This window comes from Chanodichthys erythropterus, chromosome 16 (assembly GCF_024489055.1).
Source record: "Chanodichthys erythropterus isolate Z2021 chromosome 16, ASM2448905v1, whole genome shotgun sequence".
Lineage (NCBI taxonomy): Eukaryota > Metazoa > Chordata > Actinopteri > Cypriniformes > Xenocyprididae > Chanodichthys > Chanodichthys erythropterus.
In genome coordinates, this window is record NC_090236.1 from 29,855,095 (window position 1) to 29,927,183 (window position 72,089).

The window sequence follows — 72,089 nt, forward strand, 5'->3', positions numbered from 1 at the left end:
TGCTAACTCATGTATTTAAAGGATTAAGCACGCAAGCTCATTGGCTACTAATACAGCAACCAATCATCTGTGACCTATAGATAATGATGTGATAATTAGCAGGTTGTGTTAAAGGACCTATTAGTCTGCACCATCTAGAGTTTCATGCCAGAACTTTGTATTTGTCAAAAAATGTCTTTACATAATATTACAAAATATTTTTATTTTAAATAAATTATGTTTGAACTCTCAAAGGTTCCTGAAAAAAAAAAATAGATCAAGGTTTCCACAAAAAAATAAAATAAATAAATAAATAAAATTAAACCGCACAACGGTAATAATAAAAATGTTTCTTGAGCATTAAATCAGAATCATAGAATGATTTCTGAAAGATCATGTGACTGAAGACTTTCAGCTTTGTTTAAAATATATTAAAATAGAAAACAGTTGCTTTAAATTGTAATAATATTTCACAATATTTTATACAAATATTTTATATAAAATTTCCAAGCATCTCTTCAGTTGACATTCTGTTTGATGTTCCCTGCTTCATTACTAGTGCGATTTCTAACAGCAGAGAATCAAGCCAGTCCAAATCTACAGCTTATAATTGGGACTCAACTCTAGCTAGCCAGATATGATATTACCCCACTGAATGAACTGTTCCTAATGCCTCGCTGCTTTTCTGAGACATTCCCTTTGATGACACCATTGGAACAACCATCATGCACAGATGCCTGCAACAAACGTGTTCCGAGTAATTTTATTTCCACGGCAATAAAGTTTATTTTGCTGTGGAATGATGCCGCAGTGATAGCACTGAACTAAAGTAGAGCTCAGCCTGAATTTGTTAGTCTTTTCGCTGTTTAATCACAGTCAGCAGCCAGCACTGTGTCCACAAAACCAAAGCCCATTGCAGTATTTCGAGGTACACAATGTAAGCCGGTACATAAGGTAAGGTGATCTAATGTGTGAAGCACAGTAGCAAAAGGGCGACAAGATGGCTGATTTAATTGTGTAGTCACTGCAATGTCCCCCGCGGTATTTGACGTGTCCTTATTCTGTAGCCAGCTAAAGGCAATTATCTAAGCTTAGCCTCATGCTTACAATTTGCCCTCTTGGCATGTGCTTGTTCAATGTTCTCTAACTGTTGCAGAAAATTTGTTGTGCAAATACATTGGCACTATATGCCAATGATGTTGTATGTGCCGTCTCATCTCTCTATGGCTGATTGGGATGCATGATGCATCAGCTATAAATGCATCAACTGAAAGAGGTGGTTTGTCTCCACTGTTTCTCTGGTCAGCCCTGATTGCTGTGCTCTGTGAGTAATGCTGTCTTCACGTGCTACCGGAAATTTGATAATTCCCACTTCTGAAGTCTCATTTCATTCAAGTTTTGGAATGGGAGGGCATTCACGCACAATTTGTATCTAGGAAACTTGTATTTACGATAATTCCGAGAGCATGTAAAGGCAGCATAAGCAGCATTGTACCATCACCAACATGCCACCCACCCAACTGATACTGAAAATTAATACATGTGTACCTGTACTTGTTGCCTCAACTGTAAATTATGCTTTATATGTAGGGTTGAGTAAATATATAGTTTTTCTGATTAATTGTGAGTGTTAATCTATGCCACTACAGCAAAATGAAGGAAAAACATGTATCTGAATCAAATCAAATTAAACAAACATTGAAACTTAATCAAATCCACAGCTTGTGAATCAGTATAGATCTATGATTCTATATACTGTAGATATCCAGACGTATTACAATGCATAATCATTTGTTTATAATGTTGGATATATATATATATATATATATATATATATATATATATATAGATAGAGAGAGAGCGAGAGAGAGAGAGAGAGAGAGAGAGAGAGAGAGAGAGAGAAATGGTTACTTAACATTTCAGCCCTTCTGCAGTTCTCCTGGAGGCATCATGTTTGCTGAAGTATGTTTGTATTCACTCTACATCCACCTGGGTGTCTGGGTGTCTAAGCTGAAAGAAAAAGAAAAAGAAAGATTATTTTGACACAATTTATAGGTGCCATCGAATTGAATTTATCTTGGCATAGTCAAATAACAAGAGTTCAGTACATGGTACATTGTTTCTTACTGTATTCACAGAGACAAGAGCCGTCGCTATTTTCATTATTAAACACTTGCAGTCTGTATAATTCCTAAACACAACAGCCACGGAGCACAGCCTCAAATTCATTCAGAATCAATGTAACAATATAACAGTATACAATACTCACATAATCTGACGCATACATGCCGCATGCATGACGAACACTTTGTAAAGATCCATTTGAGGGTTATATTAGCTGTGTAAACTTTGTTTATGCACTGTTCAAGGCAAGCACAAGCTCCGTGGGCGGGGAGCACGAGAATTAAAGGGCCAGTAGCCCTGAATCGGCTCATTTATAATGATGCCCCAAAATAGGCAGTTAAAAAAATGAATTAAAAAAAAAAAATCTATGAGGTATTTTGAGCTGAAACTTCACAGACACATTCAGGGGACACCTTAGACTTATATTACATCTTTTTTTTTTTTTTTAAAGTTCTAGGGCACCTTTATGTTAACTGATTAAAGAAGGGATTTTTTTATTATTAATTTCAGTATTAATTTTAAAACAAATTACAGGACATATAATTACTTAAATTTTAATTTATCTTCTGGTTTAAAAAAATGTTATTTTTATTTAGTTATTATGTCACAAAACAGCCATGCTTACTGCCCAAGCCACAAACACAGGTTAACTCTCAGTAATCCTCTACTTTATTGTTTTGCCCGACTGCTCCAGGCACTTCATATGTTTCAAAGAAAGATTATGTCATGAAGCTTTTGCCTTAGTTTGTTTTCCTTTCTATTCTTGGTGTAAATCAAGTCACATCCCAGCAGTCTGAATCACCAGGTCTCGTCTGTCTAACACCTATAGTACAATATCATGCAATCCATTAGAGAACTTTTTGAAGTTGCTTTTGCTGGTCCTTTTACATCTTTCGAAAGTGTTATATTAGTTTCGCCTCAAAGGGGAAAGTGAAGCCATATGCTGATTTCCATATACCTCGTCGCAGTGAATGACAGACTTCAACACATTAACATTTTCACATGCAGACCGAATCTATAAAAATAGCTCATTTTGACAACTGATGCCTGCGTTTCTCCTTCGCTTGCCCTAACTTTTCTTCAGCCCCATAAACACATCGGAGAACATTTAATACATGTGCTTTCAAGTGTCACAGAGTTTCCTCTCAGGTGAGAGTCATGTAAAATAATAGTGGATGAAGCTCAGGAGATTTCAGCCCCCCAATCTAATCCCATAAGCCAAGTGTATGACCAGAAATGAGGTCAGGTGAAATCTCTTCCTCTACAAAAACCAATTTACAGTTTATGAGTGGATAGAACACACCAAGACCCATGGAGTTCCAGCAAATCGAGTTTGTGAGAGCAGGTTTCTCACCTTACTCAAAAAGACGGTCAAGCGGCCACGGTCAAGTGGTGTGGTCGTGTATCTAATGAGACTGAAAAGAAGCAGACTGACTGTGTGTGAAGTGACGAGGCCAAAACAAATTAAAGAGCTCTCAATGTAAAGTGAGTGAAGTGAAATAGACTTGCAGAGAAAATAGACTTCTTTCATGCATTCCAATGATGGCACCTCAGCGGTCAAATTATCAGACTGGATGCAGGCGGCTCTGCACACATGGCAGGGTTGATGGGGTCTGAAGGTGGTCTCCTTTGCTCCCCCTGTGCCTCTCAGATACTGCGTTTGGACTCTGAGCCCTTTCTTCTCACAAAGGAACTGAATCGCAGCAAGCTCCATATGGATCTCCGCTCACCAGAGAAATGAACCATCGCTGTCAGACGCCATCTGATGGAAGGAGCACAGGGGAAATCTTAAAATTACTGTATTTTCCCCTCTCTTCTATGATAAATTATATGTGGTTTTTCATCAGCAATGCAACGGATTGTCTTTCAAATACCCTTATTGAGATGATATCCCTACCCATCTGTCACAACTTTATGCTGAATCCCCCACTGTGGGTATGGCAAAACAGTTTTGACATTGAAGTGTTTGCTGCACAATAAAGCATTTAATAATGTTCATTAATAAGTGAATGGATGAGGATAACTGCCAAACTACCTGCTATTGTGGTAGAGCTCAGAGTCCCACGCTTTTCCCTAAGCAAAAACAATCACACTTTTGTTTGCATATCATGGTGGACATTTTCAATGACTTTCTGTTTTTTTTTTTTTTTTTTTATGAGATAATTGTATTTTTTATCTCCTATCCAGAAGTGGAGGCTCCCTTTCAGTTAAATTGAATTGAATTGGACACATCCCACAGGAAGTTGAATTTGAATGTACTGAATTACATTTGAAAGAAAATTCAAAGGGTTAAAATAGCATGATATTCAACCTTGATCCATAAAAAAAGCCAGCAAGTGGGTTAATGTATAAAACCTAACAAGCTTTATCAAAATAACCCAACATGTGTCCAATATTTACCCAACGCTGTAAATATTACAAGCTTCTGGCGCAACAGCCATATGCATTTGATTTACGTCTAAAAAGTGTTAACTTCTGTGATGTAGTACACAATGCCATGATGTTCTACGCCATGCGCGCAGTACGTCATGTCATTGTGTATTACTTCACAGAAGTGAATGCTTTTTAGACATAAATCAAATGCGTATGGCTGTCACGCCATAAGCTCATTATTTTACTTTAGAAAGTTTTAAAGGTGCCATAGAATTTAAAACTGAATTTACCTTGGCACAGTTGAATAACAACAGTTCAGTACATGGAAATGACATACAGTGAGTCTCAAACACCATTGTTTCCTCCTTCTTATGTAAATCTCATTTGTTTAACCATAAGACTGTTACGTAACAGTCAGGATCATTAATATGTACTCCCCCAATATTTGCATAATGCCAGCCCATGTTCAAGGCATTACACAAGGGCAGGCAGTATTAACGTCTGGATCTGTGCACAGCTGAATCATCAGACTAGGTAAGCAAGCAAGGACAATAGCGAAAAATGGCAGATGGAGCAATAATAACTGACATGATCCATGATAATATGATATTTTTAGTGATATTTGTAAATTGTCTTTCTAAATGTTCCGTTAGCATGTTGCTAATGTACTGTTAAATGTGGTTAAAGTTACCATCGCTTATCACTATATTCACGGAGCCATCGCTATTTTCATTTTTAAACACTTGCAGTCTGTATAATTCATAAACACAACTTCATTCTTTATAAATCTCTCCAACAGTGTGTAATGTTAGCTTTAGCCACGGAGCACTATCAAACTCATTCAGAATCAAATATAAACATCCAAATAAATACTATACTCACATGATCCAAAGCATGCAAGCAGCATGCATGACGAACATTTTGTAAAGATCCATTTTGAGGGTTATATTAGCTGTGTGAACTTTGTTTATGCACTGTTTTATAGTCGAGATCTCGGGGGCGGGGAGTGCGAGGATTTAAAGGGGCCGCAGCCTAAATCGGCGCATATTTAATGATGCCCTAAAATAGGCAGTTAAAAAAAATTATTAAAATTAATTAATTAATTCAGGGGACACCTTAGACTTATATTTCATCTAGTGAAAAAAAGTTCTAGGGTACCTTTAAAAAAGGATATTTGTGTAACACAAATGCATCGATTCACTTCTGAAGGCCTTTATTAACCCCCGGAGCCACGTGGAGTACGTTTTATGATCGATGGATGCACTTTTTTGGGCTTCAAATTCCCATCCTCCAATCACTTCCATTATAAACATTGAAAGAGCCAGGATATTTTTAATATAATTCTGATTGTGTTTGGCTAAAAGATGATAGTCATATACTATAAGGGTGAGTAAATTATGGGGTAATTTTCATTTTTGGGTGAACTCTCCCTTCAACCCAGCCTTTTTTGGAGGAAGTGTGGGTTTGGAGAGCGCTCTGAAAGGAGGGTGTGATTTCAACGCAAGCCTACTATTGCTAGCCTCTGTGAAATTGCCTAGCCTAGCTTTAAATGACTAACTTGTAATATTAATAATAATAATAATAATAAAAAAAAAAAAACTTTTACAAATGTGGATGTCCCCAAAAGGATTGTTTGTCAGATTTATCTCACACAAGCCTCAAAAAAAAAAAAAAAAAAAAAAAAAAAAGAATAAGCAGTTTCATTTTCTTTAGTATAATTTATAAGCTGTTTTTCTAATGGTGATCAAAAATGTCCACAAATTGTCAAAGATTTCCGGTATTGCCATCCTTGTGGGGACATTTTTTCCAAACGACACAGGGTTTACCAGAATAACGCGCACACACACATACACAGAGAGAGAGAGAGAGAAAGAGAATACTCTGCTAATCTACATCACTCAAAATTACATGAAGCACAGATGTTATTTGAGGTGAGGTAAACCTGGTCTTGATTTTATTACTGCCAGTTGACAAAAAAACAAAAAAAAAAACACAATGTTGTTTTCAAAATACTTACATACTGTACTTTGAAATATCACTGCAAATGTTATGTTTTTAGCAAGAATGCTCATTTTTGTTTGTATTAATTCAACTTCTTTACATGTGGTTTCAGTTATCAGATCATTCAACGTTTTGGACCTCTTTTACTAACCCTCACTGTGATCGGATTCACTGGATGTTAATACCAGGTGTAAAAAGGGAATGTTCACATCTGTCTCTTTCGATACACTATGTGTGTGAGTAGTTTAGAGATCACAGACCGTATCCAGTAGAAGCTTGACTCGCACCTGGAGGCCTGAATGATCTCAACGCCTTTGGCTTCTACTAAAGATTGCAGGACTTTAGAGACTTTCCACCCCCACACTTGGACCCCCCTCACTCAAAAAAGAGTCTCTCTGTTATAGCCCACCATGTGTTGTGAGGATTATCTCTTAGTCTAACTCAGGATGGAAGCTGGCCATGCCATCTGCTCCGAGGATGATCAGACTCAGGGATTCACGCCAATGCCTGACCGGCAGTAAATTAAGGTAACGTGTTTGTGATGAGGAAACCCAGAAACACAAATAACAACACTCTGTATTGCCCAGTGCGTTTTAGCCACACCATTAACATGCTCAACGGCTTTGCATACCTGAGTTGTTAGTAAATGAAAAGCGGGACCAGGATTAGAGTCTCAGTTGATGGTCCAATTACAGAAGATAATGGTGGCTTGTTTAACTACTTACTAGGTTGCAGGCAGAGGTATTTAGCAGTTTTGCGCATATTGCGTACTGTTTGATTGTGTTGCATCTTGATCTAAACTACCCAGGGTCAGCACACTTTTACTCCATTAAGCATAGATGGCTTTAAAAGCCATTTTGCTGTTTACACATTGAATGTTAATCTGTTTTCACCTCAAGCGCTTCCTTTTATGTTCGCCTGCTCAAGCTGAATGATGTGCCTGTGGTTAAGTTCTGTGAGATTCTTGGACCACATTGGGTGTTTCTAATAATAATAATAATAATAATAATAATAAAAATTATGCACTGAAATTCCCTGATGTGAGAAGCTTCAGATGGACATTAACACGTTTCATGATATGTGACTTGAGAATGGCTGCATGGCTGTTCACCACTGAATGTGCCTGTTAAGATGATGTTGAAAATTAACAAAATACTGGAGGCAAATTAAATTTCTTATTTTTGTTCTTCAAATTAATAAGTGCTTGAATTTTAATATTTATTTATTTAACATTAATATACCATTTAAATATTAATTAAATAAGTAATTATTTTAATAATTAAAGCAGAATCTATATATATTTTTTTTATTTAGTTTTATATGTTTGCCATAAACTGCTGCTACTGTATTCAAGCGATTCTACATTTCATTGCTTGATTTCTATTTCGGCAGTGCAACTCTGGAAATCCTCGCCCCACTGAAAACTCATTGGAACGAAACAGCGCTCCTCAAAAAGCATAAAACTTTAATAAACAAGCACATACATGCAAGAGATCTGTAAAAGTTTGTGAACGACATATTGGTTAGTCCAACCAATTGCTTTGTGAATAAGCAGAACAACTGATCACACAAGTGTAATCTAATAAATCTTCCAAATCAAAAATTCATGTATGCACCCTAAAGCCTCTTTCCCCCGTAAAGACTTCAAAAGTCTTTTAAATTGGGTCAATCCACATCTCACACATCAAAAGTTATTAACATAGAGTGTTTCTGTTAAAAATAAACCAGTAGGAAAAGTGAATTAGCGAGAATACTTTAAGACTTCGAGAATATATCAACTTTCGATGTTCACGAGTGAGGTGAAAACAAGTCAACGTAACAAAAATCCGTCGGCTCGCTCATTGAAAAGCTTTATATCCCCTGAACACAGCAAAGCTGACTACGCCGACTATGTTTAGCACTGGTGGGACCCGCATTAATCTGGCAATTTAAAGGGGGAGGAGAGCCAATCTCTGGGAGGGATGTAACGGCAGACGAGCAGCCCGACACCCACAGGCACCCTGTACCGAGAGCATCAGTCCTGAGCGCACATGAGCATTACAGCAGCCAGCCTCTCTCTCTCGCTCTCTCTCTCTCTCTCTCTTCTCTGTCCCCTTGACACTGCAGGGGTGAATACTGAATTCAGCAAACGCTTTGCTCTCCCCCTCATTCTGTTTTCACAGAGCTCTGCACAATGCTCAGATGAGAAAGGGAGAAACGGTGTGTTAGAGAGAGAGAGGGCAAGTTAAAGAGAGCCAAAGAGAGAGCGAGAGGGCGAGCGCATTACAGAGAGTGATTGAGGAGAGGAGACCAGAAACGTGTGCAAGACCGAAGAGTTTATTGCAATAGTGACTGGAGGTCTGGATTGTGCAGCTTTAATCCTCAGGAGACTTTGTGGGACATTTGGAAGGTACGTGCCAATTTCTGTCTAAACAGACTGTTGTAAAGTGACCACAAAGAGAATTTCTTTCAGATTAAATGTGAAGTGAAAACAAACTATAGCTGTGAAAAAAACTGAACTGCCAATGGGGAGCTTCTGCAGTTGTTGTGCGATGGTCATTCAGAGAATTTGAGTCTGCCACTTTTATTGTTACTCTGGAATGAGACACATCCGTTAAAGACAAGCGCTCATATAGACATGCGTAATGTGTGAGTGTTATTGAGATCCAACTGAAGCATGTGATGGGCAGCTTGCGGACATTAAGCAGATGCTAGGGGTCAGTTCTTGGAGATGCACTGGTAATAGGTTAAATATTTATTCTAAGTGAGTGCTGTTATGAATAAGAAATGATTTGCGATGAATTTCTTCCAATATTTAAGTATAATTTACTGTATATATGTAGTGGGATAGTAATAAATTCTGTCATCATTTACTCACCCTCATGTTGTTCTAAATCTGTATGATTTTCTCTCTTCTGTCGAAAAAAAAGATGATACTTTGAAAAAATGTCTCTGAGCTTTTTTGTCCCTACAATCAAAGCCAATAGGTTCCCCATTGACTTTCAAAAAATCTTTGTATTCCACAGAAAAAAGGAAGTCATACAGGTTTGGAAAGATATGAGAGTGAGTAAATGACTTTTCATTTTGGCGTGAACTGTCCCTTTAAGATTTCACACAGAAAGATTGCGTATGGTTCAAAGATCTTCATGAATTTTAACATCAGGCGTTTTATCTTCAGAGCGACGGGGTTGGAAAGCAAATTCGGAATAAAAATGGCAGAAAAAAGCCAGTTGTACTGTCATACTGTCAGTGCAGAACCTTGTTTCAGGTATCAAACAAAGAAGTTAACTAAACAAATAATGACACTGCACAAGCCAGAGGGGACAAAAGACTGTACAGACAGATCCCATAAACTAAGTCTGTCTGAAATCTTCAGTCATTTCCTTTAAACTACATTTGGAATCACAATGTCCTGCCCAAGCATCAGTATACTATACTGAGTTGCCTCATGCCACTCTATATAACAATGATGGATGATTCTATGTTTGAAAGGGCCCCTAAGATGGACTAGACTGTTATTGTGTTTGATTTTTTTGTATTCCTGTGTGTTTGTGTAATTACCGCATTGTTTGCATATTAAAAACAGTGGAATGTACATATTTGCATTTGACAAAGAAATCTATTCAACATTGTTTTGGCGCTAAATTAACACACAATAACATTTGTTCTCCATTTCCCATTGGCACAGCTTTCAACATCTCACCTCGGCTGATAATAGTCCACATGGAAAGCCATTGTTCATGGTCTTAACATCAGTCATGTGTGTTCAGACCTTCAAACGGCAGTACATCAGTGCCTAGGTTGCTCTCTTGGGCTTCATCTGGAAGGGCCAATAACTCTGTGAATATGAGATTAGACACAGCGTTTCATTGGATCTCAGACTCAGAGGACAACAGCACAATTAAACACATCTCTTTATTTACCACAGTCTGCATTAATGTGGCTGCTAAATACAGAATGAGAGACTCGCAATGAGGGAGAGGTAGAGAAAAGCGAGATATTTAAAAATATACTTATGTTTTTCCCTTTTTTTATTTTAATTTTAATTATTTTACATTTGATTTGAATTGTTCATAGACAAGAATAGATTCATAGATGCAATAAATAAATAGTTAATTCTGGAAAAATTCAATATGTATATTTTCTTTCTTCTGCATAATTTGTAAGGGGGTAGTTCAACCAAAAATGATTCTGTCAAATTCTGTCACCTTCATGTCTTTCCAAACCTGTATGAATTTATTTCTTCTGTGGAACAAAAAAGAAGATTACATACTGTATATTGCTGTTCCTTTAAGTACCAACTAGGTCTTAGTACCAATCAGTCTTTTGCTGGATGTTGGTCAAAATTCGATATCGGCCATGAAACTCCAGGTATGATAAATCACTCTACTGTTCCAAACACAACAGAATAAGAAATCATCATGACACTGTGCAGGGTGTATATGGAACAACTAGCTTTCAAGGGCCATGAACGTCTGCTCTTCCAAAACCATGAGGGAATTAATGCTCAAATCAACCTGAATCATAACCAGGTTATCAGAACAAACACTTCAAAAATTCAAAAATACATGTATGTGCCAGAAATTGAATTTGCAGCAAAAAGCCATATTTACATAATATATTAGGTTACTAATCTAATAAGCAATTTTGTGATATTGATCTTGTGAACTACTTGTACAGACAGTAGAAAGTTGAAGCTCCTTGATGCTCTTTTGATCATTTTATTTGAAGAACATCAGGTTTGACAAACTTGTGGAGTTTATGGAGCTCAAATGATGTCATTAAAGCAAAAGAGGAGAAAACCAAACACTAACTTGTTAATCTTTCAAATCATTTAAAAAAATCAATCAATTTGGAAAAAAATATAATAAATATAGTTTGTAGCATGTATCTATACACATGTCTTTGTGTACAATGATAGATAAAAACCCTTTCATCTACAACAAAAAACAAACAAAAACAAAACATTCTTATCATATCAGAGAAAAAAAAAAAAAACATTGCAGCAGCTAGAAGCTCAGTTAAATAAAAATATTTGCGAGTGTGGGTGCTAAAAATCATTCAGCCTTGGGGAGGAAAGACCACACTGTTTTGGCCAGCACATGATATCAGAGAGAAAAAATAAGGAGCAGCAAGCATTTTTATTGACCATAGTAAGATTTCTCCAATGTATACCTATTTCTAAAAGTGCCCCATTTCCCTTTTTAAAGGTTCCCAATTTTGGTCTCCTACAATAGGTTAACATGCATCAAAGGTCAAAAAAACACTTTAATTTTCTCATAATATATATATATTGCATTGCAGCATCATCTAATTTCTCACAGTATGAAACAGTTCGATAAAGGATTTCATCTCTCTAAACCCTTCCTTTCCGAAAGCCTACCTTGCTCTGAATTGTCAGATGGCCTAGTCTTGGTCTATCACTTACAGCATGTATCAGAAATGAAACATCCATAACCATATGTAAATTTCAGCTCTGGATGCTTCCTCAGCACTTGTATAGGTTAAACAGTGATACAAGGTGATAAACAGTACACGGAATACAATTGATATGAGTGATGGCGTCAGTTTGACCATATCAATTCCAACCCAAGTTCAAGTTTAGAATGGGTCAAAGTAGACGCTGAAGACCATAAGTGGGCATTATGTCACAAAACTACAGTTGTTCATGCAGGAAGTAAAGCTGGAAATACTGATGACTCAGGTAGGGTAGGGCTGCATGCTTAATCACAATTAACCTGAAATCACGCTTAAACCGATTTGACTTATTACGATTATGAAATCGCAAAGACTGTGATTATTTTTTATGCGCAGCTTGTCAGTGAAGCAATGCTGCTTTATCTGAAAGCACTACGAGTTTGAGTCACTTATAAAGTGCTTTTGAAAAAGCAACATGCGTCAAACATCTTTCCAAACATTAGAAGCATTTATGAACCTGTTGTCCAACAAAAGACAACATTTAATAACATGTTTTTGCTCCAAACTCACTTCATAATGACACTTGAGCATCCTTCTGTGAGACGATGTGGCTTCTTACACAGAATAAGGCACACAACATATTATTTCATAGTATTCTATACAGTGATAAAGTCTATGTCGATTAGCACTGAAGAATAAATATACTTTATTATCATGAAAATACCCAGGAAAGCTAGAAGAACTCAGAAACACCATATATTGTCGTAGTTGTGTGTGTATTAGTCATGTTTAATCAAAGTGTTTCAATCTTCTGTTTATTCAGCTACTACAGCAACAGAATGACACCCATAGGGCTTTCCTGGAATGTCGTGAGTTATAGTACTTCTATGGGGCATTTTGGAGTTTATACGCGAGATCGCCCTCTGGCTTTCAGAAGGAGCAGCATTTACTGTTTATTACAGAAGCTTCACTGACAAGTGTGTGGTTTAATTTCGATGAATCATGCAGTCCTAGTTTCAGGCAGAATCTGGTTCTTTCTTTTGGGAGATTTTTTGTGCACTTTGATTTTTAAAACTGTGCAGTCCTTTTACATTTACAAACAGCTAAATTACACACTACAAGAAAGGTAATATCAGAAAAAAAAAAAAAAAAAAACATAATAAGGGCACTTTAATTTATAACTGATCAATTCCGATGTTCATAAAGTCTCATTGCGAAAAAGGATGGTCATTATGAATGGATTACAGGCATAATTAAGCAATTTGTAAGGGTTTAAATATCGGTGAAGGCTCACACCGAAGTGAGATGAACAGATGTTTGGTCAAGGCTGAATGATATAAAACTCCAGTTTGTAATAAATACCCCCACCCCCCACTCACTAATTAATCATGCTAATAGAATGGCATTTGTGACGTACATATGTCTATGCTCTTGTGTTTTATATACATATTATTATATTAGGAGTTCCTGTGTTATCTGGGGAGTATTAGTCATTAGTATAAATTCACTCTATTTAAAATTTCAACATTTTTTCTGTACAAATAACCTTATTGCGTATAAAATTTCACTTTTCTCACCCCTATGGGTAAATGTTAATGCAACCTCTAAATATGATGATCACTCATGCAAGAAAGAGAGCAGCAGAGCATGAGAGGGCAGACATACATATAATAATACTAGAAAAAGAACACCGAGTTCAGAAACCCATGTGCTCTAAAGTCACGAAATGCACAACTTGCATGCACACCCACGCATCTATTTTCAAAATGCCCTGAGAATCAAAAGACTTGGTCCTGTGAAGTGCACTTCTAAGTTCTGCTGGCTAACCATGTTGTGTCTGCCATGCCCTCTTGTTGTGCACAAATAAAAAAGGGATTTGAATGTTTTCTCTGAGGGGCTACAGTCAGCCAAGGGCAGTTAATACATGAGGCAATTTATCCAATTTCAGAGAAGGTGTCAGGGCAGAAGGAATGCATAAATCCACAATGTGGTAAACAAAACTAAAACAATAAATAAAGAGATAGATAGTATACCATGTTTTTAAAAAAAATCAACAAAGGCACATCTTTAAATGTAATTTGACATGTTACACTGTTGCCTTACCCCACTATACACAACTGTGAAGCACCAACAGACCTTATTCAGGATAGATGCCATTTTTTAATTTAATGCATTCAGTATATTGTTCTGTCTTAAGGTTCTAGCTCTTATCTAATATTTACAACCCATGTTTTCGGTTTCTTGTCAACTGGAAATTTGCAGAATACATATTTGACGTTTCTCTGGCTGAACACTCGTTAAACAACAGTACAATACATTGACTCTTATCTATCCCTCAAAACCATATTTCCGCTTGTGTCAAATAAAAATATGCTTTTTTTGCCCTGACGTCTATTATTCTTGAGTATCATAGTGCTTTGCAGGAAAAATTACCAATATTCTCTCTAGGACTCACACACTTTGCAAGTTAGTTTACCATTTACTGAAAGAGTATCCTCTGAATGACTTACTGTAGAAATACTGTATTGCAACAAGAAGCTGTGTTATTCTAACCAACAAGATTTACAAATGCTTTTAAATAAACAAGAAATAACATAAAATAACCTACAGTATGTCTATTTTTTGGTCAATGAAAATAGATCCAAAAGAAGTCAAATCACCGAGTGCGTATCCAAGCAACACGCCAATGTTAGGTGCACCACAATTCACAACTTAAGTGCTACAGAGTGCTGCAGTGATGATGTATTTTTGTAGGCCAATCTAGAAGTTAGTATCACCATGGTTCCCTTTTGGATTATTGCAGAAAATAAGGGTAACACTTTGGATTACAGCCCGGAAAGTACTGTGTAATTACAACAAATTTACAGCGTAACTTTCAATAATTATAGTGTAACTATGCAGTAAGTATGTGTAAGTATAGGGGAACAATATGTAAAGTATTGGGAATAAAGGGGTAATAACCAGGAAAAATAACAAATTATTCATACTTTTAATATTTTATAACTAAGGGGTACTTATGACATAACTAAGGGGTAAGTATGACATTATGGGCCGTAAATTAAAGTGGAGCTTGTTACCCTCTTATTTCATGTAGTTACAGGGTAAGTATGACATTACGGGCCGTAAATTAAAGTGGAGCTTGTTACCCTCTTATTTCATGTAGTTACAGGGTAAGTATGACATTACGGGCCGTAAATATAAGTGGAGCTTGTTACACTCTTGTTTCATGTAGTTACAGGGTAAATATGACATTACGTGCCGTAAATTAAAGTGGAGCTTGTTACCCTCTTATTTCATGTAGTTACAGGGTAAGTAATTAATAAAAATAAAAAAATAAAAAAATAAATAAAAACGCAAACAGTCATATCACTTGGAAAACTTTATTTGAAAAACAACTTATTTCAAAACAGATTTAAAGTTGCAACACTTCTTATTCGTTTCTCTTGCTTAGCTTCTTCCTCCTCTTGTTCCTCTTCTTCTTTCTTTCCACTGATGAATCTTAAGAGGGAATCCCATTTGCTATTCTGTATTTAAAAAATACAGAACACCCGGAAATGTGCTCACCGTTTACTCATCTTTTACCCTCATGCCATCTGAGATGTATACGACTTTCCTTCTTAAGATGAACACAAAAAGGATTTTAGGAAAAAAATAAATCATCTGGGAACGCTTTATAATGCAAACTCACGTGTTCCTAAAAGTCGAAGCATCAAACAGCACAAACAGCAATAACTATAGTAATCCATACGACCCTAATGAATGAATCGATGTCTTATGAAGTGAAACGATACGTATTTGTAAGAAAAATACCAAATATTTGAATATTTTTAAAACTTTCGATCAGCTGTCTTCTGCGCGTGCATGCGAGGGTTGAGAGTTTATGCTTAACGTAACTTGAAGCGTGACGTAGGCGTGCCGAGAGACTCACGCAGATGTTGGATGCCGTCAGTTTTTTTTTTTTTATTATTATTATTTTTTTTTTTTTAGTAATGCTCACAACAAAATACACAGAATAGCAGATAATGAGAATGAGAAACAAACAAGACAGAATAACAGAGACGGCAGTTCTCGTGCGAGTTTCACATGAATCTCCCGCGAGAACGTCATGAAAGATTCAAGTTGCTTCGTCGAACGCAAAGTCGACTCTCATGCAGGCGCTGGTGACAGCTGGTCGGAAGCGAAAAAATGAATAGCCTAAACCATGAGAAAATTTCGGGGTGTACTGTATTTTCTTATAATACAGAATAGCAACGGGATTCCTTCTTATGATTCATCAGCTGAGAAACAACAGCAGGTGGAAGCCAAGCGAGAAACAACAACAACCAAAAAAAAGGACAAAACTTGTTACTTTCTGTCAGGACTTTAGAGTTTGAAATGAAAAGTTGATTTAAAAAAATGAATAATAAGTGTTGTAGACCTGTTTTTAATAAAGTTGTTTTTCAAATAAAGGTTTCGGAGTCAGTGATATCAGATTGTTTGCATTTTATTAATTACTTACCCTGTAACTACATGAAATAAGAGGGTAACAAGCACCACTTTAATTTACGACCCGTAATGTCATACTTACCCTGTAACTACATGAAATAAGAGGGTAACAAGCACCACTTTAATTTACGGCCCGTAATGTCATACTTACCCTGTAACTACATGAAATAAGGGGGTAACAAGCTCCACTTTAATTTACGGCCCGTAATGTCATACTTACCCTGTAACTACATGAAATAAGAGGGTAACAAGCACCACTTTAATTTACGGCCCATAATGTCATACTTACCCTGTAACTACATGAAATATGAGGGTAACAAGCACCACTTTAATTTACGGCCCATAATGTCATACTTACCCCTTAGTTATATGTCATAAGTACCCCTTAGATATAAAATATTTAAAGTATAAATAATTTGTTATTTTCCTGGTTGTTACCCCTTTATTCCCAATACTTCACATATTGTTCCCCTATACTTACACATACTTACTGTATAGTTACACTATAATTATTGAAAGTTATGCTGTAAATTCGTTGTAATTACGCAGTACTTTCCGGGCTGTAATCTAAAGCGTTACCAAAATAAGTTCTGTGACCAAAAAAAGTTTATGATTATTACACGTTTTGTCCATCATGATAATCTTTTGCTTCACAAGTGAAAAAAACAACATTGGAGTCTAAATTCAATCAGCAGAAGTAAAAAGTTAAACATAGGCTATCATTTAACTACACCATGGTCACAAGGCATCAATGTCACCACCATTAAGCTTCCGTCAACTCTTTCAGTCTTTATTTTAAAAACATTTTCCCTGAAAGTTTGAGTTAGAAGAGTTTGGAAGGGCACGATTATAAACACAATAAGGCTGTACTGTAACACCGACTAGTAATTCACTTGTTCACACTTACATATAATCTGCTGTCTGAGGAGAGGGCTCCAAGCTCGGAATTTGGCCCGAACCCAGAGTACTCCCTTATCCCTGGTTGGGATAGGATTAATAATGGTTGGGAGAGGAAGGAGTTAGAGTGTAGGAGGGATGCTGGAAAACTGTTTTGGAACTGAGGTAATTCAGCTATATATGCCTCCTCCTGATAGATTTTCTGAACGTGCTCCTCCCGAACTTTGTTAATAAAACATCATGTAGTAAGATCAGTTTACTTGTTCAGCGTGATGAAGATCATCTTAAAAAAAACAAAACAAAAAAAACATTGAAACCGGAAGTGCTAAAGTGCTAACTCGTTTCTGGGTTTTGGCCTACAAAAATATGTCACCCTTGCAGCACACTATTCTACTATTCTAAAGGGACATGGTGATGGAAAAAAATTGTCAATGCTTTTGCATTCCTTTACAAATGTTTTGTGTTCACCTGAGAAACTTTGTGCTTGCTCGCAAAATGTTTGCCTCCCCCGAGAAACTGTGTTTGCTCATAAAACCATTAGATTTATTTGCCGTTAGCTTTTTTTTTTTTTTTTTTTTTTTTTTTAAGCAGGGTGTTTTGTGAACCTACTGTAGTCAATGAACAGCAATGTGACACAAACAATTCTGATTTGTGCTTTATTGTGCATACTGTTGCTTTCCCTTTTTGCTTGGAAACTCTTTTTTATTAGTTGTCAGTTGTGGCTTCGAGCTAGGCTACTTCCATGGTTGATAGTAGTAGCCAGACCTTTATAATTCTATTTATTTACTGATATGACGAAAATGCGCATGGACAATTGAATGAAGTTAGACGTTTCCATCCCAACGAAGTAATTAAAGGTGGGGTAGGATTTAGGCAATTGCTGAGAGGCTAGCTATGTCGAACGTCACATGACCAAACTGTTGCATCCACGCTTGTCAGAGAAAGTGTTAAGAGCAGTATGAACTGACGGCATTTCTATGGATTTTTAAGGTAATCAGAGAAACTACCTAGTTCACATTGTTGTGTTTTATTCTATTAAATATCTAAACATTAAGTCTGAAGAAGAAAAATGAAAAAGAAAAAAAAAAAGCTTTTAAATATCAGTCTGCATAATATTAAGTTATCTTGAATAAAACAGCTAATTTTTCCATGAAGCATATACAAAACACCTAAACCGGAAGCGATCTGATCTGTACAGAAAATGGAAGTTACAAGATTGCGCAAAACCCCTATCAGCTTGTTAAATCGTGATACAAGGAACACAGTTTCTGGTCCAAGCCTTAACTCATTTCACTTGAGAAAGGCATCTCCACAGCCGTTTATGAGTGCTATTAATTCATATTAAACATTTAACATTTTAAAGTTAAACATTTAAAATACTTACAGTCTACACAACACAGCCATGCTCAAGGCGTCAGAAATTAATGGGTTAAGTTAGTTCACCCAAAAATGAAAATTCTGTCATTTATTACTCACCATCATGCCGTTCCACACCCGTAAGACCTTCATTAATCTTCGGAACACAAATTAAGATATTTTAGTTCAAATCCGATGGCTCCGTGAGGCCTTCATAGGGAGTAATGTCACTTCCTCTGTCAAGATCCATAAAGGTACTAAAAACACATCTAAATCAGTTCATGTGAGTACAGTTGTTCAATATTAATAAACCGACGAGAATATTTTTGGTGCGGCAAAAAAACAAAATAACGACTTATTTAGTGATGACCGATTTCAAAACACTACTTCAGGAAGCATCGGAGCATTATGAATCAGTGTATCGAATCATGAATCGGATCGCAGTTCAAACCCGCCAAACGGCTGAAATCACGTGACTTTGGCGCTCCGAACTGCAGATTTGCTCCGATGCTTCCTGAAGCATTGTTTTGAAATCAGCCATCACTAAATAAGTCGTTATTTTTATTTTTTTATTTTTTTTTGGCGCACCAAAAATATTCTCGTCGCTTTATAATATTAATATTAAATCACTGTACGCACATGAACTGATTTATGGATCTTGACAGAGGAAGTGATATTACTCCCTATGAAGGCCTCACGGAGCCATCGGATTTGAACTAAAATATCTTAATTTGTGTTCCGAAGATTAATGAAGGTCTTAGGGTGAGTAATAAATGACAGAATTTTTGGGTGAACTAACCCTTTAACTATTTATAAAAGATGAATCACTGTCTGACCATCTGGGATTTTGGTATGGAGATAAAGGTTATGATTATATTTTTTTTGGAAGTATTACATCACATCGTGTGTGTGTGTGTGTGTGTGTGTGTGTGTGTGTGTGTGTGTGTGTGTGTGTGTGTGTGTGTGTGTGTGTATATATATATATATATATATATTAGCACCATTTGTTGTTTTCTTGCGGTATGAGATAACAAGAGCCCCACAAGAGAGTGTTAAATTCCCTTTTATTAAAATAACATTACAACAATAATGAACGTAAACAACTTACAGAGCTCTTACTTGTACCAATGGATTGCTGCAGATTAATTTCGCCGTTGATAGTAATTCCGAGTGTGAGGTGGTGAACAGCTCCGGGTATGGGAACGTCACGGGTTGCCATCTCATCTCATTACGGTTTTACAACAAGGCTTGAACGCAGTATAGACTCGTTTTAGTTTAGGAGGAACTGTAAGCGGCTGTTGTTTGTTTTTTGGCGCTCATTTGCTGTCTGAAGGAGCTGATGGTGTGATGTCTGCGCAAGCAGGGTGCGCGGAGGTATTCAGACCGAACTTTTTTTTTTTTTTTTGTCCTGAGAGTTCCACAAAGGATATGTACATGTTTTAATTGAGATAATTTCTATTATTGATTGCTATCAGGAAGTGAAGAGAGTTTCAACCAGTATAGCAAAAAGTGTTTATAAAACAAATTGCCTATACCCTACATTTAAGACACTTTATGAAATCACTTAGCTGTCGCTATGTCAGTTGTCGAACTGCCAGAGTCGGTTAAATGAGTTATTCACTCATTATAAAGACAGTCACTTGCCTCCACCTACTGGTGTACTGCAGCGCCGTCAAGTGCGTAGGTTATGGCGGCTGCCATACCCAGTAAATGCAAAAGAATGCATTATAAATAACACAAATAATCAATATATAAATTATTAAATTAGAATTATTATGAATAATGATAAAAATTAAGAATAATACAGGTATATTGTATATTGTAGGCCTACATCTCCAAATCAATCATGTGAGAACTGCCTTTCTGACTCTCTGACAACTGGAGCTCAACAGAAATATTTACCTGAGCGAAGAAAGTGCATACATAAATACTGTAGGCTTCGTGCTCTTTGTCATGTTTTAATAGTCACAACAAAATCAAAATGAACAATTCATGTTTTCTTGGAATATTGCAGTGTTTATTATAAGTTATTTATCCATGTTTACTGGTGTGAGGGCACGTCTCATTCACATGAGATAACAGCAATAGCAGACCACAATGATCCAATCAGTTCCCAATGTACAAAATCAAGTCCCGTCGCCCTACATTTTTTTCTTGATGGAGAAGTAGTCTCTCAGATAATGTTAGGAAAGGGAAGAAAAAACTCTGTAACTTCCGCTTCATGCCGCCTTTAAGCCCAAATGCTAATACAAACTATCCTCTCTATACTGTAGCCTAATCCATGTGTCTAAACTTGTAGGCTTTCAATTGGATGAGCTTTACGGAGCTAACATGATTGGTAATTGGAATCCCCTTTAATCACAGGGGAATTCTCAACTTTACATTGTTGAATGAAGTTTGAAGATTTAATTATATGATTTCCCTCATTTGCATATCTTTCTCTGCTCTGAAGTACCTAGGCACAGTGCTGTTAGGCTTGTAAAACAGTACTGAGAACATATTTAAGAGTATCATTTCATATACACTGTATTTACCATTTAAACGGAGATATGTAAGTGTGTATCTCCCTGTCCTTTCTCTGAGACATCGTTTTGTTGTGTGTCTAGTTTCCGTGTCCACAGCCTCTGCTAACAGGCCTCCATTTCTAACGTGATATGACAGCGCAATTTCAGTGAATCTTCTGGGTGATGCATGCTAGAATGTTGCATGTTTATTCAGCATCAGACCCAGAGAATAATTTTTACTCACATCACCTTACATCACCTCAGCCAGAATACACCAGTTCATTCATTTGCCACAGACTGGCAATAAACTTTCATAGTCAACAAGAAAAAAATAAGTTCAAAATAATGAGGGCATAGTTTTATTGTGTGATGACCTTTGGACAGACACTGAAAGTGCTCTTTCTGGGTACACTGCACTTGAGGTCTTTGAGCTTGTTAAGTGTTGAGACAATTGCTGAGGTTTCTCTGTGGGGAATAATAATATTGCTGCAGAGACACAATGTCCTCCCAACCATAAGACATCTCACTACTACGGCACACAAGAGGTCCCCAGGGATTCGTACTGCAATCATTTGCTCTGCTTGGTGGTCTGTCTGGCAATTGATGTTCCACTCATCTCATACTATTTGTTGTCCTGCCCTCTTTATCTACATAGAGTTTTTTGCATGTTGCAGCATAAAATCACTTTTAAGTAAAAAAAAAAAAAAAAAAAAAATCATCTCCCATACTGTCAGACTTGTGCATGCATATTGTAGAAATATTAAACCCATATATTCAGTTGGGGCACAGTATGTACTGTAACAGGTATAACATAAGGGTTTGAGAGGGCGGGAGAAAAGTCCTGTGAGAGAATGGGGAAATATTGTTTTATCTCATCCCTCCTTTGCCAGTGTTATGAAATCACTGCAGTGTGTTTCTCATGTTTTATATTTTATTGCTTCCTACTCATCTGATTTTGGCTAACTAATCCTTACCCTTGCAGTTTAAATTGGCTAGTGACATACTGATATAAATAATAATGTAATCATTTAACTTATTTAATGAACATCTTATATTACACATATAGCTAGATAATATTTATATGCATTTATATTTCTAGTGGCAGATTCTCCATCTGAGATTTTTTTTTTTTTCAACATTTGAAATTGTGTGATATTGCTTTTATACAACTGTTGAATAAACAAGAAGTTAAAGGTGCCCTAGAATGCGTGAACAAGATGTAATATAAGTCTAAGGTGTCCCCTGAATGTGTCTGTGAAGTTTCAGCTCAAAATTACGGAAGCCCTGAACCGCATGGTGAAAAAAAAAAAAAAAAAAAAAAAAAAAAAACTTGGTAGGGAGGAAAAAAAAACGAAAAGTTATCTCGTTATTTCAACATAATAAGTCGTTATAACGACATAATATCTCGTTATTTCAACATAATAAGTCGTTATAACGACATAATATCTCGTTATTTCAACATAATAAGTCGTTATTTCAACATAATAAGTCGTTATAACGACATAATATCTCGTTATTTCAAGATATTAAGTCGTTATAACGACATAATATCTCGTTATTTCAACATAATAAGTCGTTATAACGACATAATATCCTGTCATTTCAACATAATAACTCTTCATTATCTATCAAGTATGATAAAGTACGTACACGTGTTAACGTCCCCAGTGGCGCAACGCTAAAGTATTGACCCGCCAGTCTAGCTTTTACTGCGATCGCCGCGGTTTCGAATCCGCCTTTTGCCGAGTTCGCTCTTCTCTAGTTTCACATCACATATCAAAAAAGGCATTTATTTTCAATAAAAATTAAAACAATGTTATAAAAGTGCAAATAACCTGCCTAACGAGTGTTTAATAACATTAAAAGTATTTATTGGGCAGGGTTAGCAGCATGTTCGATATTACCCACTAGAGGGCAGAATAAGACAGGGAATCAATTAAAGAACGCAATAGTTATGTTGAACTACTGTTACAATTTGGTGCTCCAAAATCCCAGAGGTTTATCATGGGAATTTGCGTTCATCCCAGGCTAACCTTTATTGAGGTTAAATTTATTAGACCATAGTAAATAAAACAATTTACAGTGCAAATGTCAGGGGTGTCAAACTTACAGCCCGGTGTCCAATCTGATTTGAACTATAATAAAACATAGAGATGCACTAGTCCAGGGGCCAAAAACGTTTTTAAGAGGGTTTTTTTTATTTTTTTTTTATTTTTATTCTGGGCTTGCAAACAAACTGCTTTGTAATATTTTCTAAAGATATAAAAATCAAAATAGGTGCTAATATATTGAAATAATAGGACACGGAGTGTCTATTTACAGTAAGTGCAAATAGCGTCCCTTGTTGACAAACACTCTTTACAGTATAGCTCCAGTGTCTGGTTGGGCCACTGAAGTTTAAAAAGGGACAGTTGTATTTCGATGTATTCAGTGGCGTAACAATAGCATGAAGGGTTTCAGATTTTGGCTTTTACAGCGATCGCTGCGGGGTAGAATCAGCATTTTGCAGAGCTCACCCAATAATAGAGCTCACTCCTATTTTCTCATCATATACATTTTCAATAAAATGAAAATAATGTTCAAAAAGTGGAAATAAAATGTGAACAAGTGTTTAATAATATTAAAAGTGTTCATTGAGTAGGGTTGGTGGAAAGTGGAGGGGTTTTATTCTCCCAATAATGCAGCATCCATTTAATAATTTTAATAAATATAATCACTCTATATGATATTATTGCATCCTGTACAAAAATACTGAGGTACAGTATCTGCCAATACTAGCCTACAGCATCTAAATACTATTTACACTTCTTGCAAAGAACTGATAGGCTACTTTTACATGGTGTCAATAGAATATATCGCTATTTTCACCTAGTATAAATAGCATATCGTGAAAATGCTGCTATTGTCATTTAGTATAAATAGGATGTCTAATAAATTTATGGTCTAATAAATTTAACCTCAATAAAGGTTAGCCTGGGATGAACGCAAATTCCCATGATAAACCTCTGGGATTTTGGAGCACCAAATTGTAACAGTAGTTCAACATAACTATTGCATTCTTTAATTGATTCCCTGTCTTATTCTGCCCTCTAGTGGGTAATATCGAACATGCTGCTAACCCTGCCCAATAAATACTTTTAATGTTATTAAACACTCGTTAGGCAGGTTATTTGCACTTTTATAACATTGTTTTAATTTCTATTGAAAATAAATGCCTTTTTTGATATGTGATGTGAAACTAGAGAAGAACGAACTCGGCAAAAGGCGGATTCGAAACCGCGGCGATCGCAGTAAAAGCTAGACTGGCGGTCCAATACTTTAGCGTTGCGCCACAGGGGACGTTAACATGTGTACGTCCTTTATCATACTTGATAGATAATGAAGAGTTATTATGTCGTTATAACGACTTATTATGTTGAAATAACGAGATATTATGTCGTTATAACGACTTAATATCTTGAAATAACGAGATATGATGTCGTTACAACGACTTATTATGTTGAAATAACGAGATATTATGTCGTTATAACGACTTATTATGTTGAAATAACGAGATATTATGTCGTTACAACGACTTATTATGTTGAAATAACGAGATATTATGTCGTTATAACGACTTATTATGTTGAAATAACGAGATAACTTTTCGATTTTTTTTTTCCTCCCTACCAAGTTTTTTTTTTTTTTTTTTTTCACCATGCGGTTCAGGGCTTCCGTACAAAATACCCCATAGATTGTTTTTAATAAATTTTTTTAACTGCCTATTTTGGGGCATCATTATGCACCGATTCAGCGCGCGGCCCCTTTAAATCCTCGCGCTCCCCGCCCCCAAGCTCTCGAATCTATATACATTGCATAAACAGAGTTCACACAGCTAATATAACCCTCAAAATGGATTTTTACAAAATGTTCCTCATTCATGCTGCATGCATGCATCAGATCATGTGAGTATAGTATTTATTTGGATGTTTACATTTGATTCTGAGTGAGTTTGAGGCTGTGCTTCGTGGCTAAAGCTAACATTACACACTGTTGGAGAGATTTATAAAGAATGACGTTGTTTATGAATTATACAGATTGCAAGTGTTTAAAAATGAAAATAGCGACAGCTCTTGTATCCGTGAATACAGTAATAAACAAGGGTAACTTTAACCACATTTAACAGTACATTAGCAACATGCTAATGTTGTCCTTGCTTGATTACCTAGTCTGATAATAGAGTGCCCCAGGGATGACGCATTTTTGTAGGCAAAACCCAGAAGCGAGTTAGCATTTTAGGACTTACGGTTCCAACGGCGTAAAGTCTATGGGTTTTTTGAATGGGTTTTTGCTAAATCGCCTGAAATACGGTCTGTGGTTAACAAAGCCTCTAAATACTTTCACGTTTTGATATATGACATAAAACACACCAGTTATAACCCACTTGTGATTTTTTAAACTTTTACTGTGTCTTAAAATCGGCGGTTGCTAACAAATTGCTAAAAGGGACTACTTCCTTTGGCGGGGACTTTAGACGTCATCATTATAAACGGGACATTTGGACAGTATTTCTCATGAAAAAGTGGAAAAGTATTCATAACAGCACAGATCATAATCAGCGAGCATGTTTATAAAGTTGTTTTTGAGGAAGTTTGGTGGTGACGACGTTGATCCACGACCATGGTGTGCTGTAGTCCGTTTATAGCCTACTGTTAGGCTTTTATATCTGACGACTTTATTTAGGCTTCAAAATCTATAAATGTTGTGTTAACTTGTAAAGATTATCTTGATAGACAAAACGTTTAAGTGTCATAACCCTTTGTTAAACACAGAGCTTATTTTCTGCGATTTTCCAAAAGTCTATGGGAAAAATGCATAGGCTTTCAGTCGAGGGAACCCGTGCGCCGCTAACTTCCGGGTTGGCCTACAAAAACACGTCATCCCTGGGGCACTCTATTTTGCTGCACATCCAGACATCCTGCCCTTGTATAATGCCTTGAACATGGGCTGGTATATGCAAATATTGGGGGCGTACATATTAATGATCCTGACTGTTACGTAACAGGAAACAAGAAGGAGGAAACAGACTCATATAGACTCATATAGTAAGAGTAGTATTATGGTATTCTGTGTATAGCTAGTCCCTTGTTTCATCCCTGAACTAATTGCTGTTTTTGAGCAAGAGTGATTGAGCAATTGATTAACTGGCGTACCAGTATAACCTGCAGAAAGAGTCAGTGAAGAACAGCATTTAATTGTAGCTTTGTTTTAAGTGTGTGGTGGTGGAAGTGTTGTTATTTGTTCTCTAGCCTCTTACTGATTTACTGATATGAACAGCTTCACTCAGTAACTTTAGAACCAGCTTGGGATATGTTGCATAAAAAGGAGTGGCAAAGTCTTAAGGTGGCCTTATTTTATATCTTTCATCCAGTCACAGTATTAAATGAATTTGCATAAAATACTTCCATCTTCTACCTAATCAACATTTTTAAGCTATTGGTTGCATTTTCTATAGTGGCCTGATATATTGCCTTAATTCTCATAGCAATTTGTACAACAGTGATGGATAGTCCTCTTGTACATAATTATTCCGGTTCTTTCCATTTAGAGGGTGATTAAGAGAAAAGTTGTCTGATTTGTGACCCTAAGCATCTGGACTGGCTTGTGCTTCCTGTGACTTACCATCTGTGGTCAAAAACAACCCTATTATTCAAGTGGGACCACCTCATTTTAAAAACTAATGCACTGAAAATGAGCACAGAATTGCACATCCAGCATAGTCCTGGAGGTCTGCCAACAGTTGTTCAACTCTTGCCAAACTCCCTCGTTCTTGCAGTCTTTTTTACATGCTTGTTTCTCAGACCTCCCAGTGCTAAATGTGCTAAATTAACTCGAGTGAGCCAATTTGCTCAGATTTCCTGTATTTGTAAAGCCCTTCAAGTGAGATTACATTGTAGCTGAACAGAAGAAGATTTACACTGCAAAGATGAAAACATAACAGACCAGTGTGGCCTTCTTCTGCTTTCATTGCATGCCAACATGATACCCAGACACTCCTACAAATCCTCATAATCTCATTGATTTAAAGTACCCTTGCTTCTCTTCTCTTGCAGGTGGTTAACTAAAATTTCAAGCACCACAGGAATTCCATGGATGTTAGTTGTTCCGTGCCACCAAGGCTTTGGATTCATCGCTTCTTTGCCTTCACTATAAAAGTCACCTGTGTCCATCTTTGCACCTAAAGGTTGTTCCAATGCTCATGGGGAACTGTCTGCTGCTCTTCCTCTGGTGCCTCTTAGACAAAAGTTTTGTTTTTCCCCTCCATTCTTCATCCCAGAGCAGGATGGGGAAGGAGCAGCACAGGAACCTAATGGCACATAGGAAACATGGCATGATGGGAGTTCACAGAGTCAAGAGGGGATGGGTGTGGAACCAGTTCTTTGTTCTAGAGGAATACATGGGATCTGATCCACAGTATGTTGGAAAGGTAAGAAGATATTGATTGTCAGAGCGATGCTTGGGGCCAAAGGTATTGAGAATAGATTGTGAATAAAACTGTGGGGGAGTTCAAAGGCTTGAACTAGAACTCGCTGCTTCTTGTTATTCTTTTTCTTCTTTTATCTTTCCTTCTATGTTCATGACCAGTTTTTGGTTGCTTGAAAGTAAATATTCTTTGTAGGCAACCACATAACATGGTTCATGGTTTGAGCAACCAGACTGTGCAATGAAGATAGATAGATAGATAGATAGATAGATAGATAGATAGATAGATAGATAGATAGATAGATAGATAGATAGATAGATAGATAGATAGATAGATAGATAGATAGATAGATAGATAGATAGATAGATAGATAGATAGATAGATAGATAGATAGATAGATAGATAGATAGATAGATCGATGCCTCATTAACAGCTGTTTCTATGGGCTGTTATACATAAGCCATCCTCCGTATTGGAATGGTCAGAGCCGCTCCGTGAACATTCGAAAGCAAGTTGACTTAACGTCTCTAACCATAGTTAGACACATGTATGTATGAAAATCTAAATCTCCAATAGACTTCAGCAGATGATTTTGCTAAACAAACACAAGACAACAAGACAAAGACTTCAGCTAATACAACATTACAAAGTTACCATAGTAAAAGTAAAAACATTAAAAAAGTAAAAACCTGTAAATTGGAGATAATACATATAAAAACACAAACCAACATTCTCACATGTGAAAGGTTATCTATTTCCTTCGGATATTTAAATATCAGTGGTTTCACAACCAGAAGCTGCGCAATGTTATGGCTTCATTGATTCTTTCATTGATCTGTGATCGACACGCTGACATTCCAAGATGGCGGGTGTGCTGACGTGTCTGGAGTGGTTGAATGTGGCATCTACGTATTTATATCTATGTAGCAGCAGATGTTTACCATTTTAGCTAGGTAGCAACTCTGGAGGAGAAGGCAGCAGTTTTTTTTAGTGTTATTTTGAAAAATTTGTTCCTTTCCCACCAAATAACAATAACGGCAAAGATTGATCATTTGATTATGGTAAATTTGCAAGAGAAGTGAAGAATGCAAGCTGCTCTCCGAAGGTAATATATTCAAATGGAAAAGTGATTTTACACCAACCAAACAAACAATGTTTGGTTGGTGTAAAACAAACCAACGCTATCTCACAAGCAATTCGTACATAATTTATGAGGTGGCTAATTCGTATGAATTCATACGATTTGTATAAACCCCAGTGACGGTTAGGTTTAGGGGCGGGGTTAGGGGTAGGTCATTTGTATGAATTCATAAAAATTTGGCAACTCATAAAATAGGTACGATTTAGCAAAAAAAAAGTATGAATTCATATGAGCGAGGTCGTATGAATTTGTACGAATTAGCTAACCTTGTTAAATATGTACGAATTGCCGTGAGATCGGGTTGGACAATCTTATGTCCACATAATCATTTTTTTCTGTATATGAAATGTTCTCATGCACCAAAAAATGGTGGATGGGATAATCTGAAACCATTTAATTAGTATTCACAGCAAAGGGAGAAGGTTAAAAGGGCACCATATTGTATCCCAGACTGAAAATTCAATATCAAGGTCCTCTACAAAAGAGGTTGGAATTGAGCACCTTCAGCTTAAATGGGATCAGAGCTAAATTGAATAGTCTGCAGTCAATGCCAGTGCAATCAGTGTGGCCTAACTGAGAGCTGTCAGTGTGGATGTACATTAGGAGACTGGGGCTTGTCACAGGTATTCAACCACATGCCAACTCTATTTCTGTGGCTGCAACACATTGAAAAAAGAAAAAAAAAAACTCACTCTTTTTCACTCAAGATCAGTCAGATGCCTCAGAAGAGCCTTGTCTATAACCTCTGATTTATGTAACCTGAGAACAGATGTAGCAAGAGTGAATAAAGCCTTAATAGCAAACAAATATTAGCCTGTCACTATAAATAGAGCTTGTTGGCTATAACCTCCTTTAACTCAGGTCACTGGAAGAATATGGCTTACAGGCTACTTATGAATTACATGGATGATGCTCATGTTGGCATCAGATGAGCAAGCTGCTATATAAAGAGAAATTGTTAACAGTTCTTAACATTTTATCATCACTGTTATTTCAGAATTTAGAACCATTACTAAAGATGTCATTATAATTAAATTACATGAAGCAGTCTATTAAAATGAAACACTACAAGAGAGCCCATACCTCAGCTTTTTTGGCTGTAAAGCAAAATTTGATTGTGTTGCTGAAAAATGTAGTTAAATTAGTTAATTTAGTAGTGTTAGTTATTCCCCAGCACTGATGTGTGAAGGAAATTTAGATTCAATGTGTTCTGACACATTGCAAACTTCACACTGTATTTCCCAGTGCATTTTCATTAGATCATAACACTTTAAACTTTGCAATTGTGGCTTCACACCTGCCATATCTGTAATGATTAGTTGGGAAAGACTGTGATCAGAGTGGCACCATGGGAAATTATAACACATTCCATCACCTAATGTTTGAGCTGCTGCCACAATTAAAGTGACACCGCACATGAAATGTTACATCAAAGTTACATGACAGGAATAGTTTAATTAGACCAAGCAAGAAAAACAATGAAATGTAGGAAAAATAGTTATTTACTTTGTGTGCTTTGTATTATATTATAAGCTTCTCTCAGTTACTATGCATCCTGTTTAAAAATGAATGGGTCAGTCTGAATAAATGTCAGCCTTACTATCCATCAACTGCAACAATATTTAAAGATTGAGAATGTTGAGTGCTCAGTTAAACAATCTTTTTTTTTTTCCTCAGTATGAGCCAATTGTAGAAAAATACTGGATCATATAAATTTGTGTGCTAACTGGTGTAGCAGTCTGAACTTTCTTCAGTCTGTCTTTTTGCTGGTTGTGGTCAAATATATGATGTTTCAGACGTTGTCAAGAAATGTTTTAATTGGATTCTAATTTGAATGCTTTGCAGAGTTATTACCATTATTTTGTGAATAAAGTACAATTATTATTGCAGGTACACGACAATTAGACTCAAGTTGATTATGAAATGCCATCTTTTCAATTCTAGCAGTCAAAGATTTCTGCAAGTTTTCTTTTTGTCTTTATTTTTTCAGCAAGGCACACTTCTTGTTTGCCCTTTGCAGTGAGGATATATTACCTCACTGTCACATTTTCTTTCCAAGTATGACCTTTTCAGTAGAAAACAACTCTTCTTGATAGCTTTGCCTTTTTCTTGGTATTTTACTGTCATCACTCAGCATCGTCCTTACATCTAAACACATTTTGTGAGAACATGTACTGCTATACAGCCATTGGCGGTCACCATTTTAGGATAGTGTATTTTTAATTTATTGGCCTCATTGGCATTCATAAAAGATTAGTGATACAACTGTAACTTGACACAGATTAGCTCTTTCAATACTTGTAGCTCATGGATTATTTGCTAAAGTGAATCATTTGATGGCCTGTTGTACCCTATCTAATGTGCTTTTTTATTAGTTAGCCTGCCATGCAAGAACTTGGCAGGATGGCAGGATTTAGCAGTACAGTGTTCTTCTTCCATTTTGATCATTGTGCATCCTTGCACATTAAATCAGTGATTTATTTTTGTTCCTTTCAGAGTATTAATCCGAGAACTTCAAACTTAATCCTTCTCCTCCAGTCAGGGACTCAAGCTCAGTTTCACCCTACTTGAAAAATTCAGTTTCCTCACGCTTCCTCTGAGTTGAAAAGATAACAGCTTCCCGCAACGCTCTATTATCTTAGGTTCCTTATGTTTTGTAATCTTTTATTTAGTAGTTTTTTATCTTGTCTGAAAAAAGAAAATTCTATAAAACCTCCAGTAAAGCCATAATATTTCCAGCTGAAGAATATCCATGCTGTAAATAAATCAATGTTGTTGAGCCGCTAACAGAAAATAAATAACTGAAGGTTATCCACATGAATCCTCTTTTGACATTCTCAAACTGTATGGGTAATGATATGCCACCCACATGTTAGCCAACATGTAGTCACATGATCATAGATTGAAATAGGATTGGTTTGGATAGGCCAAATCTGATTTACTGAAGTAAATGGATTAAAATAAATTTCTCATTGGATATGCTAGATTTGTGTTTTATACACAAATGTCTCTGGTTTTTGTTGGCTGATTATTGTATTTGCATATATTTGCACGTCTTTATACTTAAATTACAGTAATGAGTAATAATTTACTCACCAGCTCCCAGCGAGATTTCTCATGGTCTCTTTTCACATTTCAGCTTCACTCTGACCTGGATAAGGGAGATAGTATGGTGAAATACACACTCTCAGGTGAAGGAGTTGGCTCTATTTTCACCATCGAGCCAAGCACCGGAGACATCCATGCCTTAAGGAGCCTGGACCGAGAAGAGAAGCCTTTTTACACACTGAGAGCGCAGGCTGTGGACGTGTTCACAGGCAGACCCTTAGAGCCCGAGTCAGAGTTTATTATCAAAGTCCAGGACATCAATGACAATGAGCCAAGGTTCCTGGAGGGCCCATACTCGGCCAGCGTCCCAGAGATGTCACCCGTCGGTGAGTTCACTTCTCATTATGTCCCAGATGGTTGGGTATTTGATACTGCGGGAAAATCCTGGCCTCAAATCATGTTGCTTTAAAGTAAGTCTTGATGTGATGATCTGAACTCTTCTTCTTCATTGTTCACATACATATTCAAGGTCAGTGAAAGACGTTAGACATTAGTCTGTTGCTTCTAGTAATTAACTGCACTGATTTATCCCTGCTGCAAAAAAACAGCTTAAACAAGCCTAAGGTGGTTAGTTCATCTCCCAGCCTGGCCAAGCTGCGTAAGCTGGTCTGTTTTGATGGTTTTAGAAGGCTTTTGGGCACTTTTCAGCTGCCCAGGCTGGGAGACCAGCTGGTCAGACAACTAAATAAATGGTCTGATATCTAATCCCAAATGCTGTTCAACACTACGTTTCCCCTTATGAAGCATTGACAATTCTCAATTCTTCTGAATACTATATTTCTAAACAGTATTTTGAATTGAAGCCCATTTTTAGATTGGCACGCTAGTGCAATTGATGAACATAAATTTGCAAGAAAATATATGAACTGATTAGTTTAAAAAAAGTATGACAATAAAATTATTTAGCAATACCGCTTTAAATTTGTGATTTCTGCTCTTCATATATTCATATACATCATAGTGATATCTAATGTGATGAAGTACAAATTTATATTATAGATATAAAACCTATCATTATACTGTATATCTTTGATTAGTGCTTTTAATACACATTGTTCTGAGGCAGCTTTACAAAGAATATTGCTTTACAAATTTCAGTAAGCAAGCCACAGGCGACACTGACAAGGAAAAACTCTCCGAGTTATTTAAGCGGATGTGGAAGAAACCCTTGGAGGAACCAAGACTCAGCAAGGAGTCCTTTCTCCTCTGGCTGACTGACACATGATTAAACAAATTGAGACAAACATAAAACATAAATCTGTTACACAATGCATGTCTGTTTACAATTGCAGTACGATACATTACATAAGTATATGTGCATTTACTATCTTTTCTTTTCTGGGAAGTGTCTCAGGATTATTAATATGGTCTGTATTCATCATTATTTTTTTACATGTGGAAATTCTAGTGTCATTTGATGGCCTCATGGTCTCTTTCGTGATCAGGCACATATGTGACGCAAATAACCGCCACTGATGCTGATGACCCCACTTATGGAAACAGCGCACGGATTGTGTACAGCATCCTTCATGGGCAGCCCTACTTCTCTGTTGACCCCAAGACAGGTGAGGGATAGTAGATTGTAGATTTTGGGTGGTTGTTATTTAACACATGGTCTTTTGCATTCTACTGAGTTGAGCTCACTGCTCTGCTCAAAGCATTTCAACTGCTTTGCCTTTGGCATTTTATTCACCTCGTGTCATGCTGTCATCTTCTGATCAAAAAGTAGCTCCTTTGAAAGGGGAGCTATTAGGATTGATTAGTCTTTAGAAGAATGTCAAAGGTTTGCCTTTTCGTGATACAGCTCACAAAAGCATTGCAGCACAGATTAATTAACGCCTGTTTAATTCTTTATATCGCTGTAGGTCTTTTACATCCATCAGAAGAGAATCAAGCTGTTCTTAAAACTGATTGCAACAGTTTCATTGAGTTTACTTAATTATTTAGTAAATTTGACACTATGTTTCATGTCATTTTCTATAAGAAATGTACATGTACATTCTTAAAACTATTCTTGTTTTAGATTTGATGTCACTTTTGATGTCACTAACTACTCTTGGAAGTTACTTAGGCAGTCAGATTAAATCTCATCAAGAAAGAACTTTATAGTTTTCAACACTAATAGTAACAAATATATGTATCTCTATCACCAAATAAGCATATTAGGATGATTTCTGAAGGATTGTGACACCGAGACTGGAGTAATGGCTGCTGAAAAATTATATTTGATGGCTTTTTTTTTTATAGTTTTGCCATCACAGACATGCAGGGTGGGACTAAATTTTAGGGTCTGTTTACACAGAATATCTTTTTAAATTTTATTTATTTTTTTTTTATTATAAAAAAAAAATTTTTTGCAGCTGACATGCTGCAAAAGATGTTAGGCACGAGATGCGAGAGCAATGGTTAAAGATGTCCATCTAGTGTGAGTTTACATTGAAGAACAGTGGAACTTGTCTTTTGCAGCATGTCAGCGTTCTAAAAATGCAGCTCTCAAGGTAAAAGAAGTTCAACTTTTGAAAGACATGTCTCTAGACACTTTTTTTCTATTCAACTAACCTGCATCTTGCGTTTTTAACAGAAAAAAACACCATATGTGTGAACCGGCCTTTAGAACTGACAACACATCACATGTACATTCATTAAATACTCTGATATAGGCCTCAACACTTGGAATATCAAACACAGAATGATTGAAAGTTGCTAAACATGAGAACTGTTGATTACAGAGGTATAATAAACTCTTTACTGAATTCTTTTTTAACCCTTATTTACATTGTTTACGTAAAAATCATTTGTATAGTGTAATATTAAATTTGTATCTTCAATTTATTTGTGGTCAAATTTGTATGTTCTTACATGCCATCTCTCTGTTTCTGTTTCTTTCTCTGTCTCAGGGGTCATAAGAGTTGCCTTACCCAATATGGATAGGGAGGTTAAAGAAATGTACCAGGTGGCCATACAGGCTAAGGACATGGGCGGTCAGCTTGGGGGTTTAGCCGGGACCACTACCATCAATATCACTCTCCGTGATGTCAACGACAACCCACCGCGGTTTTCTAAAAGTATGTTCAAAAACAGATGTTTCTAAATGTTCAGGAATCATTATAGAGCACCCTGAGGCTTCACAGTATACTGTCAGCATTTCTATATCAGCAGCAGTTTATCCCTGGGGTTTATCTTAATGTGAATTTAATCTGGTTTCGTATTTGCTTTGCTCTGTGGAAACCTTAAACATGAGTCAGTCCATTATTTGAATTGTTTAATTCAGTTAATGGCAGGCACTGATAGCAAAGAGGGGCTTTCTTCAAAACAGGGACTGAACAGTAATGCGTGACCCGAGAAGAACCTCAGATTTACAATTGGCCGTGATTAAGACCTCAAGGGCTCTTGCCAAACACAAACAACTAAACAGAGTTGAATTTGCAAATGTGATTAGCATTCCAGCACTTTTCTCCAGAGCTGCTGAAATGATTAGTGGATGATTATTGTTAACTACCTCTCAGAGTGATGTCTAAATAAGTGTTATGACTATTCCTGAGGGTAGAGTTTGATCAATGATAAAATTGTTTGTGAATTTCAACAGGTATCTTTCACTTGCGTGTTCTTGAATCTTCGCCTGTGGGCTCATCGGTGGGAAGGGTCAAAGCTCATGATCTGGACTCTGGGAAGAATGCTGAAGTGGAATATAGCATCGTTCCTGGTGACGGGGGCTCCATGTTTGATATTTACAGCAATAAGGACACACAAGAAGGAACAGTCATACTCAAAAAGGTAGAGTATGGCTGCTTATAGTCATTTTCAGTCTTAGAAAAAAAAATGTTTTTACTGTGTATTTACATTACTGTTGAGAAGTTTATTTTAAAATGTAATTTAGTTCTGTGATAGCAAAGTTGAATTTTCAGCAGCCCTTATTTCATTCTTCAGTGTCACATGGTTCTTCATTAATCATTCTAAAATATGCTGATTTGTCGCTCAAGAAACATTTCATATTATTATCAATGTTGAAAACAGTTGTGTACTTTAGTTAGTTCACCCAAAAAAGAAAATTCTATCATTAATTACTCACCCTCATGTCGTTCCACACCCGTAAGACCTTCGTTTATTTTTGAAACACAACACAAATGAAGATATTTTTAATGAAATCTGAGAGCTTTCTGATCCCCCATAAAAAGCTATGCAATTACCACTTTCAAGGCCCAGACAGGTAGTAAAGACATTGTTAAAATAGTTCATGTGACTACAGTGGTTCAACCTTAATTTTATGAAGTGACTTGAATGCTTTTTGTGAGAAGAAAAAAAATAATAATTTATTCAACAATTTCTTCTCTTCCGTCTCAGTCTCCAACGCTCTTCACATTGTAAACACAGTGCAGCGTTTCCAGGTTCTATTTATATTCTTTAAAAAAAAGTCATACTGTCCCCAAACTTTTGAGCGGTAGTGTACATTTATGTATTATTAACATATTTATTAATTTTTCATGTGTAGCAATACATAGACCTTTTGTATTAACTGGTTAATTTATCCAAGAAAAAAAAATCTTTCTTATGTTGTTCGTATTTAAACATGTGAACATGAATATGAATTGAGAGCTACAGAGAAGATTATCAGAGAATAGTGACTTACATTTCTTTTTCATACAAATCTACAGTATGACTTACAATATAGCGCACAAATATAGCGGAGTTGCATATGTAGCTTAGGCTTTATTGGCCATGAAACAGGAACTCCTTTACCACACCATAAGTGAATTCTTGACGGCATTTGGATATTTGTTTAGGCAATATTTATCTTCTCACTAAGGCTGGGTGACATCAGATGCAAATCACAATTCTATTTGCATCTCTTTTTCACATACGTGAATTCAAGGATGATAGCAATAACCCCTTGTGCTCCTTCATTCAGGGGCTTGTGTGTGTTTACCCGAGGTGAGTCATATCTTATTACTGGATGGCCATCCAAAGCATCCTGAATGAATAATGCATAAAGCCATAAAAGCGTGAACGCTTAACCCACACTACGCTATGCCTGCTCTTGGACTTATCAATTCATTATGTTCTTTGTGGTTGTCCTTAGAACATTGCTTTCCCATTTCTGTTTTGCCAACAAGTGAAAAAAAAAAGAAATATATTGGGGGTGCTGACCTCTCAGGGGATTTAAAAATACATTGTTTGAGTTTCCCCAAGAAAGATCCCAATATTTTTATATTTAGTGGACATGAATAAATGAGTGCGCCCATGGCCATCAGAGCATCTACCTCTTGATGTGATGTGACAAGTAGAAATCCCCTCAGACGCCCTGTTACATGGCCAATCACAGATGTGCTGGCTATGCTATAAGTGCTTAGCTGAAACAAATGCCTTGGTAAAGGTGTGTGGATGAGGCTGGAGTGCTCTCTTCCTCCAGGGAGTAGAGAGGTTACTCTTTCATTACTCAAAGCTAGTGTAGTCTGTGGACACATAATGACAAGCCACTGCTGCTATTCATCTCTCTCTGCAGCAGCTGGAGAGATGCATATGAAGAATATAAAAGCATTTTAGGGGGCTATGCCTTGATTATGCCTTGAGATATATATATATATATATATATATATATATATATATATATATATATATATATATATATATATATATATTATACACACACACACACATGCACATGCAAATTTTAATGTTCAATTAATCGCAACCAATCATCCATCCATCCATCCATCCGAGCCTCTTTTTGTACCCTATTTGTGAAATGGCCCCATAATTCATAATTTAAAAATTCATCAACAGTAGATTATAAAAGGCACAGTGAAAATATGTGTCCGTCCTTCATCACGTCTTTTATTTTCCACTTTTTTATTCCCCAAGCTGAGGCTGTACAGGACAAAGAGGCATAGTCCTTACATTGCAAAATGAGTGTGCCATATCTGGTGACCCAAAAAAAGTCTGGAAATGGATATGTGGGATCCTCACCGTGGGGCATGGAGGAGGGTCAATGACAATGCCCCTTCTTCCCTCTGTCCTCAATAACAGACTTCCCTCTCCCTTTATTTCTCTTTGATGAGCTGTTCCATCAAGACCCTGCTCTGCTACACAGGGATTTTTCTGAAACGCTAAGGGTGAACATTTGGGGTCTCGTTGCTTTATGGGCTCAGTGGAGGATCTACTCAGGTAATGGGTTCAAGGGATAATTGTCTCTGTATTATCAACAGGATTGAAAGGTGGGCTTTGCTCTTGCAACATATGGGATTATCTTAAAGGGACACTCAGTAATTTCTTCCTCATTAAAACAATTTTGCATGTACAGCAGTAAGTGTGTTTAAAAGGATCTGGTCATATTAGCAGCATAAAAATCTGTTTTATTGTACATAAAGTGGGTTGTCTTATGAATGTACTTTAACAACAAAGGAGTAAGGAATTTTGAATACTTTACAACTTGCAAAGTGCAATTAAAAATTCATGAATAAATGTCAATTAGTAGGGGAATTAATTAAAGTTTTGGTATGTGCACTGTATTGAATAACAAAACAACTCTATGGACTAGCATCTGATTAGCATTCTCTTTTGAGTGGAGAGGATCCAAAATAGAGAAATGGGCCTTTGTGTTAATTCTCTGAGGAAGAGCCAGAAGACTCTGAAATGACTAGATAAACAGTGGCATCTAAAGGTGTCCAATGTTACAGAGCCACAAAAGACACAAAGAACAGAAACAGGACATGTTTAGACTAAAATGAATGGTTTTGTAAAATAGACCAGACTAAAATATTATCACATTAATGGTATTGTTTTTCAGGTCAGAATTTGTAAGCTAAGTTTTAATGCTATAATCTTTAGCGGTGACCAAATATTGCTATACAGGGCTGCTGTGTGCTTCTGATTGGCCAGCTGGGTCTCTGTCCTGTCATGTCTGAGGTTATTCTTTCAGCATGGTCAGCACTATGGTTAGCTCAGCCTGCAGACAGCAAGGCAGATGCGTATCTCAACACTAGCTTGAAATGACAATGGCAGACATAATTGTTGTGTGCTGTCACCAGTGACAAGACCTCCTGCAGAACAGCAGTGTGGTGTAGACATGAAGCTGATGCTTTTTAAGTAGCACTAAGTTCTTTGAAAGATTCTTGGCTGACAATGACAATAGTAAGTTGTCTTTGTAATCAGTCTTCTTTGATGAAAGTGTCTCTTTTAACGTTGTTGAGGACTGATATTCCCTTAGCTTGTTCTGGAAGACTTATGTGTATTGTTTTTGGCTTTCAACAGACTGTTACAAATTGTTCTTTTTACACTCAGTTAAACTCATTAACCAACCCCAGTGCAGTAAAAGTTTCTCTTTTCAGATCAGCTCTGCACTGTGCACTCGGGTTTATGCAGAGGCATGCTAAAAATGAATTATTCATTTTTATTAACAAATCTAAAATCTGTCGATGAAGATGCTGAAGATCTATCATTTTTAGTAATTTCAAAAAATGTAGATAAAGAATTGCCTCTGTTGTTAATACAAATACTGTCTTGATCAAAACAAGAAGTATACAGTGTAGAAATTTTTTTTTTTTTTTTTTTTTTTTTTTGTTGTTTGTTTGTTTTAAATGTATTACGGAGCTTTTTGGTGTAGTCCAATATATTTATGTTGAACAATTGTAAAATAATATTTGAGACTTGATTATACTCACTTGAATATGTATAGATTTATGCATATGAAGCATATTTGTAGGTTAAAGGTGCCCTAGAACCATTTTTTTCAAGATGTAATATAAGTCTAAGGTGTCCCCTGAATGTGTCTGTGAAGTTTCAGCTCAAAATACCCCATAGATTTTTTTAAATTAATTTTTTAACTGCCTATTTTGAGGCATCATTAACTATGCACCGATTCAGGCTGCGGCCCCTTTAAATCTCACGCTCCCTGCCCCCCCAGCTCTCGACTATAATCAAGTGCATTTACAAAGTTCACACAGCTAATATAACCCAAATCAAAATGGATCTTTACAAGATGTTCGTCATGCATACTGCATGCATGCGTCAGATCATGTGAGTATAGTATTTATTTGGATGTTTTCATTTGATTCTGAATGAGTTTGATAGTGCTCCGTGGCTAAAGCTAACATTACACACTGTTGGAGAGATTTATAAAGAATGAAGTTGTGTTTATGCATTATACACACTGCAAGTGTTTAAAAATGAAAATAGCGATGGCTCTCTTGTCTCCGTGAATACAGTAAGAAACGATGGTAACTTTAACCACATTTAACAGTACATTAGCAACATGCTAACAAAACAATTAGAAAGACAATTCACAAATATCACTAAAAATATCATGATATCATGGATCATGTCAGTTATTATCGCACTGTCTGCCATTTTTCGCTATTGTCCTTGCTTGCTTACCTAGTCTGTTGATTCAGCTGTGCACATCCAGATGGTAATACTGCCTGCCCTTGTCTAATGCCTTGAACATGAGCTGGCATATGCAAATATTGGGGTCGTACATATTAATGATCCCGACTGTTACGTAACAGTCGGTGTTATGTTGAGATTCGCCTGTTCTTCAGAGGTCTTTTAAACAAATGAGATTTACAAAAGAAGGAGGATGCAATTGAGTTTGAAACTCAATGTATGTCTTTTCCATGTACTTAACTCTTGTTATTCAACTATGCCAAGGTAAATTCAATTTTTGATTCTAGGGCACCTTTAAAAAATTTTTGGGGGTATGGTCATATCAGCAGCATAAACCCTACATTTGGGGGACAAAATTTTAAAAGGCGGCAATATCAAAAATCTTTGTCCTTGAGGGGACATTTTTGGTCCCCATGAGGAAAAGAGCTTATAAATCATACTAAGTGATTTTTTGAAAATGTAAATATAGGTTTAGGGTTAAGGGATAGAATATGTTTGTACAGTATAAAAAATCATTATGTCTGGGTAATGTTCCCATAAAAAATTAAAATCCAACATGTGTGAGTGTGCGTGCATGTTTCAGGTAAACCCTGTGTAAGGACTGTTTACACACACATGCTGGGTTTTCATGTTTTATTGGGGCAATGTTTTTTTATACTGTACAGACTGTTTATTTTATGTGGCGTGTGGTCTAAGCTGCATTCACTCTGCATAAGCCATTTGTGGACTTAATATTACCACTATAAATTACTATAAATTCTGTTGTTTGAGATATACCATAAAGCTGTTGGTAATGCATATGCAACTGTCCGTCAGGCTAAAATGTTAACGACAGATTGTAGGGTGAATTCAGGTTGATTGGGACACTTTTTCCAGCTCATCTCAATGGCAAAAAGTGTCCCAATCACCATGAACTCACAATAAGCAGTCGACTTAACCGACTGTAACTATTCAAGTTTTTTTTTAATTCTTAATTAATATATATATATATCTGGCGAAATGAGTCGGAAGTCGCAACGTTCTATTTTAAGATATGGGCCGATAATGTGGAAAAACAATGAAAAAAAAAAATATATATTTTTTTTAAGCTAATTTCAAAGAACAGACTTTCAAAAATAATCTCCCAAAGTTTCGTAGTCCAGATAATCGAGTAAAGGTATTTAAATGGCTATTAAATTTGACATGGTTTCACTAAATTTACTGGAAATGAACTTCTGAACTCCTCTCGTCACTTATGAGCATTTCCCGGTATCCCCTGAAACGGCATTATCTCTGCTCTACAAATATGGTGTTACACGTTGTACAGAACCAATCAGAAAGCTTAGAAATGTAAACACACTGGAAGTTGAAGTCGGCCGCGTGCCACCATCTTGTAGCAGAACTTCACTTGCGTTAGCATCCCATTGACTCCCATTCATTTTGGCATCGCTTTGACAGCGAATAACTTTACATCTGAGGCGTTTAAAGACTCCATTTGTCCATTATTTATTTCTAAAGATACACGACAATGTATAAAGGGCTCCATTACCTTCTATGTTACATTATGGCCCCGTAGAAACAGTTTTTGTAAAAATAGGCTAACAATTGCGTCATAATCACTCGACTATCTGTCGCACAGTAGAGAAATTACCGTACAGACAGGAGGAGAAGCTCGCGGGCAATAGTATGCATTAACTTAATATGGCGTACTGGCGTTACATTTTAAAATACTATACAAACTACTTAATCAGAATACTTACTCCTGCTCACTCACGCCCAAGAAGTCCCCGCTCAATCTCGCCGTCTCTGCAAGATTAACGATGGCAGTTTGCACGCACAGCTACTAGAAGATTTACATCTGTCAGACAGGTTGCTGACGTCATCAAGCTTAGTTTGAGTCTGCGTGTCAGAAACGGAAGTGCTAAAAATCGCTAAAAATGGGCTTCACTTGTCTCAATTGAGTTCTAATGGGGTCGCTGTGTCCATTTCTTTTACTGTCTATGGTCTTTTGCCACTCAGAGTGCGTGACCGCAGTCCTAGCGGTCGACGGTGACGTCACGTGCATACCCTCTATACTGCATAATTTGCAAACGTTCCTTTGTGCGTCACGTCTCACTCAAACAGCACAATTACAGCTTTTACAGGTGCTTGTGAAGTCTCAACAGGTAAATGTAATAACAGGTCCAACATATTAGAAATACTTTTTATGGTGTTTCTATGTGTCAAGAGTAAAAAGCTGTGTAGAGTGAACAAGAGAGTTTAGCTTATAAACAAATACAACGTACAGTATCTGTACCGGGCACAGTTTTGACACGACAGCATACCCGGTTAAAAAGGTCACCGCTCGTATTTGCATTTTCAAATTCAAAGTGAAATAATGTGACTTCTTAAAGTTGTTGCTGAAGTTCAGAATTCATCGTTCGGTAGTGCTTTGCTGCCACAACTCTTTGCTTTCAAGGTGTGACTGTGCCAAATTCTGCCTTTGCATGGCTGAATGAGCACAGTGATGCAAGAGCCACTGGCCAAAGACTTTTCTCCTTGCTTTCTTCTTCCCTTCCTTTATTCTCCCTCCTGTGATTCCAGGGTAGAGTGAGCAGCAGCCTTTCCTTTCCGTTCCCCTCACTTGTGATCTCTGCATGAGCCCTCTGTTGTGGAAACCATTTTTACTTAGATCATGAGTTTTATGACCTGAATAAAGTTGGTTGTGTTTTATTTTTCTTTGACAACGTACAGCCACAAACAATTTGAAATTACTTACTCGTTGCTGCCACAAATGACAGCAAAATAAAGAGATCAGTAAATTAAAAGGCTTTAAAACTAATGATGTCTTATTATTTATTTTACAGCGTCTGGACTATGAAACCAGAAAGGCCTACACCTTTAAAGTGGAAGCTTCAAACGCAGTTCTTGATCATAGATTCATACACTTGGGACCTTTTAAGGACACTGCCACAGTGAAAGTGAATGTTCTGGATGTGGAGGAACCTCCTGTCTTCAGCCGGCTGTCTTATAGAATGGAGACATACGAGGACACACCAGTGGGCATCATCGTCGGAGCCATCACAGCTGAGGACCTAGATGTAGGCAACAGTCCTGTTAGGTATGTGGGCAGCACACAAACACACACATACAGATGTAGGTCAAATCGAAGCACACACAGTTTTACTCGCCTTTAAATACATGTGTATATGCACAACGTCCTGTGGGAATTCCTTTCAAAATCACTCTACATGAACAAGTCCAAGTATAACTAAACAACACAAAACAATAACAAACCTGTGGTCCCATGGGTCAGTCCACTTGGCATTCTTCTTTTGAATAGAGTGTGCACTACTTTGATTCAATCCATTCTGACAAATTTCTGGTGCAGTTTGCAAGTGTGGACCTTATTTAAAGTGGCACATTTGCTTTTTTTAAGTCTTTATTTGAGCACCTGAAAGTGTTAGCTACAATGTTGGTGTTAAAAGATCTGCAATCTGAGAGCTTGACACAAGTGCGTTGTCTTTATGAAAGCATTTGTTTTAATATGAATAATTCAAAGAGCTGTTAGTAATTTAGTAACTCACAGCTCTTGTTAAATATTTCACCTCAGTGCATTTCCTATTTGTTAAATTTACTGTTGCATTTTAGCTAATTCATGTGGATATTTGTTTTTTTAAGTATCTATTTCAGCTACAAGTGATGATTATTTTGTATTTAATAATTATTATGTACAGATTTGTTGTATTATAAGTTATTGTTGTTACATACAAAGTGACTTTTCATGATGGACATTCAACAATGTGAGGTGGGGCATTTGCCTGTGTGTATCACTGCGCTTGTCTGTTTGCGTGTTCCAGATAGGCTGTTGGTTCCGCCAGTAGGTGGCAAAAAAGTGATTTCATGATTTATTTATGATTAATTGAATTTTATTTCAAAACTGATTCGTTCAGGAATGGCACTGCTATGTGTTGCACAGAGACACAATGGTTGATTCTGCATTGACTTTATTTGAAACTATTTTTTTAGGCGGAGCAAAAATACATAACTCTTAATATTGTGTGTAAAATATAAGTTACTCAATATTTACTTCTTATTCATTACACTGTTGAATAAAAGCAATATCACACTCGCATAATGCTGTTTTACACAGTAGTATACTGTATTGTTGTTGCCATTGTGACCTCACTAAATGCATTTAAATCAAAGAGTAGTGGAAACACAGTTTTGTAATTAAATAGATATTTTAATTCACTTATTTTCATATCTTTGGACAGCTTGATCAAAATTTTATATTGCTTCCGGTACAGTCAACAAATTGAACGTATTGAAAAGAATGCAACACTTGGGTTCCAGAAGTAAAAATCTCATTCATTTTCTCCATATGGGGAATAGATTTTTACTGATAACTAATTAATCATTAAAGACAGACCAACTGTGAGATACAAGGTTGTTAATCAATGGTATTTGCTTTTGTTGAAGACATTAGTCTTTTTTTTATGATTATTATTATTTGTAAACATATTTTCTATTCACCTTTTGTTGGATTATTGAATGCATTTTTTGCTTCAAATAAATGTTTAATGTTGTAGCTTGTTGGTTTGGTTTAAGACTTTTGAATGAAAAAATAAACGAAAAAAAAAAAATGTCCAGAACCAAGGCCGCTGAAAAAGTGGAAGGGCGCTGTTGAACTGTAACATGAAATACAGTACATCATGCAACTCTGTGCAAAACACGGCGAGAACTAATGGTTATACTCTGACAAAACTTTACCAGAGAATGGAATATTTGATAAGGGGTGATTTAAAAACAGAATACTTTTTGTTAAGTTACTAAGCTGTAGTTTAGTGTTGAGTAGTGCTTACTAGAAGAATCCTGAATCTCGTTGAGGTTTCGCTTGAATAGCAGAATACCTCAGGCGAGCAGGTAGTGAGACACCTGAGACAGAAAGGAAGGAGCAGGAATGTAACCCTGATAAAGGTTTGATGCTACAGGGAAAGTGCAGACTTCCTCTTTTTCAACTGATCCACTGGGCTGCTTGTACTAAAGAAACAGGGTCACCACAGGGGGCTGGAAAGTAGCAGACAGGTTCAAAGAGACCAAGAGTGCTCTTACACATACAGGCAGTAAGCAGAATTGAAGTGTATAAATACTGTTCTACAACACTGGGCAACATATTAGCTAGGATTTGTAATCAGTGTTAGGGAAAATTACTTTTTAAAGTAAAGTAATATGTTACAACATTGCGTTACTCCCTTAAAAAATAACTAATTGCTTTACTTAGTTACTTTTAATGAAAAGTAATGCATTATGTTACTTTTGTGTGGGCTGGGGTTGCTTTTTTTTTGTTTGTTTGTTTTTTAATAATAATAATAAAGTTCTATTTTTGGAAAAATTAAAGGTCCTTTCACACCAAAAGTGAAATGAACAAGCCTCAGGGTGAAGGAAGTGCAGATTCACACCTGTACAGTAGAGGGTGTAGCTCAAATAAACCTTTCAGCTGTGCTGCCATTTTGGATTTCAGAAGAATAGGATGCAGGAGAAGCAATAATGTCAGTTTTGCTTATTGGTATGGTTGGATTGGATCATTGAATGTCAACAGCAAAGACAATGGTTAAAGTGAGATTAAATAATGTTTAAGTGCAAGTGAGATGAGTAAATTCATGCTCACATTTAGTCTAGAACCACAATAACCATTATGTTTACACAGCACACACAATGCCTCTGCACCTTCCTCACAATTTCTCTCAATATTAAGGACAGATGTGTCAGTCAATAAATGGGAAAACAAAGTAACCTGCATTACTTATTTGAAAAAGTAAAAGATATTTTGTTGTAAATTTAAAAGTAATGCGCTACTTTACTAGTTACTTGAAAAAAGTAATCTGATCATGTAACTCGATTGTGTTACTTGTAATGCGTTACCCCCAGCACTGCAGTAGGTATTAATGGAAATTTATTTGCTTTAACATTCATTTATTTCTGGGCCCTGTGGATTGGCAGTTTGTGAAAGAAATGTCACCAGTAGACTTACACTAGCTGTACATAAATCAATGAAAATCCATCAGAAATTTGTTTTCACTATTATTTTACAACTAGACAAATTTTGGTCGCCTTTCATTGTTTTTGAAAAACAATTTAAGCAAAACGTGTTATTCAATCACTTCCCTGCAGTCATATTTTCTGTTCACTGAAGTATTTCCCTTGAAGCTGAGGGACATGACGGCAGTCTTTTGGTGGCTTTTTGTACTTTCAAAGACTGCCAAACAAGAAAATACAACAATGCCTGCCCACTTTTTCAGCAGCCTTGGTTCTGAAAGTGTCTTCTGTTAATTTTTCACATAGGAATTTTTAAAAAGTCGTCATTTAGAAACTATAAGCCATGAATCAATCCAATCAGCTACGAGATGAATCTTTTATTTGAAGCAAAAAAAGTGTTTGAAAATTTGGCCCTCTGGCTTGTCAATCACTGCCATGACGTTCCTTGTGAGAGACAAGCGCAGCTGCACGCTCCAGTAACTTTCCACACTCCACAGGTGGCGCATGCAATGTTTTTGTCAGGAGACAGGAGTAACAACTGCAGATTATGAGTTACCTGCGGTGAGTCCGACATAATGAATCCACTAACACGATACAGCGAATGCCGGTGGTAAACACTCGTGTTCCAATACTCGTGCACAAATTTTGGGCGGCGTTCCCTCGAAAAGAAGGGGGGTTGTTCTTACGCATGCGCTCATTTAAAAAACTCAGTAACAGTCTTTGGTTTCTCAGTCGACAAAAAGATCCTCTTTATCACCTTTAAAAGAGAAATGTACAAGACTGTGTACTTAAAGGTATTGTTTCCCCCAAAAAATGAAAATTTTGTCATCATTTACTCACCCTCAAGTTATTCCAACCTATATGAATTTCTTTCTTCTGCTGAACACAAAAGAAGACATTTTGAAGAAAGTCTGAAACCAAACTTGATGGTCTCCAATGACCTTCATCTTATTTTTTTCATACTATGGGGAACATCACCTGTTTGGTTGCCAACACTCTTTACAATATCTTTTGTGTTCATCAGAAGAAAGAAATTCATACAGGTTTGGAACAACTTGAGGGTGAGTAAATGATGACAGAATTTTATTTTACAGGTGAACAATCCCTTTAATGACTTTAATGAGGAAAAGAACTACAATCCTATGAAGTACTGCAAGTGATATAATCGAACCTATGCAGAAATATAAAACTATTGATTCAAAGATGTAAATTATACTTAGAAACAATTATGTCATTTTCAGTACTTTATGGGAGTGGGTATAGGCACTAAAAAGTTCTTTTGACGCAAACTGCTCGTTACGATCTGAATGGTGGACATTTCTTTGCAGAATCATAGGTAATGTAGTTTCTCACCAGGATTCCCACTTTTAAACACGTTGATTTAAAACAATGAAGTTAAAATAATGTGGGCTGATAGCTTCAACAAAAGCATATACCATTGATTAAAGAACTTGTAGCTCACAATATGTCTTTTACAGTTTATGAGTTCCACTATGGATAACATGAATGGGATTTTTACTTCTGTAACTGAACCATTACGCTCTATAGCCTTTATAGCAACCAGAAAAGAAGCCCTATACACATTTAAAGTGACAATTAAAAGGAAAAAGAAAAAAGAATAATAGTTCTCCTTTTTTTTTCCAATCAGAATTAGAACAAGATCAAACAGAACATCACTGGTGGTCATCTACTGGCATAGTCTATACAGGAACAGTCGGTGGAGGAATCTGAAGTCTGAGTCTTCTTCTGAAAATATTCTTAATATTTAAATCACTATAAAAAAAGTCCTCACTATTACCTTTAATCTTTCAACGTCACTCATTGGAAGCCCTACAAAAGATACTTAAACCTGTGGTGAAAATCAAGTTTTTAATGTTGTTTATGTCTGTGTAGTGTTTTCAATATGCTTTAACCCCTTAAGCCCGCAGTGTCCCACCGGTGGGACACCACCCCCCAGAAAAAATTCATAATCAAATTACTAAGCAACCACTGCCAGGAATAACACAAAATGGTATCATTTTAAAGTTTATAAACTTGCATCCAACCATTTTGTTCTACTCTTAACAAGTGCTGAGTCATCACTCTAAAACGCCTGCGGGCGCCACCTAGCTATAAAAAAAATTAATAATCATATTTTTCAAAACTACTGCCTAGATAATCACAAAATTGGTCTCATTTGAATGCTTAGAGTCTGAACTTTACAATGAATGCAGCCAATTTGAATAACTCGTAAGTACGGCTGAGGTATTTGCTGGGGAAAAAAAATTCATAATTTAGGAAATATTTTTTTTTTACCATGTACTCCAATGTGTCAAAAGCATAATACAGCTCAGATAGTCATGTGTTATATGCCATTGGAAAGGTCTCACGGAGTGGATACAACGAGTATAATTGTTTTTGGCTTTGACTAAACTTGAGCAAGTTTTTGTACGCGAAGCTCTGCAAGACACATATGTAAATAATAAACCCATGCAGCATTTATATCACGTTTCGAAACATGCTCTGATTGGACATCATTATTTACAGCAGATTCTCATGATTAAAATGAGTCCAACATCAGCATAAGATAGATAGATATTGATCACGCAAATATGACACATAAAACCCCACAGGCGCACAGATGCTAACTAAAACTAAAATGTAGCTATCACTTGGCATTTCCGCTTATAACTTCATGAAACATGCATATATTGTAGAAAATGGCACATCATTACTTACAGTGGATTCTACCGATTAGAATGAGTCCAAGATCAAAATAATCCCATGTGTCTCTCAAGAGCTCCTTCACATTTAAATTTGCCTGTCAGGGGGCACCAATGGATAAACAAAAAGGCTGCTTTGGTTCCAAATGCTGTAACTCTTGATTTCTCTATGGAATCACCATGAAATTTGAACCAGATACAGCTCACATATAGTGGAACATCACCAAAAAAAAGAATTGTCCTCCTACCTTATTTCCTTTCTGAGTTATTTAATGACAAATATGAAATATATGTGAAATTTCCCTTTCAAACTTTTATTTTCTGACTTTATCAGCAGTTTTTCAGCATGAGAATGTCCAAATTTAATTTAATTTTTTTCATTTAATAATGTAAAAGTTTTCTTTCAAACGATACCAACCTTTTGAATCTCCTTGCTAGAGATTTGAAGTTATGAGTCATTATTTTTGTGCATGTCACTCAGAAAACAAAAAAATTAAAAATGCCTAGATTTGCTCCAAATGCTATAACTTTTAATTTCTTCATGCAATCACCACAAAATTTGATTGATACAGATACAGCTCACATATAGAGGAACATCACCAAAAAAGAATGAACTTGCTACCATATTTTTTCCATGAGATATTTCTTTTTAAATTAGAAAGATATGTAAATTTTCCTTTTTTTTTTTTTTTTTCTTTTTTTTTTGCAGCTTCTCAGCATGAGAATGTCCAAATTCATTTTTTGTGTGTCACTCAGAAAAAAACCTCTGAAAATACCCTCAGGGCTTAAGGGGTTAAGGCAAACCATGTGCAAAGTCATCAGTCAACACCACTGCAGATTATTTACTCCTTAAAACTGCAGTGTACTCATGACAATCTAAAAAACGTGGTTTGAAATCGCCCCTGTAATCTTCCATCATGACCATGTAACCAATCCCGTCAACATGCAGGTCAGGAAAGTTCCTTTCATTAATTCCAAGGATGCTGATTTTTAGAAAGCAGCTGTCTTGACTGCTGACTGCATTTGGCAAACGGGAACATCATTGTGTAACATTAGCAACACATTATTGCCGGGCCTGTCTGTATAATTCGCTTTTCCTCTTCTTCTGAAACGGTTTCTGGTTCAAACATGAATAAAAACCAATATTTCCATTTGCCATTGTGTAGCGTTTACTACAATCGACTAAGTGGATCGAGCTGGAGTGATTGAATGAAGGCGGGGACTCATTTGCATATTCATAGTTCTTCTGTGGAATATAAAAGAAGATATTTTGAAAAGTGTCTCAGTATTTATTCATTTATTTATTTTACAATGGAAGTCAGTGGGCACCACTGTTTTGCATTCTTCACAATATCTTCTTTTGTGTTTGACTAAATAAAGAAATGCACCATGAGTAAATTATGAAAGCATTTTCATTTTTTGGTGAATCATCTTTTTAAATATGAATGTAATTCATGCATAAATGTAAAAACATTTGATATTTATCTGTAGCTGGCATTATAATTAAGGATTAAACAAAACTAAACATTTTATATTAGAATTAGAATTGTAATCTATACCAAAGTGACCTAATAGAGAATCCCTTGAATATAATGATCCATTTGTTTTTTGTTGTTATCTTTGATCAATTGGTTTGTAGATATTCTATTGAGTGGAGAAAGGACTCTGAAAACCACTTTGACATTGACCCTGTTGAAGGAACTCTGTCTGTCAGTGAAGGCCTGGACAGAGAGAGAAACGCTGAACACAACGTCACTGTTGTAGCAACAAAAGTTAGTAAGTATGGTGGATTGACCAGCAAAGCAGATGTACAAGCAAATTATAACTGTAGTGAAATGGGGATTGAGTTGGTTGAACACATTTCTAAAGACCACATCTCCATCTAGTGGAGAAGAATGGAAATGCAACTGTGCGTCACTTCTAGAGGCTGATTGTTTCTTTTTTTTCTTTTTTCTTTTCTTTTTAAAAATCATAAATAAAAACTCCAGCTAAAATAAAAGAGATTTGTCAAGAGATCAACTGAAGTTTTTTTTTTTTTTTTTTTTTTTTTATACATCAAGCTGATTTGCTAATGAAATTCAGCCACAACTACAAAGTTTTCTACAAATTTGAATGCGATTCAGACATTTTTTTTTTTTTTTTTTTTTGTAGCTACAGTAGATTACATATAAGGATTTATTATAACATGAAAGCAACTTCAAAGTTCAAAATCATCAGATCCTCAAGAGTGTTACTGTGTGTCTGTATAACATGTCAAAGACTTTTTTCATTTGTCCCTTTTCTTTTCGTTTTCAAGCATGAAATGTGTCTCACATTTTGCAGTTTCCAGTGATCTTATTCATGCACAATGCCTTGTTTGATCTTTCAGACAACCCCCTGCTGTCCAGCAAAGTTACTGTCACAATCAAGGTGCTGGATGTCAATGAGTTTCCTCCAGAACTTGCCTTTGTGTATGAGACGTTTGTTTGTGAAAATGCAAAAGTAGGACAGGTAAGTATGTGTGTGTGAATAACTACGTGTGCTTCAGTTTGAGTTTCTGGGCCTGTTGTTGGGTGCTGCAGTGAATTAATGTGAGAGAACTGTGCCTTGATCTTCTCCTTTCATGCTGAAAGAGAGCTACTCCCAGTACAACGCTGCCTATCAGTGTCTCCCTATTCAGTCTTTTATACTAGAGAACGTAGTTCCCTTGCTTATATGCAGAAATGTGCGAAATAGGTGACACAACAAAGCCTTTTCAGAAATTACTAAAGATAGTCAGCCGATCAACATAAGATGAATGTATGCAATTTTCATGAAGAGACAATAATTAAGTCACATGCAATTACCCCTCCAAAATCCTGGCAAAATATTTAAACAAATAAAAAGTAAAATTTATTTAAATATGCTTAATTTTGGTAAGTATAAAATCAAAACACTTTATGGTATAGAACAAATGTAGTTGCTTTGCCAAACTTATGAATTTTTATTGCTAGGTTATATACATTTATATTTTTAATCATTTTTATATAATATAAAAAAAATACACATAACATGTATAAAGAATTTAAATATTGTTCATTTCAACTTGATAGAAATCTCTCACACAAATGAATTGTGATTTTTTTTTTTTTTTAAAGCTCAGTTATTTATCTATAATGTTACATTTATTATTATTTACTAAATATCTGGCAATAATAGATATTCATGATAAATAATAATAATAACAATTTAACTAATGTTAAACAAATCTTAATACTTTAATACATTATTTTCATACATTTCACCTTTATTCTGAATACACAACTTATTATTAAATTCTAGATGTAAATTTCTCATAATTCAAGTGTAAATTGAAAAACTTAAACACTATTTTATTTATGTATTTATTGTTAGGCTGGATTTCTTACATTTTATTAATGATCACTGTATTTTATTTACTATATGTCTGACAATAATAATACTAAATGTCATGATAAACATTATTAATACTAAAAAAGAGCTTACAATGTTGTCAAGTTAAAAAAAAAAAAAAATAGATATAGATATATATATATATATATATATATATATATAAATATATATATATATATGCAGAGACAACTATGCAAGACGCATCAACATTGGAGCCAATAGCATAGTTTTGGAGGTGGGATTATCTGTTTGTCCAGCCAATGAAAAATGGAAAAAGTCTTAAACCTGTTTGAAAAAAATGATTACTTTTGCAGTTCTGTTTGGTGATTCTAGTGTAGTCAGAAATTACTGTAGTCAGAAAGAGCTTTATTTGCACACATTTTAATACAATTTAAACAATTCTAAGTGGATGGAGTACTAGATATTTTTTCTCTGACATGTTAAATCCTGTCATTCTCTTACAATGCATGACTTTGTCATCAGAGCTTTATGGAGTTGACAGCGAACCAGTCATATATTATGCCCCATGTGGTTGAGTCATAAAGACAGTAAGCAACCTCAAATGATCCCTTTGAGGTTTGATGAGTTGAGCACGTCAGCTCTGTCAATCAAACAGACTATTGTTATATTCTGAACACTATAAGTGCTTTTATGAAATATTCAAGCTCTTTTCTGTGGTGTTTTATTCAGATCACTGTTCTCTATCTGTTCTCTAGGTGATTCAGATCATCAGCGCCACAGACAAAGACATGCCAGCTGTAGAGCACCGATTCTACTTCAAAACCCCTTCACAGACCAGGAACAGAAACTTCACAATCAGGGACTATGGAAGTAAGTTGGAACATAACTCATCACTTGTGATAGTTCACCCCAAAATAAAATTGTGTCATCATTTACTCATACTTCATGTTATTCCAAACATGTATGATTTACTTTCTTCTGCTGAACACAAAAGAAGATTTTAACTCTTTTAGTTCATTTAAAGGTGCAGTATGTAATAATTTTGTCAGCTAGAGGTCACTAGAAGCCTATTCAAAACAAAGGCATAGCTTGATGACGCCAAGTTTGAGAGAGGAATCTTGGGACATGTGGTCTCCACCTCAACGGACGGTGCAAAAGAATAGGGATTGGATTTGGGAAGAAATCATGTTCATGGATGCGATTATTAACGTTACTGTAGTATGAAGCAGAGCAGGGCCGAATTTTGTGGGAGCTGAACGAGGAGCTGGAGCGATTGCACAACACACGCCTCACCAGCAGCAGAACTTTTATTATGCCACAGACGCCGGCGCTGCTTCTGCTTTTCCGGTCATGATTATGAAGTAACGCAGCTCTGTTTATCATATTAGATACATTTGAGAGTGTTGAAAATGATGTTATAACATTACTCTGTGCGTTCGCTCTGCAGCTGCTGTGAGACACTTGTTTGAGACACACTGCAGTAAGATAGATCGATTTTAGAATATAATATTAAATGCTGGATGGCTTGTGTTGATAAATGGCATGCAATTAATTTTAAAACATATTGTATGATGGAGAAAATTCTGTATTACTGTTACTAAAAATAAAGCTGCATCTGATTATGCTATGTTAGCTACTTGACAAAATAGTGATTTTCTCTGAAGCATGGTAAAGCATTGTACTCACAAAAAAAATCAAGAAAATTAGATTTAAACAACAATTAATTTTCGGTCTATAAATATATCAAAACAGTTGTTCCCTTGCATATTAAAATGTGTAATGTATTAAAGCATCTTTGGTGTTTCCATGGTTTCTCCCAAGTAAAACCAGAAACCGAGGGTAACGCGGATATGATGCAATTGACAGGCGACTCCTCACACGTCCCGGAGCCTTGGTTAAAATTGCAAATTTCTCACGATTTACAAATAGTTGGAAACATTTGGGATATTGTAAGTACTCAAGTGAACAAAATATATAACCCTGGCCTAGTGGTTTTTGGATATTTTACTGCAAAAATATTACATATTGCACCTTTAATGAAAGTTAATAGGGTCCAAAACAGCATCCCAGTTATTTGAATTTTTTTGGGTGATCTGTCCCTTTAAATGAATATATTAAGGTTATTTTCAACACAGCTTCAGACAGCTTCTATAGAAACATGTTCGCAGTAGGTACACTTATAAAATTACTTGGAATATTTTTATAAAGGTGAAGTGTGAAATGTTGTTGTACTAAAAGTAGGATTATTTAGACCATTTCATTCAGATAAACAACATATATGTTGCATGGCAGTATCTACTGGGAATACAACTCTAAACTACCGAACTAGTGCTGTGACGTGAATAGTGGTCAGATTCCAAAGCAGCACATCACCGCATGATCCATTTGTACAGACGCCTACAGCCTCGTTGCCTGCTCCCGTGCTCAGTCCCCAGTGTTCTCAGCACATGAATATCATCAGCTGTGATTCACAGAGACAGGGTCACTCAGGGCTACACAGCCAAACAGGCACAAGGTGTGCTTTAATGACTCCTACCTTGTCAAGAGAAATCCCCAAGTTGCCCAGGCGTAACAAACCTCTCATGACAGGGTCAGTCGACCTTCTAGGCGAGGACAAGCGCATCTTGACGCATTGACTCAATACTATGTGTGCCAAGCAAAGCCCTCACCATCAGACCAACAGGAACCTGCTGTGTTTTCAAGCTTGGTTTAAAAGCATTTTCAATTTCCTCTGGGTCATGAGAAACACTTGGCTAGACGCTTGAATCAAAGAGGGTAGTCTAAACTGACTTTGATGCTTCAAATTTGAGTCTGTATCATATTTTTTTGCATAAAATGAATTATGATAGAATTAAAGGTGCACTCAGTTTCCCTTATTTTAAATGATCAGTAGCCGAATTAAAGTTGTTTTATTTTAACCCACCTGTTTTGACGACTTTCACTCACAGAATGAATTAATCACTGCTGACTACAACGCAACAGGAAGTGTTTTTATTTGCCTTTTTCCAGAAGTATTTTCCCATTATTTTTTTCCATATATTTTTCAAAAATATACTTCAATAAAGAATTCTAAGCCATAAACCAAACCGATCAGCATCCAAGATTAATCACATCATTACCTTTTGATTTTAAGTAAAAAAGTATATAAAATATACACCTCTGCACATACAGTATACAATACCATTCAGTAGTTTGCGGTCAGAAGTCACAGTAAAGTAAAGACTTTTATACTATATGTTTTATATTATATTTTATATATGTTATAAGGGTCATTGACTAATAAGGTTTTTAAAAGTGGGAGAAAAATTATATATATATATAATCAATTAACAATGCTTTTGTCATTTTTTTTACAAGATGGACAATTCTAACAGGTTGATATATAGCTAGCAAGTAAAATGACAATCAAACATTTTATATTTAGAACAGGTTTTTAAAATATTACAATGTTTTATAGCGGTTGTACCGAATGACATGATGTTTTGGGACATGCGTATGAGCAAATGAAAACATGAATTTTTCAAATAGTTAAGAGAGAGTTAGTTACTTTGCTTCACAACCATGTGGTCCTTTGCAAGTGTCTGAATGATGTCATATCCTGTCACATGCTACTGACTGCATGATTTGATCCAAAATGGTCCCTTTATATTGGTTACTCCGAATGACATCAATGAAATTTATTTTTCCAGTCATTCTTTCTCATAACAAAGCAACAACTTCTACAAATAATTTTAATATAATTTTGCATTATGTTGATATATGATGTTATAAAATCATACCAGAATAAAAAAAATATATACATTTATTACATTTTAAGACATTTTAATCACTAATGAAATGGTTGTATTGGCCTTTGGACAGTTAAACTGAATAAACTTTTGACACTTCAAAATCTTTAAAATACCTCTATATGTAGCAACATTGTAATAGTTGTAATACCTTACATACGTTGGATGTCATATCTTTGTTTTTTATTATTATTAGGGCCTTTGGACAAAAAAAGGCTTTTTGTTCTTTTTAACTTTCTGTTCATCAAAGGATACTGAAAAAACAAATATATATTTTCCACAAAAATATTATGCAGATAACTGTTTTCAACATTGATAATAATAAGAAATGTTTCTTAAGCACCAAATCAGCATATAAAAAGATTTCTGAAGGATCATGTGACACTGAAGACTGGAGTAATGATGCTGAAAATTCAGCTTTGCATCACAGAAATAAATTATGTTTTAAAACAGTAAAATGGAAAGCAGTTATTTGAAATTGTAATCTTTTTTTTTAAACAATATTACTGTTTTTACTGTATTTTTGATCAAATTAATTTTTATACAAAACATCTTAGAGACTTAGTACAAAACAGTCCTGCTGGAACACCAAGTACCTTGCTTAAAAAAAGGGGGAAAAAAAATAACTTTTTTTAAGGGGAACACACTGGCAATATTTCAGCCTAAAATTTTATCTAAGGCTACACTACCACCTAACCAATATAATTCCTCAGTTAGGATATTAATTGTATAGTTAACACTGCAAATTATAGTTATTGGCAGAACTGTACCTATTGAGATTAAAACACTCCCCAAAAGCCTGAAGTGATGAGCATCCTAGTTTTGTTTGGACTCCAGCTGTGTCAGAGGCTCTTCTCAGAAAGGTGTATCATGCTTTTCCCAGGAGTACCTCATGTTAGCTTGTTATCCCCTTAACCAGAACCACTTTTTTCTATACTTATTTCCACTTCAAAGGGATTCATTTTTCTACTTAATTCTGGAAATAGGTCAGTCTCTGTACCTCATAAGTGGCTCATGAATTCATAATATTCTGTCATGGAGAAATGTAGGAATGGCAGGTTATGATCCCAGAGAGCATGAGTGTGATTATCACTGATTATCTAAGTACAATCATTTATAGCCTCCACTAAATCTGCATTATAGATAGTTTGATGGTCTCTTTGTTTTCAGACAACACAGCTGGAGTGGTGACCAGGCGAGGGGGGTTTCGAAGACTAGAGCAGAGCATGTACCTGGTGCCAGTTGTCGTGGAGGACAGCGGTTACCCGATCCGAAGTAGCACAGGGACGGTGTCTGTGCGGGTGTGTACCTGCGACACAGACGGCTCCCTCCTTTCCTGCAATGCGGAAGCCGTCTTCTTTCCCATGGGACTCAGCACTGGAGCTCTGATGGCCATCCTGCTGTGCATTGTCATTCTGCTGGGTGAGTTGTGCACGTTTGTGTAAAACAGAATACTGTGGATAATGGCAAGACAAAGAATGATGCATTTATTGTGCTAAACAGAGAAGACATAAAAACAATATGACTTGACTACACAAACGTAAGCCCTGCTTTTTTCTTATTTATCATTTTATTTGGCCCAAGGCACTGATGGCAGGACACTGACAGTACAGACAATCATGCAAACAAAACGGAGTATGTAAAAACAAAAAGTCAGTAATATAAGTATATGGGTATTTCTTCAAATTCTGGGTCTTGATTTTTATTAAAACTAACAGATTCTTTCACAAAGAACCTGCATGACTTTCAAATGCCTTTATACAGTATATACATTACTGTTCAAAAGTTTGAGGTCAGTAAGCTCACCCAGGATGAATTTATTAGTGCAAAAGTACAGTACATTATTAAAATTTATTATGTAAAACATATTTCAAAATGTAATTCATTCTTGTGATGTTAAAGCTGAATTTTCAGCATCATTACTCCAGTCTTCAGTGTCACATGATCCTTCAGAAATCATTCTAATATGCTGATTTTTTTTTTTTTTTAAATCCTTATTATTTTCAATGTTGAAAACAGTTGTGCTGCTTAATATTGTTGTGGAAACTGATACTTTTTTCAGAATTGCTTGAATAAAAAGTTCAAAATAACAGCATTTATTTGAAATAGAAATATTTTCTAACATTGTTTTTTACAGAAACGTTTAATGCATCATTGCTTAATTAAAGTGTTCATTTATTTATTGACCTCACACTTTTGAACATTAGTGTAGAGATTGTATTACTCTTTTCATATAACTTGTTAAGAGAATATTTATATTGTACTTCATATCCAATTAAGCTTTATTTTTTTATCATTATGCAAAACATTATACATATTTTTAATTGTTTATATTTAAGATACATTAAATGCTATGAAATTAGCTTTAACAAAACAAAAGAATCTTTTTAAACCCTTTTGGAAATGTCATTTTCATCACAGAATGCTATTAATGTGAGATGGCTTGCAGAAAAAAAATGACAATTGTTTTGTGATGCATGTAAATACTGTAGGATATTGTTAGTGGACAAATGAAATAAAATAGTGAGGATACGAAAGTGTGGTTTTTGAGTTTATTTTTTAAAATCCCAAGTGCCCATAGTTGAAGAAACACCCATATACTGTATAAACAGAAGTATACAGTATATTAAGTATGAAATGTGGCATTATCTATATAATACAAACAATTTAAAAACAATCTTCTAAATACCAAAAAAAAAAAAAAAAAAATACAGCAGTAATAGGACAGGTGTACTGAGGAACGCCCGAGTTGGAATTGCAATAAAAGCGCTGTATTGCAATAAGTCCTAAGTAAGTGAATTCTGTAGCAGACAGTGCAGTGAAGTGATGTGCTTTGACTTCATATTTTCATTTGCCAGTGTTACAGAAAATAAAGATTCCTTTATACGGCAACCACATGGGGGAGCTGATGCAGAAATAATGTTTCGAATGTGATAATAAATATTATGTTCTAAAAGACTGGAAAAAAGCAACACTTCTAATAACACATGCTGGTTGATTTAGCCAAATTTTCCCTTCTGCTTCTTCTGAAAGCGTGAATTTTTAGGTCTAATCTTTAATTCTCGCAGCAGAGCCTGTGCCTCCCCGTCTCTTTCTCTCTCGCATCTTTCTTTGAGTGGAATGGGGCGAGCGAGCACTGTCTGCCTCAGAGGAGAGAGATGAAAGCTCAAGAAAACTACCTCCCCTCCTCTCACACAACCGAGGCACTACGATGTTGACAGACAGCATGTCAAAACTGCATTATGGCTACCCTCGGGCTGCCGTTCTCTTTAGTCTCGTTTTGAAAACCCACGTCAGAATAAAAAAGAAATAAGCTAATGGCTCTGGAACATGTGACCACCCCTTTTTTTTCACAAGTCTGTTGTCACTTAAAGGTCCTGTACTGTATGTATGTCAATGTGCATTATGGCACAAAACAAGTTATGTGCCTCTGGTGTCTTGCAGTGATGGTGATGCTCTATATGGGCCTGAGAAAACACAAGAAGAAGGACACTCTGATGTCGTCCAAAGAGGACGTCCGGGACAATGTGATCCACTACGACGATGAGGGGGGCGGGGAAGAGGACACCCAGGCCTTCGACATAGGTACGTTACGCAATCCCAAAGGCATCAAAGAGACGGCGCAGCTGCAAAAAATAAGATCAGAGGATGAGCCTGATCGGGCTAGTGCGTGCGTGTCTAACGAGGACAGCGAGGACATCAGAGCCTACATCCATCATTGTCTTCTAGAGAACTCCACACCTCCGTATGACTCTTTGGTTACATATGCATATGAGGGAGAAGGTTCGGTGGCAGAGTCCCTCAGTTCCATTGAGTCTTGGGTTCTCGAACCCAAGGAGGATTACAGAAATCTCTGTGACTGGGGTCCTCGTTTCAAAACTCTGGCTGGGATATTTAAAGAGCATGAGGCCATGGACAAGGTGGAAAACGAAGCACATGCTGAGGCACTAAAGGACAGAGTGGACTGAGAGCATTTTAAGAAGCTCTGTGAAAAACACAAAGTTGATTTATTTCAGGCATGGCACTTACAGGGATCTTTCACCCTAAAATAAAATTGGTCATCATTTACTTATTCTCATGTCATTCCAAACCCATTTGACTTGCTTTCTTCTGTGCAGTCGCGATTGAAAAAGATTTTGCGAAATTTCGCAATAGCGAGAACTTGTCATCAGCGTAGCAATGTATGAAGGACAGCTCACACAGAAGTTACTTTTTGTTGGTCATCATGAATCTGTATGACAAACTTGAACCTGTTGCGAAATCTGCATTGGGAAATTTTTTGCCCATATGAGAAGTTCCTGATTGTATGGATTCTAAGGGTGTAACGGTACACAAACATGACAGTTCGATTCGGTTCGGTATGTACCTCGGTACTGAAGTCACAGTTTGGTACGGCAGGGGGTGAAAACTAAACATAAAATTGCTTTTTTAATTCTTTTTGTATTAAACAATGGTTTATTGAACAAACTGTTTCTTTAAATTTAATTATAATTTAAAAAATTAAGAGCCCAAGCTATTCAATTATTATTACATTTATTTAAACATTAAAAAACTAAAACATTACTAACAGGTAAAGTAAAGACAACGAATATATAAGCTAATATAGTGCATATATTTAGTGAAATGCTCCCATCTAGAGTACATTTCTCTAGTTAACTAACATGCTGTGGACAGTAAATGACTTGCCTGAGGTAAATGTAATGGTACGTGAGATTTTTTTGTTGATGTCTTTCCGCAATTGAAACACTGGTTAAGAGATTGCATGTATACCTAGGGCTGCGTTCCACTCCACTTTTAGACATGCACTCGCAAACTTCCCTAAGCACTTCCCCTCCGGGGAATCCCTGATGCCATTTTGAAGTGCGTTTCACTTTGTAAAGTCAATGAGGGAAGTTTATATGGACAGACCCTTGCTCCCTTGATTTTGACCGAGGGAGCTAGTCTAATTCATATGTACACTTCAGGCAGCTCCACATACCACAATTCAACACGATTGTGACGTCACCGCATATAAACTCACCACAAACAACTCTGATATGTATTTTTATTTTTTATATTTAAAACAACCCAAACACACCTATATACATACAGAATGATGCATTAAACAATTTCGTTAGGGAAAAATAGTTAAATACTAAATCAACTCCATAGCGGATTCCAAGTGATCAAGGACTTAGGAAGTTCCAATTTAGCCCATTGCAAAGGTTCCGCCAGTAGTGAGCACTCGTGTAACGTAAGCAATGATGTATATCTGATTATCTGATGTATACCATACAGTTCAGGATGAATATATGTACCATTACACCCCTAATGGATTTCTATTAAAATGACTGGATTTCAACTTTTTTTTTGTCCATACAGTGAAAGTCAGTGGGGACAGAATGTTGTTTTGGACCCCACTGATTTTGATTAAACAGTTGAAACTTTCTTCCACAGAAGAAAGTCAGACAGACAGGTTTGGAATGACATGAGGGTGAGTAAATGTTGGCAAAATATTAAATTTGGGGTGAACTGACCCTTTAAATGAAGAAGTCGTGACTAGGGAAGGACACTCTAACAAGGTTGGCTATGTGCCTTTCCTATACCTCATGCATATTTTACACTCCTCTTTTCATTATTAAGGAAAAAACGTGGAACTGTAATTTTTCCGATTGCATTTTAACATCTGTTTTATACTTCTCTATAAGTCAAAGAACCAAAAACAAAAAAAACCCTCTTTGATATAAAAAGTGCCTCATGAACTGCTTTATTTGTCTTTCAACTGTTGACATTGTATTTGCAATAGACCAAGCAAGAGAAGTCTATAACCTCTGTGTACATGGACTACGAGGAGGAAAAAAATAGGATAAACATCACATTCAAAAAAGCGTCACCCTGCTGGCTCTCCTTCCAAACATATTTACCAGCACTTAGCAGGAATTCTGCCAGGCCAATGCCCAGGACGTCACAGTCAGTACTTTTCACAGATGCCCCATGAACACATCCATTTGGATCGCCTCACTGACTGCCCCAGACTATGCTGCTTGCTTCCATGGTGATCAAGTCCCTCCAATCCACTCCTTGCTGTCCTACGGGCCTCTGCCACTAGTTTGATAGCCACAGGCTCTGTGTGCCTGCTGTCTTCCTGTCTAACTGTTGTGGTGCCGTTTGAATATCACCCTACAGCGATTCATCAAAGCTGTGGCTTACACTAGGGCAGCTGTAAATTTTGATTTATGTTTTCTATCAGTCTCCCTGATAGAGGAGCTAATGAGACCTCGTCAAAAGTTATCAAAAGAGAATATGAAAGAATCTCTTATTTATTATTGAATATATTGTACAAACTTGTGTCTATAACAAACTCAACTGGAAAATTTTGGACAATAAAGTTACTATGTTTGTGATAAATGCTCTTTGCTTTTTCTCCAATTGGTTCAGATTTTATTACCCAGAATTAGGCCTGTTACATTCCTCAGGCCTAAGCATATTCATTTATATAGATTTATATTTCATTTTATTTTTGTTAATTAAAATAAAAATGTATTTAATTGTATTCCAAATGTTGGGGGTCAGTAAACATTTTAATGTTTTTTTTTTTTTGTATTCTCACAGAGTCAGAATTTATTTATGAAAATATATAAAAATATATGAAAATACAGCAATATTATGAAATAATAATACAATTTAGATAACTGTTTTCTTTTTTAATATATTTTCAAATATAATTTATTTTTCAGCATTTCTCCAGTCTTCAGTGTCACATGATCCTTCAGAAATCATTCTTATATGCTGATTCGCTGCTCAAGAAATATTTCTTATTATTATCAATGTTGAAAATAGTTGTAATGCTTAATATTTTTGTGAAAACTGCAATAATGTTTTTTCAGGAGTTTTTTCTTTTTATTTATTTTTTATTTGAAATAGAAATCGTTTGGAACATTATAAACTATTGGTGAAAGTTACTTTCAGGGGAATGTTACAATATTGCATTACTTGCTAAAAAGTAACTTTGTTACTTAGTTACTTTTTATGTAAAGTAAAAAAAATGTTTTCACTTTTGTGCCACTTTTTTCACCTGAGCTGGGTTTGCTTGTTTGTTTTTAATAGGACAAAAAAAAAATTTGGCAAATGTAACTTCCACAACAAAAGTGAAATGAATAAGCCTCAGGCTGAAGGAAATGCAATTTCAGCTATGCTGTCATTCTGGATTGCAAAAGAATAGGACACAGGAGAAGAAAGTTCAACACTCTTATTTTAGCCATAAAAGAAAAGAAAGAAAAAAAAACAAAAAAAAAACAAATGTGATGTTTATCTAAAGTCATTTTTGCTTATTGGCAGTGCTTGAAGTAGAAAAAAGTGTCAGTACTCTTGTGCATCAGGTGGCATATGCAAATTAGCATCATAAATGAGAGCTTCCGATAGGCTAGACTGACTTTGCTTGCATTCACGTGATTTGTCGAGATAAGAGGTAATTCACATAGTTCCCCCCGGGTAGTGATGGGAGAAACTAAATTTTTTTAAACTTTGAATAAATTGAACCAATTTCTTTGTGAAATGATTCAATGTTTGAAGCACTTGAAATGCCAGACAAAAAAACCCTCTTTGATATGCATACCGGCCCCACTAAGAGCACTTATTAGTCTGGTTGAATTGAAACATTGGAGGTCAGCAGCAAAGACATTAGTTAATAAAGTGAGGTTAAACAAAGTATATTTGTATTATAACATGTTCAATTATTGCAGGTTTGCATAATACTCAGAGTTTTCATTTCACTGTTTTTATTCATTTTGAGGAATACTGAATCTGTTTTTGTGCTAGTGAGATGAGTAAATGCATGTTCACATTCAGTCTGACTTTGCCAGTTTGATACACGCGCCGAACCACTGATTCGAAACAAAAGATTCGTAAAGCTTTGAAGCTTCATGAAGCAGTGTTTTGAAATCGCCCATCACTAGATATTGTTGAATAAAGTCGTTATTTAGGTTTTTTTTGTCGCACAAAAACTATTCTCGACTCGTTATAACATTAAGGTTGAACCACTGTAGTCACATGAACTGATTTAAATACATCTTTAGTAGCTTTCTGGGTATTTGAAAGTTTTAATTATCTTGCGGCCTCACTGAGCCATCGGATTTTATTAAAAATATCTGAATTTGTGTTCCAAAAATGAACAAAGGTCTTACGGGCGTGGAACGACATGAAAGTGAGTAATTAACGACAGAAATATTCATTTTGAGAGGAACTCACCATTTAAATAATCTGGATTCAGTCAGACTTAAAGGGTTAGTTCACCCAAAAATGAAAATTCTGTCATTTATTACTTACCCTCATGCGGTTCCACACCCGTAAGACCTTCATTAATCTTCGAAACACAAATTAAGATATTTTAGTTCAAATCCGATGGGTCCCTGAGGCCTCCATAGGGAGTAATGTCACTCCCTCTCTCAAGATCCATAAAGGTACTAAAAACACATCTAAATCAGTTCATGTGCATACAGTGATTTAATATTAATATTATAAAGCGACGAGAATATTTTTGGTGCGCCAAAAAAAACAAAATAACGACTTATTTAGTGATGACCGATTTCAAAACACTGCTTCAGGAAGCATCGGAACACAGTGAATCTGTGTATTGAATCTGCAGTTCGGAGCGCCAAAGTCACGTGATTTCAGCCGTTTGGCGGGTTTGAACCACAATCCGATTCATGATTCGATACACTGATTCATAATGCTCCGATGCTTCCTGAAGTAGTGTTTTGAAATCGGCCATCACTAAATAAGTCGTTATTTTGTTTTTTTGCCGCACCAAAAATATTCTCGTCGGTTAATAATATTAATATTGAACAACTGTACTCACAAGAACTGATTTAGATGTGTTTTTATGGATCTTGACAGAGGAAGTGACATTGCTCCCTATGGAGTCCTCAAGGACCCATCGGATTTGAACTAAAATATCTTAATTTGTGTTCCGAAGATTAATGAAGGTCTTACGGGTGTGGAACGACATGATGGTGAGTAATAAATGACAGAATTTTCATTTTTGGGTGAACTAACCCTTTAAGGACTTAAGGTCTTTAAATGTGTTTATATCAACTTAAATCAAGCCCAACAGATACATTTTTACATCTGTAAACAATGTGTAATTCTTTACGCTATAATAATTCAGGATTGAGTTGATAAACAGATTCCATTTATTCTATTCATTCATTTTTTTATTTTCAGTGTGCTTCACATGGCAAAAATAGGCTCAGTGTTAAAACTGAATGCCGTAACCTGTTAATAAACACGTGTTGCTTACATGTGGTGTGAAACAGGCCGTACAAACAATTTTTTGCCACTGTCAATTTCAACTTTTACAAATACTGACCTCACCAATATGTTTTATATATAGTTCATAAATAGAATAAATACATGGCCTTACTCATAACATGGATGAACCTTTCAATTTCTTCCCATTTTATCATCAGAGACTATTTTTGTGCTCTCACAGTTCTAAGTATTACTCTACTAAGTATTGAGAAAGATGACTTACCTTCAGTTTTAGAACCTATTAATGCACATAAAAAGTCAAGATTCTAAATGTCAAGTTCTAAGTCTTATAATGAGCCAGATGAAGCTGAACTTTAATTGTGCTGCTAAAGTCATGCACTTGATACAATAAAACAAGGATGATTTTAGCTTTTGACAGGTCTTGCTCTTTGAAGTTCATGAGTAATTGTCTCGTATCAACATCTTGTTCATGTATATATACCCATATGCACATAGTTTTTTGTTTTAATTTTTAAAACTTACGTGAGGTTTTGCTTAAAACAAGAACAAAAAAAAAAATAATATTGAGTATTTTCTTGCTTGCCAATGTTTAGATATCTTTACTGGAAAACAAACACTGTTATAAGAAATATTATTATTATTATTTTTTTTTTTATTATTCAGAAAATGTAATGATTGACAGTGACCTTGCCTCACCTGCCAAATTACTTATCCTTCATAAAACTCATAGATGCAGTCGCCTTAGACTTTAAAGGATTGAATTTTTTTTTTCACTACATGCAGTTGCACAGACTCAAAAAATAAAAAAATCCCTTCTGTTCAATTCCAAATAACAACAAAACCACATCAAACATGTAAACACCAGCTGAGTCAGGCACATCTTCAAAAAAGAATACAAAATCAAGCACAACAGCATGCCTATTCTAAGATGAAATGCTTTTTGCAGAAGAAGCACAAGGCTGTGTGCAGTCTTAAGAGGTCTTAGCTGATTGCTGACCTACACCAGAATACTGAAACACACATTCCACACCTCTCTAATTAGAGGAATCGTTTTACACAGGTTACCCTGCAATGCCAACCACGAATCACTTTCAAAATTAATACTTGAGCAATGTTCAAAGTGCCTCTGTCTTACTGGGGTTAATAACTATGAAGCTAGGTGTAATTCCCAAAAAGATAATAATAATAATAATAATTTGCCGTTATGTTGTTCCAAACTTATGACTTTTATTCTTAAAGGGTTAGCTCACCCAAAAATGAAAATTCTGTAATTAATTACTCACCCTCATGTCGTTCCAAACTTGAAGATTTACAAATCTTTTGTTTCGAATCAATGGTTCGGAGCACTGCCAAAGTCACGTGAACCCTTGAAATTTTGAAACACTTATGACGTAACGAGGCCTCGTTTACTGAAATCACGTGACTTTGGCTGTGTGATACGCGCTCCGAACCACTGATTCAAAACAAAAGATTCGTAAAGCTTTGAATCTTCATGAAGCAGTGTTTTGAAATGACCCTTCACTATATATTGTTAAATAAAGTTATTTATTTGTATTCTTATTTTATTGTTTGGTGCACAAAAAGTATTCTCGTTGCTTCATAACATAAAGGTTGAACCACTGTATTCACATGAACTGTTTTAAATACGTCTTTAGTAGCTTTCTGAGCATCTGAAAGTGTTGATTATCTTGCTGTCAATGAAGGCCTCACTGAGCCAATCGGATTTTATAAAAAATATCTGAATTTGTGTTCCGAAGATGAACGAAGGTCTTACGGGTGTGGAATGACATGAGCATGAGTAATTAATGACAGAATTTTCATTTTTGGGTGAACTAACCCTTTAAGTGTCAAACTAAACTTTTTTTTATTATTATTATTTTTCTTTTATACTGTATATTTTTCAAATATCTGTGCTTTTTTAGATTATTTTCATTTTGGGAAACTTTTACTTCTCTACATTCCACAGCATACATATATTTAAAAAACAACATATTGTTCCTTGTTATTTCAGACTAAAGAAATCAAAACCCGCTCCGAGATGTAAAGATGTGCACTTCATGATCAAATCATTCTTTTAAAATGTATCTTTTCAAGAGCCTGTTGATTCAGTTCACAAATCACATGATTCATTCACAAATTGTACTGATCCAAGTGTAGCTATTCTTGAGAACAATTCGCTGATTCATTGATTCGTTTGAAGTGAGTCTCTAGTTTAGTTCACTGAATTACAGAACATGCCTTGAAGTTGAAGTTATGAATGCTGAATTGTTTTATTTTTAAGTATTTCCAAAGTTTTTTCATCTTTTTGCATGCACATTTTAATTATCAGTAACTTCAAATGTTATTTAAAGTTTAATCTTATATGACAGCTTTGTTAATAAAATAAAACATTTGGTTATTCGTAAATCATACATATTTAATGTCTGCATCCACTAATGGTCCTAAATTTCTGGTGCTAAATTTGACTCTGCTAAATTACTCTGCATGTGAGAAAGACCATCATACAGGTTTAAATCATCCTCAGGGCGAGTAAATGATGACAGAATCTTCATTCTTGTGTGAGCTATTCCTTTAAGTAATATATAGGTCATGTTAATAAAAATGAGAGACATTTGTCTTGCATCACGAGGGTGTTTTGGAGGCTATATTTTCCTTCCCTCCTTCATAACAAGGCCCCAATTCCCTTTTCCGCACTACAAATGCATTGTTTTCTGCAACCCCATGAATTCTAAGGAAATGATTCGGTCTCTGCTGAATCACATTCACATTCATTGCTCTAAATATGTCACTAAAAAGTTTCTTCCCCAACCATTCGGGATTCGGAGGTAAGCCTCTCTTCTCGTCGCAATCCCTCTTCTCTCAGAGAAAACGGCGGTCTGAAAGTGCTCTCAATATACCGACACATCATGAGATTGCATGTGGACAGTTTTAAATATGGTGAAAAGATGGCTTTTAGGCTTCATCCAAGGAAAGGTTATCAAAAATAGCACTGCGCTGAAAAAACAGCAACAGTTGTTTGTTAGCTGTTTGACATTCATATCATATAAGTCTGTAGTTGAAATAACATTTCAGGAGTTGTAAGAAACTTCCATACACTATAAACAGTGAATAGTGAAATTAATTAAATGAAATTAGTTTGTTTCACTCAAATAATAATGAAAGTTAATTGTACTTAATAGAAAAAAGTTGTGTGAACTCAATTTCATTGTATTCAGCTGAACTTAATATGAGTTGAGTTGCATTAGATTTCTAATTCCTTTGCATCAGACTGTATAAATAAATGTTTAAATTAAAGCTGCCCTAGATTCAAAAATTGAATTTACCTTGACATAGTTGAATAACAAGAATTCCGTACATGGAAAGACATACATTGAGTCTCAAACTCCATTCTTTCCTCCTTCTTATATAAATCTCATTTGTTTAAATGACCTCAGAGGATCAGGCGAATCTCAACATAACACCGACTGTTATGTAATAGTCGGGGTGTACACCCCAATATTTGCATATGCCAGCCCATGTTCCCAACATTATGAAAGACATTAGACAAGGGCAAGACGTCTGGATGTGCACAGCTGAATCATCAGACTAGGTAAGCAAGCAAGGACAATAGCGAAAAATGGCAGATGGAGCAATAATAACTGACATGATCCATGATAACATGATATTTTTAGTGATATTTGTAAATTGTCTTTCTAAATGTTTCGTTAGCATGTTGCTAATGTACGGTTAAATGTGGTTAAAGTTACCATCGTTTCTTACTGTATTCACGGAGACAAGACTTTCGCTATTTTCATTTTTTAAACACTTGCAGTCTGTATAATTCATAAACACCACTTCATTCTTTATAAATCTCTCAAACAGTGTGTAATGTTAGCTTAAGCCACGGATCACTATCAAACTCATTCAGAATCAAATGTAAACATCCAAATAAATACTATACTCACGCCATTAGACATGTTGCATGATGAACACTTTGTAAATATCCATTTTGAGGGTTATATTAGCTGTGTGAAATTTGTTTATGGTGTTTAAGGCAAGCGCAAGCTCTTGAGACGTGGAGCACGAGATTTAAAGGGGCTGCGTACCCTGAATCGGCCCATTTATAATGATGCCCCAAAATAGACAGTTAAAAAATTAATACAAAAAAAAAAAAAAACTATGGGGTATTTTGAGCTGAAACTTCACAGACACATTCAGGGGACACTTAAGACTTATATTACATCTTTTGAAAACATGTTCTTGGGCACCTTTAAATGTTATTTTGTGTTTGTTTTTTGGGTTTTTTTTTTTGCACAAGATTAACATTGGGAGACATAAGTTAGTGTTTAATGTTGTGTTATGATGGGATTTCTGTTATGTGTGTTTTGTTACAATTGTGGGTTACCATTGTGGTGAAGAGTAGAGCCTGTGGTTAGGATGAGGATGGGCTGAAAAACTTTTAAGACCACACATACTGTATGTTGTTTCATTACATTACATTAACATTAATGATGAGTTGGGCGAGGCTGAGAACTGTAGAAGCGACTGGATGCCGGTGATGCCGACGTAATTGTTAGTGAGAAACACCTGTGCACCACTGGCCTTGCTCCGCTTCCACGGCTCTCGGCCTCATCCCATTTGTCACAATTTTTTTAAGTTCAGTTAACTTAAATATGAGTTAGTTTATGTAAATGTTTTGTGGTAAGAAGTTTCCCCAAATGGTTTTGAGTATTCTGAACTTATTGAGTTTTACAGTATACAAAATGAACTATTGGAGATGACACAATCCAATGTGTGAATGTACATGCTGCAGATTATAACACATCAAGATATTTTGACAATATGGGGGTTTGGTGGAAGGGTGTTGATTGAGCACAATTCACATCATTACCACCTTCATCCAAATACCTATATAATATCTGTTAACAGCACCTCAGGTGATACACAAAAAAATCATCATATTCACGACAAGTAAGCAAAATTTGGAAGTTTAATTGGAATGCCTGATTATGTCACATTGATCTGCCACCTCTCATAGTCAGACAAATTCATTCCCAAACGTAATTTAGGTGGTTGGGAATCATTAAGTTTTAGAGGGTAGTTGGAAAGATTTATGTATTGTAGCTACTACCTAAATGCAGTCAATTCCTTTTAAAAGGAGTGAGATAATGCCATTTTACAAGAGGTAAAATAAGTCTCTGATGTCCCCAGAGTGTGTATGTGAAATTTTAGCTCGAAATACCCCACAGATCATTTTTTATAATGTTAAATTTGTCACTTTTTGAGGGTCCATTTTTGTGTGTCCCTTTAAATGCAAATTAGCTGCTGCTCTCAAGAAGAGGGCGGGGTTTCAAGAGCTAATGTTAGCACATAGTGTTAGCAGCGCTGATTACCTCACAAAGACTGTCAGAAACTGTTCAGCCTTTCATGTTCAAACCGAAGTCGGACAGTAATGGAGTGCCTCAAGAAGAAGTGACAACATGTAGAATGCAACAGGACATTTCTAAATGGTTAGATGCTTAATTCAAATCAATAATTTATGTAGCTGATGTGGGATATCTTAAAGTCATTGATTAGCATATTCTGACATGGTAATCTATAAATCGCTCTTGTGGGAACTCTTGTAAGATCCTACAGATCCAGAGAACATATGCTGCATGAAGATAGAACAGGTATAGTTCAGTTTAATTACAGTTATAACTTATGTTGTCATCTTGCTTTTATGACATGCTATTGCATTTGTGTCACGTACTGTATTGCAGTAACATGGCCTCACCACTTTGTTGCATGTTCTCTGAGGCAGTAGCCTGACATGGTCATACTCAATTCTAGTTCGAATATGAGTCTGATACTGCTCCATTGGGCTTTGATTATGGGGGCGTATTTCAACCGATCCAGGAAAGACCTCAATTGGATAGACCTACAACCAATCAGAGCTACAGAGTAAGTGACGAATGTTGAGCGACGCATAGTTGTCAACAGAACACTTCTTAGCGACCATCGGGGCCAGCTGATAAATTAAACTTTTGCCAAATCCCGTAGAAAGGACGGCAAAGACATATTTCCCATGGACAAATGCCTTGATCGCGGTCCTCTGTTCCTCTTTTAAAATGAATGCGCCGTCGATATCTTCTATAACGGACGCGATGGCGGGATCTACACATCTCAGTTCTTCAACAACAGCCATCATTGTTGTAAACTAATTGACCTTTTGCAAAGACTCGCCCCCCCTTAGTTACTGTTGCTTTGTCCGACAAGCCGTGGCGCTGTCACGCCACAGAGTGGAAAATACATCGCGGAGCAAAGAGGATACGGACCACACATCGACAGACGAGACAGAGCAGGTTACTTATGATATTAAACAAAGTCCCAGCTTTCAAACTGTGTAGTTATTAAAAAAAGTAAAACAATAAAAACCGTTTTGTTGCTCTTTAATGTGTTGTGACCATGATCGTGACAGATTGCTGTAGCGCCTCAGCTCAAGCGGCTCGTTAACCGATCATCTCTTCCTACTAGTCCATTTATAGCATCAAATAAACATGAATGAACATGAGAATGAATGTTGTTTCAATGTTGTGTCAATATGCACAATTTTTCAAGTTTAACTCCACCGATGTTAATCTTCTAACTCCTGACTGTTTTGTCGGACAAAATAGCGGATGCAGCGTTCTGATTGGTTGTCAATCAAACTCCCCAAGCGCTCTGGTTACGTTTCTGGTGATAATCTGTCAATCATCGCCCTGACAATGTGATTGGTCCGAACAGTTTCTGTTCGGGCATAATTACTCCTCTACGGATCGAGTCCAGACCGAAATC

The 72,089-nt window shown here is 36.0% G+C and overlaps 1 protein-coding gene across 1 annotated transcript; it reads left to right on the plus strand.

The window, feature by feature from the left end:
* Positions 1 to 27,348: 27,348 nt before the first annotated feature.
* Positions 27,349 to 60,013, plus strand: cdh12a (cadherin 12a). Its single transcript, XM_067362139.1, has 11 exons — positions 27,349 to 27,582; positions 31,860 to 32,154; positions 33,274 to 33,393; positions 34,726 to 34,893; positions 35,415 to 35,602; positions 43,033 to 43,286; positions 50,546 to 50,682; positions 51,275 to 51,396; positions 53,013 to 53,127; positions 57,216 to 57,467; positions 59,490 to 60,013. The coding sequence occupies exons 1-11, from the start codon at positions 27,349 to 27,351 to the stop codon at positions 60,011 to 60,013; spliced, it is 2,409 nt and encodes an 802-aa protein (XP_067218240.1).
* The last annotated feature ends 12,076 nt before the right edge of the window (positions 60,014 to 72,089 follow it).

Coding starts and splice junctions, on each gene's coding strand:
- cdh12a (XM_067362139.1), top strand. CDS start 27,349: ATGCTCATGGGGAACTGTCTGCTGCTCTTCCTCTGGTGCCTCTTAGAC. Junction 51,397..53,012: donor AAAATGCAAAAGTAGGACAG/GTAAGTATGTGT, acceptor TCTGTTCTCTAG/GTGATTCAGATCATCAGCGC. Junction 53,128..57,215: donor CACAATCAGGGACTATGGAA/GTAAGTTGGAAC, acceptor CTTTGTTTTCAG/ACAACACAGCTGGAGTGGTG.